This window comes from Tasmannia lanceolata, unplaced genomic scaffold (genome assembly GCF_043159265.1).
Source record: "Tasmannia lanceolata isolate RefF3 unplaced genomic scaffold, GAP_Taslan_0.1 ptg000019l, whole genome shotgun sequence".
Lineage (NCBI taxonomy): Eukaryota > Viridiplantae > Streptophyta > Magnoliopsida > Canellales > Winteraceae > Tasmannia > Tasmannia lanceolata.
The window spans coordinates 3,688,177-3,744,566 of NW_027518696.1; the positions used below are offsets into that span (position 1 = coordinate 3,688,177).

Sequence of the window (56,390 nt, forward strand, 5' to 3'; positions counted from 1 at the left end):
TTCAGCTTACCACATTGGTTGCTGAGATTTCCTGTATAAAAAATAAAAAAAATGTTGTAAGCCACGTTTGGCTGCCAGGAAATATTTTTCATGATAAATCATCATCTCCAGAAAACCAAATCCCGGAATCTAGTCTTTCTGGTGATCAGAAGCTGGTCATAGTCCAGAAACGAAAAACTCTACTCAGAACCGGGTTGATCTTTTCCAGAATTCTAGCAGCAAATCATAACATATATTGGATTTCGTGACCAATTCTGAATCTGCTATTTGAAAGAGTCTTACAGATAAAATCAATAAAACTGTAAAGGTGGCAGCCCTTTTGTAAGACCATCAGTAATACAAACTCTAATGATATTATTGTGAAACCAATTACTCCAAAAGCTTGAGCCCTCACCATCGGTTGTCACAATCTGAAACGAACAAGGCTGAAGCTGTTGGAGATGGTGTTATTTAATCTTTTATACTACAACACTACTCTCATGTGTGAGCCCTAATCTTTTAATCCTGCCTTTAACTTTATATGAAAAATTCTACTCATTTTGTTTCCAAGTTTGATGTCAAATTCATGCGTATTTTGCTCTCCCAACAAAAGTAAATATAAAAACACCCTGCCGACTATTTATTTAATCCCAAAGCATCAAATTAGTACAACAATATCGATTTTGGAAGGCTTGAATCCAGCCGTGCCAGAGCTATAGTAGTAGAAAATTTACCCTATTTTTCGCTCTGAGCATGCAATCATTGAAGGCTTCCCATAGCAAACCTTCATTCAATAGATTCAGCTCACAACTGAAATCTCCTTGAAGCATCCGACAGATCAAAATATAAGAACATTGAGATTTTAAGTAGCACTCGAAGCTTCCGCGGCCTTCTTCTCCCTTTGTTTCTCCCTGCGCCTTTTGTTTTTCAAAGCCATTTTGCTCATTTCTCTAAATCAAAGGTGCACATTCAAGGGTAGTTAATACAAGAGCTTAGGATTGTAAATCCTAAAAACATAGATTAGCAAAAAAAAAAAATAGCATGGAATGTGCTTACTCTGAAGGGCCACCTCCGCCAAAGAGCTGCCATCAACAAACATATAGCATGAGTCAATTTATCAAGATATCATTTTAAAACTTGATATCAGCTGAGATTTGATGTGAACCAAAATCAGAGACAGACAACTAAGGTATTCGGTCCAAGTACTCGATCAAGATTTTTCAAATTTAAAAAACTCACAAACAAATCTGATTTTTGAGGTTCATGTGTCTGCTAAAGATTGTGGGGTTCTAATGGAAACAAGTGTTATTTTCTATGTTGAGTCAGTACGGGAACTATTGTTGGAATCAAACACGGCTCTCGAGTGTTCAATTTGGCAAACCTCAAAAAGAAAGATTCACGGGTTTGCCAAAATATTTTAACCAATTTTAGTATATAATATATAAGGAAAAGGATCGTACGCTCGAGTGTACGAACCTTATGGTACGCTCAAGTGCCCAATCACATGTGGGCCCACATTTTTAGGATGATCCAAAGCATTCATTTGAAAGGCCCTTATATAGATGAGGTGTGTACCAAAAATCAGCTCCATAGGATCATCCTAACCCATCCATTTGTGGAGGTCAAAATGGACAGACACTGTTTGTCCACAAATCTGCCCATTTTTGCCCTCCACTTTGGAGGGGTTAGGATGATTCAATGCAGCTGATTTTTGGTACACACCCTATCTATGATAGGGCCTTGCAAATGAATGCTTTGGATCACCACAAAAAAATGTGGGACCCATGTGATTGGGCACTCGAGTGTACCATCAGGTTGGTACGCTCGAGCTTACAATCCTCTCTCTCTCTCTCTCTCTCTCTCTCTCTCTATATATATATATATATATATATATATATATATATATATATGAGGAAAGTGTTGGTGAGCTTAAGCGCCCAATCACATTGGGGCCTACTTTGTTATGATGATCCAAAGCATTCATTTGAAAGGCCCTTACATAGATGGGGTGTGTACCAAAAATCAGCTCCATAGGATCATCCTAACCCATCCATTTGTGGAGGTCAAAATGGACAGATATTATTTGCCCACAAATCTGCCCATTTTTGTCCTCCACAAATGGAGGGGTTAGGATGATCCTATGGAGCTGATTTTTTGTACACACCCTATCTATGATAGGCCCTTGCAAATGAATGGTTTGGATCACCACAGAAAATGTGGGACCCATGTGATTGGGGCGTTTAAGCTCACCATAAGTTTGGTGAGCTTAAGCTCACCAACACTTTCCTCTATATATATATATGAGTATAATAAATAATATATTAAAGATTTTAATAGTTTAAATAAAGAGGAAAGTGTTGGTAAGCTTAAGCTCACATAAGTCACATTGGGGCCTACTTTGTTAGGATGATCCAAAGCATTCATTTGAAAGGCCCTTACATAGATGGGGTGTGTACCAAAAATCAGCTCCATATGATCATCCTAACCCATCCATTTGTGGAGGTCAAAATGGACAGACATTATTTGTCCACAAATCTGCCCATTTTTGTCCTCCACAAATGGAGGGATTAGGATGATCCTATGGAGCTGATTTTTGGTACACACCCTATCTATGATAGGGCCTTGCAAATGAATGGTTCGGATCACCACAGAAAATGTGGGACCCATGTGATTGGGGCGCTTAAGCTCACCATAAGTTTGGTGAGCTTAAGCTCACCAACACTTTCCTCTTAAATAAATATAATTTTTTATTTTCATATAAAAAACTTATTGGTAGAACGAATAAAACTCAAAACATGGGGTAATTGTAATGTTGCGGTAATAGTATTCAGGAAAAAAATAGTTAAAAGAGATATAGAAGTGTCGCAGTGAATCTTGAAGTATTGGACTCCGACGGGTCTGACATGGTTACTTCGCCCATTCAGAAGAATCCGTGTAACATGGCTTATTTGAGCAAGTTGACTCAGTTGAGTTTTTTTAACATGAGAGAAATCACATCTGCAATCCAAATGGGGCATGTCATGGTGGTCACACTCCCAGGTTACTAGTTTGTAAACACGACAAAACCTCTGCCCATCCATGGTTAAGGCATTAAGAAGTGTACCCCACACTCAGTAACCTGAACCTGCGACAGTTTCGGCCTCTCTATAACAACCATCTACAGCATTGCCATTACTTTTTTTTTGAGGGAGGTAACAAAGAAAACAATATCACCGTTACTTCATAATATCTCACCAAAAGAATCATTAGTGTTGGTTCTCAAAAGGCTTTGGTATGTTTCTGGAGGCAAAAAAAAAGATATCAGCGTGAGAAATCTCCCCTGCTCTCTGCACTAAACCACCTTGATTTTCAAAAACTCGAGAAATACCCTTAAGAAGCTTGCCCATTTCAAGTGGAGGAGGCTCTGTCTTTCTGGCTGGTGAGTACGACAGTTTAAGAAACCCCTGATACCGTAAGAAGTTTCCAGCACACTTCCACATCTAAGTAGGAGACTTCAAACTTCATCGCAATGGCTTTTCATCATTTCAGAGAAGACATTTCTAATTATCCCCAAATAAACACATAAGCTCGTATACTAACCTCATACAACCATTACATACTTGCCCATATAGCACTCTTGCACATATGCATTTATTTAATATATCATTTCCAGAAGAAAACAACTAGATCAAATTTAGAAATTCAAATTAATATTTAGAAAAGAAAATTTCTTTGGATGTAACTAACAGAAGAGGTGTAACTACACAGGCATGGTGGTTGTTTAATCCTTTGGATGTAATCAATCCTCTAGATTAAAAAAAAATCGACAATCCTCTAGATTAAAGCCCTGTTCGTTTGTGATTATGACAACTGATTGTATGCCCCCTAGCCGATTATGTGACTCAAAATTAAAGTAATTTTGATTCCAATAATTGGTTGGGGCTCACAATCGGTGGTCATAATCTCAAGCGAACAGGGCCTAAAAAGATCCAGTAATTTCTGATTGAAATGCAAGTACAGTGTATGCATAGTTGTATACCTCTGCCTGAACTGCAACTGCACTCTTAGCATGTGGTGGCCGATATGCAGCAGGTTTCTGCACAGGCGTGGTGGTTGTTTTTGCAGAGGTTTGCGTAGATTTTGAACCTTTTGCTGAAACATTCAAATAAAACCCATGAATCAAAAACATATATTGAAAATATATAAGGTAAAGAAAATGCGGACGCGTAGGAAATGGCATAACCTGGTTTGGTTTCTTCAATCTTTAATGTGCCAACGGACTTTACCAGTTCAGTAATATCACCGAACTTCTCCCGTGCTTCAGGTTTCCATTCAGCCTACAAGAATGAAAGGATGGAATGATTCAAATGAATAGGATGGGGGATAGGCATGAATAAAAGAAAAACATATATATATATATATATATATATAGAGAGAGAGAGAGAGAGAGAGAGAGAGAGAGAAAACGGTTCCTACACATATGTGTAGAGAGTTCTCTACACACTAGCTTAAAATACAGTGGGGCCCCACATTGTTTGGGTGATCCAAGCCATCCATTTTAAAGGCCCTCACATAGATAGGGTGTCTACAAAAAATCAGATCCATAGGATCATCCCAACCCTACGATTTGTGGAGGTAAAATGGATGTCTTTAAACCTTCACAAATTAGTCCATTTTTTGCCTCCACAGTTCGAATGGTTAGGATGATCCTATGGATCTGATTTTTTGTGGACACCCTATCTATGTGAGGGCCTTAAAAATGAATGGTTTGGATCACCCAAATAATGTGGCCCCCACTGTATTTTAAGCTAGTGTGTAGATAACTTATCTACACATATGTGTAGGAACCGTTTTCTCATATATATATATATGATTTGGGACAGAGATTAGGATACTAAGAACTGACCTGGTAAAGCTTGGCAAACATTCTTTTAAAATACAACGTTCCATCATGGTGGAAAATTTTTATCCTTCAGTGGAGAACATAGCTGTGTTAACTACTGGTGAATAAGCTGAATTATCAGTCTATACAAAAAGCAAGACATAAATACCCGTTGTCTATCTGTAGCCTCGGTGCTGTTGTGGCAGTCATGAAATAGCATCCATCAGGCGACCATTCACTAGTCACAGAGCATTCTGCCTTTGTTGTTCCCAGCAACTTTTTTTCAAAACAATCCCAAAATGCCTGAAAATGGTAATGGTGTTGAATTACAAACGATTGGAAAAGAGAAAATAATATATATCTAGGAAATAATCCCCATTGCAAAGAGAGGAGGGGGAGAAGGCAGCCATAATGATACTGATAGAAGATGGAAGGCCCCCATATTAAGAAAGGACTGAGACATTTAACTTCACCAAAAGAACGTCATTGATGATCACCAACCAAATACAATTGTTGCTAGAAAATGATGGGGCATAAACGGTAAACATCCTCCAACGAACTATGAACAGACTGTACAAATACTTTCTCATCACATAGTGCCTGTTTGGTTGCAAAAATGCTGGAAGAATGATGAGGTAGCAGTGGGATTTGAAGCCCCAGACACCGTTTGGTTGCATTTAAAAAAAAAAAACCTCTTTTTGACCACTCGGCTGGTCAGCTGCTGGTCGGCTGACGTGGCAACCTAAAGAAAGTATATTGCAATTCCTCCAAATCGAAGGTTTTTGGAAGAAAGATTTATGGAATATTAACTTGAAACGACACATATCTGCCGAATACAAACGAAGGTACTCGAGTACTGAGTACATGTCTCCTGTTCTTCTTCTCAAATTCATCAAACCAAACAGAAACGACTTTTTATTTTCAAGCAAACTCTCCGACAATTCCATGATAACCAAATGACACTTTTACACCTATTGTTGGAGAAATTTTGTCAAGAAATCTGTCTTTAGGAATGTTTGTTAATATTAATTAATATAGATCTAATCTATCAAAATAATTAAAATATATACATCAAGAAAAGGTTGGAAATAGCCTGTTTTAATGGATCGAGGCACGTCAGAAATGACGCTCTTTAGAGTCAAAACGCCCCCGTCTGCACTAGGTTTACCGGCATTTGCTCCCAAGATTCAACCATCCTTCAGGGTCTCTTCCGTGCAGGGAATTGATCCCACAAACTCGTCAATCGCCACAATAAAAGATAAAAATAAAATATGAACTCAAGAACAACCTGTTGGGGGTTTTTTCTATGAAAACTGGTTTTTTTTTTTTTTTTTTGAGAAGAGAGTACACAGGAAGAAGAGGACGTTTCCTTTTTAAGAGATAAGAGAGAGTGAGAGAGCCGTTATCGAAATAAAGGGAATTAGGAAACATCTCCCACTTCCCCAAAATCTCTCTCTAACGGCTCCAAATCTCCTAAGATATCTCTCAATAGTAACTTCCCCAAAAATTAGGAGAAAACTGAAATAAGTAATAAATCTAATTAAATAAAATCTTTTAGATTTTAAATCATTTTCAACACCCCTCATCTCCCCCTTGACCGTTATTCCTTGCTTCTCCCATTTGACTTCCCATTCCACTACTCTCCCACGCACAATTGGGAACCAAACAGGCCAATATGGAATTATTTAAAGACTTCACAAGAGCGTATTGTATTGTTCCACATGTTCATTAAATAATGGGCTGACAAAGGGACAGATATCGCTGTTGGGCCAGCATAACAACTGATGCAATCAAAAGGACTGCCAAGAAGATAACAAGATGAGGAAAATATGAAATCTGCCAAGAATAGTAGCTACACCGTGGAGAAAAGGCTGTCCAACTCCAGAAGAAACCCACCGCCATAAAAACCATTTCGTTGTGCAAAACCATTCTCTTCCACAAAATCCATCCAACTTATATAATGGAAAAAAAAAAACTAAAATCTACTTTAAAAAAGAATAGGGAGAAGATATTTTCAACCCACAACCCCCCCCCCCCCCCCCCTCCCTCTGCAGTACGCATTCGCCCCTTATAACTCTAAAATCCATCCAACTCCTTGTTTCTTAATATTATTGGCTACCATTTTCCAAAAAAAAAAAAAAAAAATTATCCATTTGGCAGATTCATGATGCGGAAAACTCACCCGGCAACATTCAGTAACTCAGTTTAGAGGGGGTGTATAAGTGGGAGATATACCAAAGATATGGAAAAAAAATTCCATGATCTAATCAAGACCAAGCATGACTGTCGCTAGATGTACTCCACCTCCAATTGGCACAATCAAGCTAAACTTTGATGGAAGTTCTTGCAGACACCAACAGCTGAGATTTGATGGAGTACTTAGAAATGATGAATGAGAAGTTGCAAAGGCTTACTATGGCCCTATAGGCATCAAAGATTCAAATGAAGCAAAAGTCAGTCCTTTATGGTCTTTATATCTTCAGAGACAAGTAGGAAGCTATTGAGGGGCTAGTGGTGTATACTTTACGATGCACCTCGAGGTGAGGGGTATGCATACAAAGACCTTATAATCCTCTGACACATGCCTCAAGTTTGAAGCATATGCCGCACACCCTATACTAAGTTAGGAGGGCGTATAAAACCAATGTAACAAACCAAATCACTCAAATTAGAGATTTAGAGAGGATTTGGTGATTCAGGGGACTAGGTTTTCTGCAGTATTGCGGATGTGACATGAAACGCAACCAAGAAAAATCCTCGTTGACTCGGCGCAGAAGCGGTCATGAAGGCAGTTGACGCGGTCATAACTCAGGAGGGGCAAAGGAGTTTTTATTGACTCAATAGGGCAAAGCACGGAATGAGGATGCAGTGCAACACGGGTGAGTTCTGAGTCGAGTCAACGAGTTCTTAAACACTAGATTAATATAATATTTGTTTTTGTGATTAATCCAAAATCGCTCATCAGAATTGAAATACAACCCTTCAAGTTTGTAAAGAATGAATCCTGAGATTAGAGTTGATGGGAATAAGAAAACAAGCTTAAAATTCCTTAATTCTGTGGAGGATAGAAGAAGAAGAGTATCTCGATTGGATAATCACAGTGAAGGAAGTTCTTGATTAAACACCCGTAATATTTTGAAAATATTGAGATATTTGCAATTTTTTGATGAAATGACAAAATAATGAAATTTTCCCAATATTTTGATAAGTCATCAAGATATCTTCATATTTTATTCATTACTGCAAAAATGCCATGAAACTATCGCAATAAATTCACAACAATATTTGTTGTACTAATTTTGTTCTTGAATTTCAAACTTGGTAGAATAGTCTCAAAACTCCCCCGTGTCATCGTGGAGTCCCCCGAGTCGACTCCCTTTTACCTTGGCCGCATTCCGCATTTTGTCCAACAAATTCAATAAAAAACTCCTTTGACTCTCCCAAGTTATGACAGCGTCAACTGAGTAGTGCCATATCGACTAGGATTTTCTTCGGCCACATTTTGATCCGCATCTGCATTTTGAAACACTGCTTGGTAAGGCATAATATGAACTCGGACAAGAACTCAGCTAAAGTAAAAGGTCGTCGACTCGAGCGGATCGGCAATTGAGCCAGGGAGTTTTGAAATAGTGCTCTTTCTTGCTCGATTGATTTAGTCCTCTGGTTTAACCCAAGCCTGGCCAGACCTCTGTTGGATGCAACTGGCTTGGTCCAGCTCTACTTTAAGTGTTCCAACTACCCTCATGTTTAAAAACTCATATTTGGACAAGAACTCACCTAATGCAATCGAGTTGACTTGGGTATGTCAGTGATTGATGAGTAAAGTTTTTTATTGACTTGGGAAAGACGAATAAGCTTTTGACAGATTTGGTGTGGCCAAAACTGAATCCACTCGGGCGAGTCAATGATTGACTCAAGGAGTTTGTAAACAATGGAATGTCTTGCAACTAAGGAACCAATGTTATTACATGCACCAAGGGATCTACCACCTTCCATACATGCACCCACGAACCACACACCTAGACTCACTTGGTGTAGGTTCATCCAAGTTTTGGTTTGTTGCACCTTGAACTTGAGGCTTGGTTGATGGTGCCCCGAACACCATAGCGTCATACTGCGTGGGAAAGGAGAAAGGGGCATGCAAAGTGCAAAGGGCACTTATGTCCATGCCCTTGCACATGAACACATGGTGAGGTTTGTGAGAGCAGGTCGGAGGATGCTTTGTAAACATGCCTCCATTCTCGTGATTTTCTAACATGGGACTAAACTTCAAAAGGTAAAGGTAAACTTGAGACCAAGTGAGGGAAAGGAACTATCAAAACAAAGCATCTACAAACTGAAGTTATGATGTGACGATGATTGATGCAGCGAGTTTTTTATTGACTTGGACAAGTCAAAGATTGAAGAGGCAAGTTTTGGATTGACTTTAGGAAATCAAATGAGCTTTTGATTGACTTGGTGGGGCCAAAATTGAATCTAATCGGGTGAGAGGGCCAAAACTGGATCGAATCGGGCAAGTCAGCGCCAAAACTGAATCGACTTGGGCGAGTCAATGATTGACTCGCGAAGTTTTTGAATAGTGGTATGTGTTCTATGTGAATGTGAGGAACCCATACTGTTGTGTGCACCACGGGTCTGCACCACCTTCCATGCGTGCACCCACCAACCAGATATCTAGACCTCATTTTGTCGATGTTCATCCAAGTTGTTTTTTTTTTTCCGACAGATATCCAGGTTTTGGATCATTGTACCCTGGACTTGAGGCTTGGTTGATGGCGCCACGGGTCACCACAGGCCAGGTTTTGGATCATGTGTTCTATGTGAATGTGAGGAACCCATACTGTTGTGTGCACCACGGGTCTGCACCATTTTCCATGCTTGCACCCCCACCAACCAGATAACTAGACCTCATTTAGTCGATGTTCATCCAAGTTGTTTTTTTTTTCCGACAGATATCCGGTTTTGGATCATTGTACCCTGGACTTGAGGCTTGGTTGATGGCGCCTGAAACACAAAGTGTCGGTGTGCATGGGAAAGGAGAAAGGACCATGCGGCGTGCAAGGGGCACTTATGCTCATGCCATTGCACATGCACACACAGCGAGATGTGTGGAGATACAAACAGAAGAGAAGATGGGAGATTTTTTTATTTTTTTTAAATGTGAATATTGGAGAATTCTTTATAAGCATGCCTCCGTTGTTGTGATTTTCCAACGTGGGACTAAACTTCAAAAGTTAAAAAGCAAACTCAAAACCAAAAGAGGGAAAGGAATTGTCACCATTAAAAAAAAAGAAGGGAAAGGAATTGTCAGAACAAAGCTTCTACAAAACAAAACTAACCACACAAATAATCACATTTAAATTTCCAATACAATCATACTACCACCTAAAATTTTCTTCAACATACCATATCACCAGGCAAGTTACCAAAACCTGCCAAACATAGAACTGTATATAGTGAATTAAGGCCACAAGTGTAAAGGAGGTAAGCAAACTGCATACTTAGTATCTTGCATAAAAATGAGGCCATTGGCAACTTCATCAACAAGTAACTATAAGATGAAATACCTCAGGCTCTCAATGGTATAGCATATGACATTTACCAAAGCAATACAAAGGAGATATGTTGCAAAGGATACACTTTCCTTTTGGGTTCCATCGAACTGTATTATAAGGACCTGTCCCGAGTTCCAGTAGTGGATTGCACTTCTTGTCAAACACTGTCGCTTTTGCAGGCATGACTGAGATGAGTCAAGGAGCAATTCAATCCAGAACACACAAATTCATCAAGGCAAATAATACAAATGATTGCCTAGACTATGAAACTGAAGAAGAAATAACATAAGGCCACATAGAAAAAGGATACCTCCATAAACAACCGAGAACTCAGAACCAGAAGGAGACCATTGGACATCGTGAACAGGCCCTTCTTTACCTGCCAACAAAACCCATGACCAGAAATGTTATTTGCATGTGTCACAAACAAAAGTGTTAAAGTTTGCAAATTGAAGTTGAAAACGTACGGAGAGGTACATGTCCTTCATGGCTCCCATCAGTTGTCAAGTAATTCAGTTTTGATTCCCCATAGTAACTCTGGTTCGTTTTATCCACATCAGATTGTGCCACGACTAGTAGGCCTGTAGCACCATAGTTCCAATGGAGTTGTACCGTTGAGCAACGGAAAAAGCTCCGCCGAGCAACAGGCTCGGCCTGTGCATCCTTCTCACAAGCAAAAATCTGGACACTAGCTGGAATTCCCTAAAGAAAATGAAAAGAAAAAAAAAACATGAAGACGATGAAAACAAGTTGCTGATCAAATACACTCAAAATTAATTGGTAACAATAACCTTAGATTCTGCAACAAATGCTGCAATATGCGACCCGGGCACCCTAGAAAGCTCCATTGCTACTACACCCGGAATTCTCAGCTTATAAACAAATCCCTTGGAGAAGTCAGCAGTATCAAAAAACTGAATCTCATTCGTTGCCAACCGACATGCAATAGCTTCATCAGAGCTAAATTGAATTGACGGCCTAAAGAGTCAATCAGAATCAAAACAAACAACTATAAGTAAAATGCCCACCTAGTAAAACCTAACTAACATACATCTAAAAATAAGAGTCAGGTCCTCTTTGGATGCCACAAAAATTCATCTTTATTTGCAAATATGATTATTTAAATCTGATCATAATTGCAAATGGGACAATAAAGCCTCTTTGGAAGCCATTAACTATATCATTTCCAAATATAATATAACCATTAATTGCAAATGATCATATTTAACTTCAAAACCATTTGCATATAAGGTTAGGGTTTTGCGAACAAGTGCCCTGAGGACATATAAGATTAGGGTTTTGCGTGTAAGATTAAGGTGCATTAGAAAGTTAATTTTGCAATCATTTCACACATATGTTTTGATTAAAAAACAAAAAGTCTCAAAACATGTGTAAAATTAAGTTTCCAATGCACCTTAACTAAGAGCACTAGTTAGCAAAACCCAGAAGATTATATACAAGTAATTTTAGAGGTATCCAAAGTGGTTCTTAAACAGAGAAAGAAAATGAAATTGTACAAAGCAACAAAAACAGACCATGTGGTTTTGGACATGCTCTTCTGGAATTGATGATAAACAGGACTACCAGTCTCTATTTTCCACAATACCAAGTTTTTTTCTTGTGGGGTCGAAGATTTCTGAAAAGTTTGAAGATATGTTCCACATGGGGAGATAGAAGATGCAAGAAGGCTAGGGATTTCAAAGGTTCTGATCTCGGCAGAACTAGGGCAATCATAAATACTAACAGTAGAGTTGTCTTTGGTCACCATGAGTCTAGACCCATTGTCACAAAAAATTGAACGAGAGCATGATACTCTTTCGATCTTCAAACCCGGTTTGCTGTTGTTAAATGGGGGCCCGGTCCAGATAGAGAATCCTTCGGGTTCTCGAACTGTAATGAGAAAGAGGGCAAAAATATATTAAGATAAAGAGAGAAGGAGATGGGAAATAAAAATAGAGAAAAAAGTACCTAAAATCTCCAAAGATGGGGAAAGCTTCTTCGTGTCCCCCATTACAGGCCCAGCTGAAGAATTGAAGAGTGGAGTCTGGGAAAATCCTGCAGAGTTGGGAATTTGAATTGGGACAATTCAATAAGAACCATGTTGGAAACCTAATTGGGCCCTACACCTTTGAAGTGGGATGAATCGGACCTTATTAGGAGACCTGTTTGGGCCGGATCTGTTTAAACATCGGGATGAGTCGGGCCGTATTAGCCTCGACCCGGATAGTATTCTGATTAATGCAATCCAAAGTGGACCTTATCAGTATAGGGTTCCACCCAAAAAAATATCTACACCATTGGTTTTTGTAGTCCCCTATCTTACTCGTGGGATGTCCGTTCCGGACAGGACCAAGACTATTTCAGTAGTGTCATAATGTTCTACAAGATCGACGGTCTTGATTGCACGAACATGTACCCAGCAAATGAGTGTTACCATTGATTTAAGACCCAACATGCTTTCGGCATTGATCCATTTTATTTACGTGCCACCGTGTATAATTTAGAGTGCTCTCACTATCGGTCTGTCTTTTAAATTTAATCCCGATGTTTTTTGGGAAATGATATTTGCGCCAGGTGTTTTGATAAACATGCGCTCCGCTTGTTTGTCGTCTAGCATTTAAAGGGTTTTAAGCGCTTTTTTAGCACTGTAATATCCTCTGACATCCCTTTAAATACTACATGATAAACAAGTGGAGAGCATGTTTATCAAAAACACTTGCGCATATATGATTTCCCTATGTTTTTTTTTTAATTCTTTTGCACTTTTGACCCTTGATATCTCCCAAGGGTCATATTTCCATGAGGGGTCGAATAAAATAACTTGACGTCATTACAAGCTTACAAAACATTTTCCTCACCTCCTTTTTGGGAGAAGGCTTCTCTTGTTTTTTAAGTTATAAATCGTTTGCCCGTGAGGGAAAAAAAATTCATGGATACAAAATCCAAGGTCTAAAAGGTTTCCAACTTTCTTATAAAATCAGAAAAAATTCCGAACTCATGGGGAAGGAATTTCAACTCCTAAAAAAAATCCAGTGGAAAATCTGTGTAGGGGTGCAACGTGGGTCTACTGATAGGAAATTTAGCTGACCTTTTACCGGGTTGGGCTCGGGTTGATTCCGAATCGTTTTTTAGCAAAAGCTCAACCCAAGTAGGAGGTGACCCGGCCGGATCCATATTGCACCCCATCTATATGGTCTGTATTTGCAATAACTGAAAGGGAGATGATAAATCTGTACCCCATATAGGATAATTCGCACCCCTTTAGAGTGAATTGACATAAAAAAAACGTTACTCTGCTGCATGCCTTCCTCTTTTGACACTTTTTGACGTCAGTTCACATAAAAGACGTACGAATTATCCTACATCCTACAGAGGGTGCGAATTTAACAACTCCCTAACTAAAGAGTGAAATTTGCATTTGCATGTACAATTGAGTCTCTAACAATTAATGCTGTCGGTGTTTGTGTCTTAAATAAGCTATTAGAGTATTAATTGCTTGATAAGTGTTGGTCCAATCCAACTCTCTACCATTGTCCTACCCACACCTATCGTTCACTAGGTTCTACAACGGTATGTCGACAAGAGACAAACCTCCCACTCTAGAGTTTATAATTGCTGCAATCACCACAATTAATTATGCTAATGAGAGTGAAAAACATTTCATATGTACCTAAGTACAACATTTACTAGCATACAATTTGTACTTTGAATGGTATTATTGTTCACATGTATGCATTTTGAACAATATTTCCTAAAATGTTATCTCATATCTCATATTACTGGATTTTTATTTTTTATTTTTTGTATAACAGAATAGATATAAGAGTATAAATTAGCAACAGTGGAACAAAGTCGGTTCCTGATCTACTCAATAAGATATCGGAGATTAAAAACTTATGGAGCATTGATTATTGGAGCACCAGCTATACTAAACAGGGCAAAAGAAAGAAAAAAGAAAAAGCAAGCAGGCAAGCTGATATGGTAGGATCGCTATAGTTCTATGCGTGAAGAAAAAGATTTTTAAAACAAAAGTCGAGTTCTCTTGTCTTCTTGCGCACGTGTCGGAGAACTGTATTTCCACCTTCTTTTCTTTTTTTACCAGACGGATTCCCGTTTTCCTAGAAGCCCTCTATCATTTTATGCATCAGCATACTAACGGGCAGCCTCACATTGTATCTTGCTCTACTATTCTTGTCTTTACGGCTTCCATTCACCACTTCTATTCGCTTGTTGGTAGCATGTGAACATTATGAGGATATGAAACCAACCGCATATTCTTTCATCTGAAATTCCCGCCACTCATAAAAGTTGCCATATATTTGATGTAAAACTACCGCATATTCTTTCATCTGAAATTTCTGCCACTCATAATTTGTGGAGGTAAAATAGATGTCTTTAAACCTTCACAAATTAGTCCAATTTTTGCCTCTACAGTTCGAATGGTTAGGATGATCCTATGAATCTGATTTTTTGTGGACACCCTATCTATGTGAGGGCCTTAAAAATGAATGGTTTGGATCACCCAAATAATGTGGCCCCATTGTATTTTAAGCTAGTGTGTAGATAACTTATCTATACATGTGTGTAGGAACCGTTTTCTCATATATATATATATATGAGGAATAAGAGTGTGCGCTCGACCGTACCAAGCTTAGGTGCGGTCGAGGCCCAAAAACTCATGTGGGCCCACATTGTTAGGATGGCCCAAGGCATTCATTTGCAAGACCCCATCATAGATAGGGTGTGTACAAAAAATCAGCTCCATAGGATCATCCTAACCCATCCAAAAGTGGAGGGCAAAATGGACAGACATCGTTTGCCACAAATATGCCCATTTTTGCCCTCCACTTTTGGAGGGGTTAGGATGATCCAATGGAGCTGATTTTTTGTACATACCCTATCTATGATAGGGCCTTGCAAATGAATGGTTTTGATCACTACAAAAAGTGTGAGACCCACCTCGACCGCACCTAAGCTTAGGTGCAGTCGACCGCACACTCTTATTTTGGATCATCCAAACAAAGTGGGCCCCTTATGTTTTTAAGCGCCACCTCATATAAGCTATATGAGGTGACACCTTAGGAACTCTATTCTCATATATATATATATATATATATATATATATATATATATATATATATATATGTGGACCCCGATCCTGAGAGGACTGGTGCCGAGGGACGCGAGATCCCTCCTGCGATCCTCTAAGATCTCCACAAAGTGAAGGAGAGCTCTGCCAAGGAACTCTCGAAACGGATGCCACCCTCACTGCATAGCATGAGTGGCGATATAAAAAGAAAGAGATACATCCTGATCCGGAGCCAGGGCTCGGAACCGAGATGTATCTGAAAAATAACTCAGAGTCGCCATCCATGGACATGCCATGGAACCAAAACAAATGCTCTGTTTGCAATGGATAACCAGAGATACAAAAGGTCCGTGCCTGATGACGAATGGGGAAGGGGTTAGGCGCCCCCAATTCGCCCAAGTGCAAGCACCTGGTCTCTTATGCCATTTATTATTAACTCCAAAGAAGTTTGGGTAAAAATCATGTGAAATGGGAACAATCATCAGGAATCGTCTACCTAAGCATGCATTTCCTGATGATAAAATAATAAGCGCATAAAATGAAATGAAAGATGTGTCACCTAAGCATAGCTAGGTTATGAGTGACATGCCTAATGGGTGTCTAAATTCTGATGTGCAAACACATGCAAGCTATAGCTAAAGGTACAGGATCAGTACAAGAAAGTAAGAAAACACATCAAAACATATAATAACAATACAACAAATCCTAAGACTCTAAATTATTAGCCCGAGTCCTCGGATGGTCTGGTATTCATCCAAAGAAGCCTACGTATCCCCGCCTCCACGAGAATCAAGGCAACGTAGTTCTTCGCGTCTATTCTAAGCTAGGATGCCTAAGACACCTAGACCCCTATCCTAGACTCGATCTAAAAGACCGGACTAGTTATTAAAGTTTATTGTACGATTATTTAAATTCCAGTGAATTGTGGATTTTAGGACACCCTATATGCCCTAACTAAATGCAGATTAGCCCTAGGCTAATGCAGGTGGTTCCTACAACCTATGTGTAACTAGGCTGTGTGTCCTAAGGAAAACCAAGGGATCGCTAACGTATCCAAGACCTAGTCATCAGTCGGCGATGTGAATCGCCAACTGACCGGACGGAGGCGTTCCTATAACTCTAGGACAGACCCCTAACTCTAAAACAAGCACACAGCAAACAAACAATCAAACAACCTATCAAAAGAAAAACCCTAACTCTAAAACTCTCTATCTAGGAGAAAATCCTAACTCTAGAGGAAGATCTTTGTTAAAAACAAGGTTTTAAAGTTGAAGGGTTAAAGCATTTTTATTTACAAAGTTTGGCTGGACTTGGGATATGTATCCCAAGCTGCACTACGTACCTCGTGGAAGAGGATCAAGCCAACGTAGTTCGAAACGAACTCTCAAACTACGCTTCTAAAAGAAACACTCAACACTTTAGATTTTTTTTAAGGTTTTTTATATTTTCAAATGTTTTTTTGATATTTTTAAAGTTTTCAAATGTTTTTTTGGATTTTAAAGCTTTTCCAATGCTCAGAATCTTTAAATGTTTTCAATCTTAAAGGGAACACGCAAGAACAACCATAAACTAGGGCAAAGCCCTAAATCCAAAAGGGGAAACCCCGAATAAGCAACTAACGCCTCAAAGAGACGAACCACAACAAGAAAGATAGTGTCCCAAAAAGAGAGAAAACGATCCAAGATCCCAAGCAAGCAAAGCTCTAATAAGACTGAGTTAGTCTCCAATAAGAGCGAAGTAATCAACAACTCTAAAGGAGAAACTCCGAACTAACAACACTAAAGGGGGGGAACAAATGAGTCAGAGACTCTCTAATAACACTACCGAGTTAAAGACTCAACTCTAAAAGGAGAGGCCACTCTAACATGAGGCTAGGTAAGCCTCCTAAAGGGGAAACTCTCTATATGAGACGAGGCTTGTCTCCGAGACACAAATGACGTAAAAAGGAATAAGAGACCCTGTGCATATTTGGCAAAGGTAAAACACCCAGCCGGGCCGGACAGCTACCTAGCCCTAGGGTGCAACAAATGTGCAACCCAATACCCATAAGGGTAGGGGTATGAAGCCAAGCCGAGTAGGATGTTCTCCCAAAACCAAACGGCGCACAAAGAGGAGGTTTAACAAGAGAATGAGACCGGGCGGGTCTAAAAGGAATAAGAGACCTTGTGCATATTTAGCAAAGGTGAAACACCCAGCCGGGCCGGACAGCTACCTAGCCGTAGGGTGCAACAAATGTGCAACCCAATACCCATAAGGGTAGGGGTATGAAGCCAAGCCGAGTAGGGTGTTCCCCAAAACCAAACGGCACACAAAGAGGACTAACGAGAGAATGAGACCGGGCGGGTCTCCCAAACACACACAAAAATGGGCTCCAAGTAACCTTATCATTGCCCTTGCAAAGGGGGAAGCAAGGCTAAGACTCACCCTTATTTTAAATAAAATACCACTCTTCACTCAAATTTTTGAAAACCTTTGATCCAATGTCCGATCCGATCTGACAGTTATTTTACTCTATTCAAGTAGAACATCGTATTAAATTTTGGGACGAAACGGATTTGAAACACTCATGCAGATCGTGATTTTAAGCATACACATTTAATAATGAATTAAAATCATTTAAATGCTTAAAAATCATGCAAAAATCTAAAGAAAATGATGACTGTCCTTATTCTCTCTTTGACCACATAAGCGGGTCCCAAAACAGCGGGCCCCACACAAGCGGGCCCCACGCAAGCGGGCCCCACACAAGCGGGTCCCACACGAGCGGGCCCCACACGAGCGGGTCCCACACCAGCGGACCCCACACAAATGGGTCCCACATCAGCGGGCCCCACGCAAGCGGGTCCCACATAAACGGGTCCCACACACAGCGGGTCCCACATCAGCGGGCCCTACATAAACAGGTCCCACACAAACGGGTCCCACACAAACGGGTCCCACATCAGCGGACCCCACATCAGCGGGCCCCACACAAGCGGGTCCTACATAAATGGGTCCCACACACAGCGGGTCCCACATCAGCAGGCCCTACATAAACAGGTCCCACACAAACGGGTCCCACACACAGCGGGTCCCACATCAGCGTAAACGGGTCCCACACAAACGGGCCCTCATAACTAGAAATATCAAAATCTCAGAAAATCCAGCGAAGACTTCCTTTCACAGTAGTTTTTTTCTCTTATTATTATTATTATTTTTTTTTAACCAAATTGTTAGGAACATCCATTAAAACAACGAAAGCAGATTCCTATTCAAATCTACTCAAATACAATCAACTGAAACATAAACTTTGTATATAAAAAAAAATAAAAAAAAAAAAATAAAAAAAAAAAAAATCACACAGGAAAAGCTAACATCCAGAGAAAACATGATTTAAATTTCCAGTTCTAAGCATAAGCATTGAAAGTATATAAAAATAAAATGAGAAGAATTATGAAGGGAAATACCTTCTTTTACAAAGATCGGAGAAGACGATCGGAGCTAAGGTTTGGATCGGAAATGAATCGGAGATGGATCGGAGAAGTATCAGAGAAGGATCTCAGATCGGAGCTTAGATCGGAAAAAATGAATCTCAGATTTGCAGAAAAGGCCGGAGGAAAATGGGGGAAGACGATCAGAACACGGCCGGAGAAAATGGAAGCCGTAGGATTGGAGGTGTAGAGGTTGCCGGAGAAGGCGGTGGTGGCGGCCGTTGAGGGAAGAGGAGATGAAGGTTGGATCTCCGGCGGATTTGCCGGAGATGATGAGCTCTCTCCCTCTGCAATTCTCTCTTTCTCTCCCTCTTTCTTTTTTTTTTCTTTTTTTTTCTTTTTTTTTCTTTTCCTTGGTCTTTCTCTGGTTTTTTTCACTGTCCTCTCTCTCGTTCTCCCTCCTTTTCTTTTCTTTTTTTTGGTTTCTTCTCGAGAGAGGTCAGAAGACCCATCATGAGTCATCATGATGGGAGAAAATGAGAATTTTTTGTCCCCCTCTTGTCCCCCCCAAATTCCCTTAAATTTTGCAAAAAAATAAATAAAAAAATAAAAAACAATTTTCAAATGGCATCGGATGCCATACGAAAACCAAAATTACTCATTACGCCCATTTTTAAAACCAAGAAAATGATGACTGTCCTTATTCTCTCTTTGACCACATAAGCGGGTCCCAAAACAGCGGGCCCCACACAAGCGGGCCCCACGCAAGCGGGCCCCACACAAGCGGGTCCCACACGAGCGGGCCCCACACGAGCGGATCCCACATCAGCGGGCCCCACACAAGCGGGCCCCACACAATCGGGTCCCATATCAGCGGGCCCCACATTCATTCATTTTCCGCCTGACCTCGGGATTTCATTCGAATACGCGGGTTTAGGGTCCTGTCAAAATGGGGTGTCTACACTTAGCTCGTTCGCTAGGCAAACGTGGTCGGATCTTGACGAAATTTCACAGGGACCTTGGTGGGACCCTAAGCTAGCTCAGGGTGCAATTTGGGACCCTAACGCACTGATTTGGGAAAGTTAAGCACAAAACATGGAGGTGCAGGGCACGGTCAAAATGGGGTGTCTACAATATATATATATATATATATATATATATGGGGAAAGTGATGGTGAGCGGTCGCTCATATAAGCTATATGCGCAGTCGCACAATAGCCGTTGATTACAAACGATCATAGTCATTCACTCAAAAATCCATAGACAAAAGGGAAAAACCCATTCGAGTTTCTCTCTCATGTGCGATCGTCTCACCCAAAACCAGAGGGCATCTCCGACGATCGGAGAAATCTGCCGCCTCTCTCCGCACGGTGCCATCGACGTTCTCCCTCTCTTTCTCGACAGATGCTATCCCCGCACGGTGCCATCTCCTTAGACACGCGCAAAATCCGTCCTCCCCTTCCTTCTCGACGGTGAAATCCGCCATCTCCGCTCGGTGTGGGCTCCTCCAACGAAGCAGGCGTCGTTCTCCTCCCCAGGTAAGTTCTATATTTCAGTTTTTTTTTCTTTTTTTCCCTCTTCTAGGGGTTTCATTTAGGTTTTTTTTGTTTCTAGGTTTTTAACTGTTCATTTTTTATTTTTTTTTCTAGGGCAACAAAAACAGTGATGGATTTTTGAGATTTTGTGGTTATTTTCCCCCTCTCTCTGTAAGTTCTACACAAGCTCACTTTCTTGTTGTTTTCTGTCTTCTCTGTCTAGTGTTTTTGGGTTGTGGATTTTCTGTAAGTTCTCGGCTTGTGAGGTATGAGCAGGAGATTATCGTCTTCATTGTTTGGCTTGAAAATGGGTTATCTCTTACTCTCAATTTTGTGAAATTTTCTTTAGTTTACTGCGTAAATGGGTTTCTTTTCAAGTGGGTTTTTGTGGGGAGGGGCTGTTCTAGGGTTTCGTGGGTTAGGTGTGCTGAGAAAATCAAGCTCAGTGCGCTGCGGGAGTTTTATAAATGGGTGTTTTCTTTCTTATTATATTCTGCTTTTATTTGAAGGATTTTTGTTATTAAATTTATAACTACATATTTTGATGAGATTTGATGGTGGTTGCAAATTTACTTCATCTACAGGACATTTTGTTCGGGGACATTCCAAACTTTAGGCAGATTCTAAGTGCATTTGAGTTGCTACCAGTCTTAGAGGATAGTGCATAAGTTGCTACCACTGTTAGAGGACAGTACATCTGTTAAGGTCTGTCAATTGAATTTTATCCAATTCCCAATTCTTTCAGACAACTGGTTCTGCTATGGATGGATGAATTGATGGCTTTATATTTTCTGTAGCAGGAGCTGAAAGGCTACTTTGCAAACAGGCCTTTGTTATCTGGTGGCGAAATCTGCCATCTCCGCAAGGTGTGGTCTCCTCCAACGAACCAGGCGTCGTTCTCCTCCCCAGGTAAGTTCTATATTTCATTTTTTTTCTTTTTTTCCCACTTCTAGGGGTTTCATTTAGGTTTTTTTTGTTTCTAGGTTTTTTTTGTCTGGTTTTGCTGTTTTGTTTTTTTTTTCTTGAGGAGAACGTGAATGTCGTGATTTTAATTAATTTTACAGTTATTATTTTTTTTCTTAAATGATCTGAAATGGGCTGACACTATGGCATCTCATCCTCGGTTTTTCGCTGTTTTTTCCTTCAAGTAGCTGAAGTTTCAATCTCTGCCATTTATTTTTTTCCCTCTTCTAGGGGTTCCAGTTAGGTTTGTTTTTGTTTCTAGGTTTTTAACTGTTAAGGTTTTCCTGCTGTTCCTGTTGGTTATTTGGTGATTTGGATAGACAAAGCATTTCTATAGATTTGTGCTTATGTTTATGCTTCGTTTATTATTATGTAATTGACATTGATTTGGCTTACATGTTTTTTGTTTTATTTGATTGTCTTGAAGTGAAGGGATTGAAGAAGTGCACTCAAGTTAATGGATGATAGAGACTGTATAGATTTTGGTTTATCAATTGATGATATTGACGCTAATAGACTGATTATGGTTGGCGATATGTTAGGAAATGATGAAAGTGAGGTGGGATATATATCTGTTGATGAGGAGGTAGACCGAAATGAGGAGGGAGACCCAAATGAGGAGGGCGATGTAGAATTTGTTGATATTGATGATGGTGGTGAGAGGAATCTGGGTAAGAAACCCTTTTTGGATCAGATATTTGATAGTGAAAATGATGCATACGAGTTTTATAATATATATGGGTTGGCCACCGGTTTTGGAGTACGGAAATCATCAACTTATAAGTCGAAGATAACACAGAAAATGATATTTAAGAGATTTGTTTGTGATAGAGCAGGGTTCAAAAGCAGTAAAGCTAAAAATGTGGTGGTTGATAGAGTTGTGAAGCCACGTCGGACTGTCAGGGAGGGTTGTAAAGCGAAAATGGATATCTCATTAATTGATGGGAAGTGGAAAGTTAAAGCTTTTGAAGATGTACATTGTCATGAGCTTACTTCTCCACTGAAACGACAAATGCATCATTCGCATAACAAATTTATCAAGACTCAGGTAGTTAAGAATTTGATGGATGACCTGAGTACAGCCTCAATCCATCCTGCTAATATTGCGAAGGCCATTAATGTTTCATATAAAGGATCTGGTAGTTCTATAACGACAAATCAGGTGGTTTGCCATTTGAGAAAACAGAGGGTGAATAATATGGGTCATGAAGGCGTTTTGGTAGCACAGAAATTCCAAGCAAAACAATCAGAGGACCCAAACTTTTTTTCAAAATGGAGTTGGATATTAATGGTAACTTGCGATCAATGTTTTGGGCCGATTCACGAGCTAGAGATGCATATCTAACCTTTAGTGGTGTCATTGTGTTTGATGTAATGTATAGGACGAACAGGTTTAGAATGCCTTTTGCACCATTTACTGGAGTAAATCACCACAGGCAGAGCACCTTATTTGGATGTGCGCTAATAGCAGACGAAACAGAAGAGACATTTACATGGCTATTTGAGCAGTGGTTGAACTGCATGTTCGGGAGAGCTCCTGGTTGTATCATCACAGATATGGATGGAGCGATGCGAAATGCTATCAGAACTGTCTTTCCAAATACGCGTCACAGATTTTACTCTTGGCACATCAGTAAGCATTTACTTGAGCATGTTCCATCAATGCGAGATCCCACTAGTGAATTTCCCAAGGATTACAAGAAATGGTTTTACACGAGACAAAAGGAAGACTGTGAGGTAGCATGGGAAAATTTGATTCAGAAATATCATATTGAGGAAAACGGTTGGTTAGCAAAAATGTGGGATGTACGGACCCACTGGGTGCCAGCATATTTCAGGGACACATTCACTGCTGGCATGACATCCAGTGCGCGCAGTGAAAGCATCAATTCTTTCTTTGATGGATATGTAAATCAGAACACAAGCTTAAAAGAATTCGTAGAGCAATATGATAGGGCACTTATTGAACGCCGTAAAGCGGAGTCTCAGGAAGATTTCAAGTCTAAAACAACGAAGCCTGTACTTGTTTCAAGGAGCAAATTGGAAGAAGAAGCTAGTAAGTCTTATACAAACACAATGTTTGACATATTTCAGGCAGAATTTAAGGATAGTATTGACTGTTATCATGAGAAGGTGGAAAAGAGTGGCAGCGTGGCAGTATACAAAGTTAGATTAAGTGTTGATGAGAAATGGAAATGGTGCAAAGTTGTGTACGATGAATCTGAAGGGGTAAAGGCAACATGTGAGTGCGTGATGTTCGAGACGAAAGGAATTTTATGCAAACACATACTCCGCATTATGTCCAAGAAGCAATTGATGAGCATTCCCCAACAATATATCTTAAATAGATGGACAACTGGGGTTAGATATCGTGTGGATAGTGGAGTGTTTATGAGAGAGTTGGATAATAATGATATATCTCCACTTCACAGATGGTGCCTAATAACAAAGTTTCAAACACTTCTAGATAGGTTTAAAGATAATAACACTCTTTTCAAGAAGGTGAATGAAACCCTTGATGCTTGGTTGTTGGACTCTGAGAAGGAGATGAGAGACAAGGAAGTTGATTTGGCAAACAGTGGGAGCGAAGTAGTAACCAACTTTGTTAGCCAAGGAGTTGAGATTTCTATTCGCGACCCCCAACCTGTAAGAACCAAGGGCCGTCCAAAGGTTGCTACCCGGTTCAAATCCCCGATAGAAAAGTCCCAATCCCAACCAAAGCAGATACGAAGGTGTAAGAAATGTGGAGAAATTGGCCATTACATGACAACATGTGGACAAGAAAATAAAAAGAAACAGAAGGTTTGGATTTCTTATGTGAACCTCTTCAATTTCTTATTCTTACTAATTGTCTTTATGAATGTTGTAATTTTTTCATTTTTCTTGTTTCGAAATAGATGACTTTAAGGGATGAGCAAGAGGATGACGAACATGAAGAGTCAATGCACGTGGATATTGCTTCGTGATTTTGCAGATTCGCGTAGGTATGTGGTAGCTTGTTTCGGTAATAGAATAATTGTTTATTGCTTCAATAGCCTATGTATATGACATTTTGTTGATAAGGCAATGATAATTTGCAGGGAATTTTGTTGAGAAGGCAATGGTGAAGTTCACTTCCACATCGCATCTGTTTGACGAAGGTTTCTTTCTTTTAAGGTTTTGAACTTGAAATGTGACGAAGGTTTGTATTGCAATGTGGGTAATGGATGAGAACTTTATGTGGATCAAGATTGCCCCTCTGTCATGTGTAAAACTGATTATAACAATTTAGAAACTATTTTCTTTGTTCATGTTTTTCATACTCACTTGTGTTGGCAAAGCCAGTACAGATGTTTAGAATTGGGTTTTTAATGCTTTTTCCTTTCTTAAAATTTCCAGTCTTTTTTATAGCTCTAGCAAGATCGGAACAGTTCTCACTCTGAATGGAATGAAAATCAGTTAATTGCCTATTTTGGTTGAGATGATTGAACCCACTTCAATTTGTCAAAGCCAGCTTTGTGATTTAGAATGTGGTTTTTAATGCTCTTTCCTTTCTTCAAATTTCCAGGTTTTTTATAGCTTTAGCATGATCAGATTGCTTTCATACTGCTCAGTGCTCAATATGAAGTACCAAAAGCAGCCCTTGAATTTTAACTGAAGTTCAAAGTCTTTGTGGGGTCATATACATGGTATTATGGTCATCACCTGAACTAGAGTCTTTGGATTTCTTTTATTAGGGGATGTACAGATGTTTAGTTACATGCCTTTCTTCTTTCGGCAGCAGGAATGCCTATCTGGGAAGCAAAATATGGATGGGCTTTGAAAAATCAAATCCAAACAGGACCATTACCATCCTTTGTCTGTAACCAGTTTTGAATCCATTGTGCTGAAAGAGTGCCATGCCATAGTGTTGTCAATTTTTATGATTTGTTGATTTAGTATTTCTCTTGTATACGGGTTTATCTTTTTCCTCTTATTTTCAATTGGAGTTTTCTTTGTAGGTCATAACTACGTGAGCCTAGGATCTGGAAGCGTTAAAGCATTATTTCTATTCTACCAGAGCCAATTGAGCAGGGAAGGGATAAGGATTCCATACTGGTGTCATATATACGAACCAGTGAAAACCCAAGGACCTGCACTTCATTATTGCTTGGAAACTGGCAAAGAATTAATGTAGCTATCACATGTGCCAATGTTGGTGGCTATTTGTTATCCTGCTCTATCTCAAGTGTACCTTAGATTCCTTACATTGCTTGTTTATATACTCCCACTGGGCAAAAATTTCGATCAAAGATGGGATCTGATTCATCATCTATTTTCCCTTATATATTTCTCTAGTTTATACTTTCCATTTTCCTCAGCTTGTTGAATGACAGCTGACATTTCTAGCAGTACTACTGGTTTCTATTGTCTTAGAGGCAAATATTCTTACGGCGTGAGTACTGAAGTTGCAGAGCCAAATACCGTCGCGAGCATGAGAAGCACCAGTACAGTAACTGTAAAACAGTGTAGTACTGTTTTCTACACTCTAAACCCACTGATCTCCTTACATTCAGAGCAGTCACAAAACACACACTTGCTCAAATTCATCTCGTGTACCATGTTTGGATTACTTGTATTGACTTGATCAAGTATTCAAGTATAGTTCAAGTTCTATATACAGGACTCTTAAATTTATAATGATGTCCCTAAAATTTATCCTCTCTCTGAATTGTGGAAATAAAAAATTCATAGGGAAAATATTTTTCCTGTGATGCTGAATTTGGATTGCCGGGATCGAGAATTGGAATTGGTATCCTAATCTGATTCTTAATCCAATTAACTTGGAAATGGAATGGAAAAATATCAAAATATAAAATTTAGGCTATTGATTATGGGACTATCATGTTTCGATATTTGCACTAACACACTTGTCTTTTATTATTTAAACAGATGTCATCCAAAATGTACCCAAAAGCCAATCAAAACACAAAGGACAAGTTGAGTTAGTGCAATTATTAAAACATTTTAGTGCCGGCATTAGTAGTCAAAATTTAATTTCAAAAACATTCAATAAGAATTCCTTTTGTACTAGGGTGAAATCAGAATACCACCTATTGGTAGTGGGAAACAGATACCAACATTTTTTCCCATTTACATCTTGTCATCATTAGATGCTGAAAACGAAATGAAATTTGGTTAGTGAGATTGCGAGAAAAATTGGGTGATAGACTTACTTTCTCTAATACTTAATATGTTCTAATATTTCATATAAAAAGATTCTATCGAGAAAATTAAATATAAGAGTACCAACTGTAATTCCCTTAATGCCATTCTCATCCCTTAATTCCATTCATTTCCTTTGAACAAAACCTGGATTAGGAATAGGGTACCAATTCCAGCTTTGATTCCATCAATTAGACGTGGCGAACGCGACCCGTGCCCGCGTTTTGTCTGATCTCATTACATCATAAGTCTGAAGTTCTGAACCAGTTCAAATGGGGGCAATGTTTTTGGGTTAAGGCCCACGCATAGAGCAGTCCCATTCTTGGACAGTCCAGGTGATCCTTGTATGATCATTGAACATATATTCCATGTAAGAGAAGTCATCACACTCACTTGAACTTGCTGAGGTAGAGTACTTAATCCAAAATCTGAGACTTTAAGAACACCACTGGAATCTAGCAGCAGATTCTCTGGCTGTAACATGCAAACCACATAAGGAGCTATATATGTTGCAGCAGAAGAAAATAAGGATGATAGTATAAACTAGCAATTCATTTTCACCTAAACAACAGTACCCCAGATCACTTACTAACAGATAGATACAAAAAGAAACAAGATAAACAACCCCACACCTCCAACTAAACAACACTGCCCTAGATCATTAAGTAACAGAGACACAAAAATGATCAAGATAAACAACCCAACAACTGCAACTTTAATCCATTGAAGTTGGTTCTCAAAAACTTGGAAGCGTTTGCCTCCATGCACCTTCAATTCATTTGCATGCACCTTCAATCCGTCGAAGCGTTTGCCTGATTGCACCTTCAATTCGTATAATAAATTTACCAATGTGCCCATGTCATTCTTCAATTCGGCTATATCATCCCTATTCGAACCAACTTCATTGTCATCCATATCTTCTTTGCACCAACGGAAATAATTGCACTTCTTTATACTTCCTTCCTGCATGTTGTATAAGAGTTAGGAATTTGAAACTTCACATACTAGTAAAAATTAGAATTTTTCACTGCTTACTTACACAGAGAAGGCACAAGCGTAAAACAGGCGGCCTCTATTGCCATTCTCATCCGTCTGCATTATTTGGATAGAAGCTTTCTTCTCACATTTACAATTTCTTGTTGCAATTCTGATACCACGTCCGCTAGAACTACTATTGCGAGAGGATGCCATTAATTGAGTCTCTCTGAATCTGCATATAACCAATGGAAATATAATATGAACTACAAATAACATCAGACACAGACACAGACACAGAAGAAAAAAATCACAAAATCCCACAAACCCTAAATCCCACAAAAAAAAATACTAAATCCCACAAATTCCTCATCGCCATTGAAGCTGCTCGTATGGCCAGTATTTTTTGAAGGAAAAATTCTTAAAAAAATCAAACCTTCCTTTTTCCTTAAACCAAAGTAGTAATCATAAGAATGACAAGAAAAGGATGAGATGGCATAGTTTCAGCCCATTTCAGATCATTTAAGAAAAATAATAATAACTGTAAAACTACTTAAAATCACCACATTCACATTGTCCTCAAAAGACAAAAAACAAAGAAACAAAACAGAAATTTGGACAGAAAATTCAACAGACCAATACCAAATCATCCAACAATTTTAAAAATATATACCAACCAAAAAAAAATAAAAAAGAGAGAGATCAGAAATTGGTTATATATGATTACTCGATCGACCTTGTATTCCCCATGAAGAAACTTCTCTTCCTTGCCATGGCCTAGTAACTTCCTCCAAGTCAAGGATATAAATAAAGAACCATTGCAAGAAGAGGTCCATAGAGGAGAAACTACCCAATAGAAAATGAAAAGAGTACATCTAGTCAAACATGAAAGAAAACATACCTGGGCCTATGCACGTGAGACCCATATCAAGTACCCCCCTTAACAGACTCGAAGACTACAAGACTCGGCCCAGCCCATAACTGGGCCTATGCACGTGAGACCCATATCAAGTACCCATCTGAATCACACTGAAACTCAAACCCAATATCAAATCCAAAAAATGCTAAACATCCATGAACCAATTCAGAATTCGAATCCAAGGTCCTTCAGTGATACGAATGTGAGGATCAAAAAATCTTGATGCTAAAATATCCTTTACTTTCAAACAATAAAATTGCAAGATTATTAGAGACAAAGCATAATTACAGCAAAGGCAAATCTAAGAAATATCAGTAATGCAAAAGATGGGAGTTGAAAATGCTCGATATATAAGCATCTTTATGAGAAAAAGGTAAATGACAGAACATAAAAATAAATAAAATCTGATGGCAGTATGGCACTAACCCAGATAAGAGGTCAAGTGTTTCCATACAAATATCTTTATCATAAAAGGTAAATTACAGAACATTAAAATAAATAAATCTGATGGAACTAATCCAGATAAGAAGTCAAGTGTTTCCATACAAATAAATTGATGTCAATTGTAGATGAAGACAACATTAACAGAAAGTAGTGCTAATGCATTAAAATCCCTTCTTCTAAATACTCCTTTTTTATTCATCCACATCCCAAAAACACAAGACAGAAAACACAGAACTATAAAACCCATTCATCCACATCCCACTGAGCTTGATTTTCTCAGCACACCTAACCCACGAAACCCTAGAACAGCCCCTCCCCACAAAAACCCACTTGAAAAGAAACCCATTCATCCACAGCGCACTGAGCTTGATTTTCTCAGCACACCTAACCCACGAAACCCTAGAACAGCCCCTCCCCACAAAAACCCACTTGAAAAGAAACCCATTTACGCAGTAAACTAAAGAAAATTTCACAAAATTGAGAGTAAGAGATAACCCATTTTCAAGCCAAACAATGAAGACGATAATCTCCTGCTCATACCTCACAAGCTGAGAACTTACAGAAAATCCACAACCAAAAACACTAGACAGAGAAGACAGAAAACAACAAGAAAGTGAGCTTGTGTAGAACTTACAGAGAGAGGGGGAAAATAACCACAAAATCTCAAAAATCCATCACTGTTTTTGTTGCCCTAGAAAAAAAAATAAAAAAGGAACAGTTAAAAACCTAGAAACAAAAAAAACCTAAATGAAACCCCTAGAAGAGGGAAAAAAAGAAAAAAAAACTGAAATATAGAACTTACCTGGGGAGGAGAACGACGCCTGCTTCGTTGGAGGAGCCCACACCGAGCGGAGATGGCGGATTTCACCGTCGAGAAGGAAGGGGAGGACGGATTTTGCGCGCGTCTAAGGAGATGGCACCATGCGGGGATAGCATCTGTCGAGAAAGAGAGGGAGAACGTCGATGGCACCGTGTGGAGAGAGGCGGCAGATTTCTCCGATCGTCGGAGATGCCCTCTGGTTTTGGGTGAGACGATCGCACATGAGAGAGAAGCTCGAATGGGTTTTTCCCTTTTGTCTATGGATTTTTGAGTGAATGACTATGATCGTTTGTAATCAACGGCTATTATGCGACTGCGCATATAGCTTATATGAGCGACCGCTCACCATCACTTTCCCCTATATATATATATATATATATATATATATATATATATATATATAGAGAGAGAGAGAGAGAGAGAGAGAGAGAGAGAGAGAGAGAGGAAACTGTTGGTGAGCTTAAGCTCACCAAACTTATGGTGAGATAGCTTGCCCAATCACATCGGTCCCACATTTTGGGGAGTGATCCAAACCATTCATTTGCAAGGCCTTATCATAGATAGGGGGTGTACCAAAAATCAGCTCCATAGGATCATCCTAACCCCTCCATTTGTGGAGGACAAAAATGGGGCAGATTTGTGTCTGTCCATTTTTGTCCTCCACAAATGGAGGGGTTAGGATGATCCTATGGAGCTGATTTTTGGTACACCCCCCCCCCCATCTATGTAAGGGACTTTCAAATGAATGGTTTGGATCATCCTAACAAAGTGGGCCCCCATGTGATTGGGCAAGCTAGCTCACCAACAGTTTCCTCAAATATATATATATATATATATAGCATGTGAACATTATGAGGATATCAAACCAACCGCATATTCTTTCATCTGAAATTTCCGCCACTCATAAAAGTTGCCATATATTTGATGTAAAACTACAAAAATGACTCTCTCTCTCTCTCTCTCTCTATATATATATATATATATATATATATATATATATATATATATATATATATATAGAGGAAAGTGTTTCTACTCGGTCCCCTAGATAAGCTTATCTACTCCTCCCTTTAAAAAAATACAGTGGGCCCACGCTGTTTGGATGATCCAAAGCATTCATTTGATAGGTCTTAACATAGATAGGGTGTGCCCAAAAAATCAGCACCAAAGGGTCATCCTAGCCCTTCGTTTTGTTGGGCACACAGTGTCCAAAATGGACGCATATAAACGTGGACGTTTATATGTGTCCATTCTGGGCACCACAAGGCACTACAAAACGAAGGGCTAGGATGACCCTTTGGTGCTGATTTTTTGGGCACACCCTATCTATGTTAAGACCTATCAAATGAATGCTTTGGATCATCCAAACAGCGTGGGCCCACTGTATTTTTTTAAAGGGAGGAGTAGATAAGCTTATCTAGGGGACCGAGTAGAAACACTTTCCTCATATATATATATATATATATATATATATATATATATATATATATATAGTAGCATGTGAACATTATGAGGATATCAAACCAACCGCATATTCTTTCATCTGAAATTTCCGCCATTCATAAAAGTTGCCATATATTTGATGTAAAACTACAAAAATGACTCTCTCTCTCTCTCTCTCTCTATATATATATATATATATATATATATATGAGGAAAGTGAAGCTACACCGCCGGTGTAGCTAACTTAGCTACACCGCCGGCTTAAAATACAATGGGCCTACATTGTTTTGGTGATCCAAATAATTCATTTGAATGGCCCTCACATAGATAGGGTGTCCACCAAAAATCAGCTCCATAGGATCATCCCAACCCTACGATTTGTGGAGGCAAAAATGAACGTGTAAAAACCTTCACAAATTTGTCCATTTTTGCCTCCACAGTTTGAAGGGTTGGGATGATCCTATGGAGCTGATTTTTGGTGGACACCCTATCTATGTGAGGGCCAATCAAATGAATTCTTTGGATCACCAAAACAATGTGGGCGCATTGTATTTTAAGCCGGCGGTGTAGCTTCACTTTCCTCTATATATATATATATATATATATAGTAGCATGTGAACATTATGAGGATATCAAACCAACCGCATATTCTTTCATCTGAAATTTCCGCCACTCATAAAAGTTGCCATATATTTGATGTAAAACTACAAAAATGACTCTCTCTCTCTCTCTCTCTCTATATATATATATATATATATATATATATATATATATATATATATATATATATGAGGAAAGCGAAGCTACACCGCCGGCTTAAAATACAATGGGCCCACATTGTTTTGGTGATCCAAACCATTCATTTGATTGGCCCTCACATAGATATGGTGTCCACCAAAAATCAGCTCCATAGGATTATCCCAACCCTTCAAACCGTGGAGGCAAAAATGGACAAATTTGTGAAGGTTTTTACACGTTCATTTTTGCCTCCACAAATCGTAGGGTTGGGATGATCCTATGAAGCTGATTTTTGGTGGATACACTATCTATGTGAGGGCCAATCAAATGAATTCTTTGGATCACCAAAACAATGTGGGCCCATTGTATTTTAAGCCGGCGGTGTAGCTTCACTTTCCTCTATATATATAATTTGTGCCATCTATTTTACACCAGATTTATAGGATGGTTAGGATAATCCCCATGCAGAGGATTTCTAAGGCAGGCCTATGTACAGTGAAAATGAAAAATCAATGGGTCATATCATCCAATTGTATAGCTCCTATTGTACCTTTGGTTGCACGTGTGCCTACTCATGTAACCATCACATAGAAACTTCACTTTAGGGTAGGAATACTGTGGTGCGACTTTTTTTCTAATGAATGATGATGCAGTGATACAAAAAAAGAGAAACTCTCAAAAACAAGATGAACCAAGCAACAAAGAAAAAACGAAAAACGACTGGGAAGAATACAAACAACTTGAAAAGAGTAATTACATCAAGAAGGAATGCATGCAGTGAAAACTGCCATTGCACGATCGCACGTTCAATTTAGACTTCCAAAATTCATATTTTAGCTCTCATAGATACATTTCCTTCTCATTTTTTTGAGTATCTTCTTCTTACCTCCCATGTATTTTAGGATTTGCGAAATATCTAGATGGTTATTCCAAATAAAACTACATCTCTTAACTAACAAACAAAAGTGAACCGAAGAAACTCACTTATAACAACTTGTGTTCATACAAAAGTTGCGAACCCTAGCTTGAATCAGGAGCGGAGCTACATGTAGCATAAGGGGGGCAGGGGCACCTGTTGAGTTGGGCCAAATCCTTAATAGGCCCAACTCAATTGGGCCCAGCCCCCTTTAAAATTTGAAGGCTCGCCCCCCTTATGCATAGATCCTACCTCCGCCACTGGCTTGAATCAAGCGAACCACGACTAAGGCAACTAGGCAACTAGCATGGGTTCTGATTAGACACACATCCCATGCGGGACTCATTGTTGATAGTTAGGATTCAATGCCAGTGGTGATTGATCACTTAGGCTCTGTATGTCATCGATTTTGAGCCCAAAACTAATTATTGGACTCAAAATTATGTGTAGGCCTGATTTGCATTGAATTTTGAGAATTGATTGCGAGTGCAAAACTGATTATTGGACTCAAAATTGTCCAATAATTGGTCTTGGACTCAAAATCAAATCTCAAAATCGTAAGGGCCTATTTGTTTTGGATTTTGAGAACCCTCTGTGTCCAAAACTGATTATTAAACTCAAATTTAAATGTAAATTTGAGCCCAATAATCATTTTGGACTCGCAATAGATTCTCAAAACAGGGCCTAAACACAAACAGGACCTTAAATTTTGTATCCAATAATCAGTATTCAACTCAAGCTCGATTCTCAAAATCCTTGTCAAACCAGGGCAGAGTCGGACTCTCCTCATTATCAACAATGAGGCTATGAGAGGCAGAAGGGCTCAAATCTCATGAAAGAAATACAAGAATAAAAGCCAAGTGGCATTGTAGTAAATCTCTGTGGAATTATGGACTTAAACCCCAGCTAACATTTCCTTTTTTCCACATAGTAGTTATAGTTTGGTGGCTTGAATAAAAAAATTTCTATGAAAATGTGGTCATAACAGATTTCATCCTTTTGTTTTGGGAGCTGTCAAAATTCCGACCCAACACCAACCCTACTCAGTGTGGACCAACCAACCGGTCGCGTATAGATTCCTCCAACCTCTCTTTCTTCGATGCCTCCACATTTCTAGGGTTAGGGTTTCAGGAAAAAATGGAAAGTCCACGTACCACTGGAGAAGCAGCTAGGGTTAGGGTTTCCGAAATGGAGAATCCACAGATTTTAGAGGAAGAATCAGCTCTCTCTGCAGCGTGGGAATGGGGAAATCTCTTGGATTTCTCAATCGATGATGATCCATCAATGATTCTCTCATGGAATTCAGACGATCGGATTGATCAGATAGAGGATCCAGTCCCATTTGTTCTGCCGGAGCCTGAGAATCCGGGCTTGGATCGGGTCCGAAAGCGAGATCCGCGTGTTACGTGTGAGAATTTCTTGGCGGGAAGGGTTCCGTGTTCGTGCCCGGAGGAAGATGAGAAGGATGAAGAGGAGGAGGGAATTGGGAGGAAGAGGGTGAGGACGGGGGCGGCTTCATCGGCAACCGCCAGGTGTCAGGTTCCTGGTTGTGAGGTGGATATCAGTGAGCTGAAAGGGTATCACCGGCGCCACCGGGTGTGTTTGAAATGCGCTAATGCGAGTTCTGTGGTTCTTGATGGACAGCACAAGCGGTATTGCCAGCAGTGTGGGAAGTAAGTTGGGTTTTTTTTTCCTTCTTTTATCTATCTAGATTCGAGAGAAGTTTGATTGATTCTAGAGAGTTTAAATGGAAGCTAATTCTATGAATTGTGGCAGAATTGTAAGCTTTATTATGGACGATTGGAGTCAAATCAGTAGTAGAAATACATAAATAAAATGGGATTTGCTAGGGACCATTGGAGAAGGCATTTCGTGGAACGGCTGTTGCATGAGAGTGCAGAACCTCAGTTCATTCTGCACTCACATGCAACAGACGTTCCACGAAATTCCTTCTGCAATGGTCCCTAGCAAATCCCAAATAGAATATATGATTGGATCTTGTTTGGGATGTGGGGAACCAAAATTTCTTCTTTTAAATTATTATTGAAGCCTCAGATAGAAGGGAGGGCAGAGAAAATAGAAAGGAGGAACAAGAAAATGTAGGCGAAGAAGGGTTTGAAGAGAATCAAAGAGGCATGAGTGGGAAAAAAATGGTTTGAAGAAAAACATGTTGTTTTGGTATTATAGGTCTAGAGTTTGTGAGGAATCTGAACTTAAACAAGTCCGAAATATCCGCATAAATAAATATTTTGTAAGGCAAGTTTACTAATTTGATTTCCCAAATTAGTGTGTGGTAAAGATGTATTTTTTCTAGTAGTACAAGAATGACCCTCTCCTGAATTTTTTGAAATAAAAGTAGCTGCAAGGAAGAACTTACCAGTTTTATGTATTGAAATGCGTGTTAGATATGCTGTCCTAAAGGTAGATTTCACGTAGATCAAAGTTACAGTGTAGGCAGGGCACATAGCAATATAGCATGGACCCCCAAGATACAAATATCCTCACCTTGGTGGTGTGCAGTCACTAGACTTTTTTGCCCGTGCATAAAACAAAGAGGAAACTCGACAGGCTATTTGCAGAAGGATGAGTTGCAAGTAATGGGCAAGAGTAATACTCACCGTCCATCGTAGAAATGCACGTGTTCTTTCATCTGCGGTGGAGAAAATCTCGTTCGTATTGTCCTCACCTTCTGAGCAGTATAGACATGCACCAATAGGGTCACTGTTACACGATACACTGCCCTTTTACTTGGGGCCATTGGAAAAGGAGATCAAACTTCCATTGTTAAATAGCACAACTTTTGGAGCTTGAGTTCTTTGCAAGCGGGGGTGACAGATGCAGCACAAAATTCCATTGCTCCTGAAAGATCAACAATCATCAACTTTTATGAAAGAAAAATGAGGAAGGAGGAATCTCGCATGGCTGTTGTTCATGATCCACATTCGATCCATGTGCAAAAGAAGAAAGGAGCTGGGACTATTTGTGATACAAGTTTTGAAGCAATGGGGTCCATCCTTATTACCGAATTGAAATTTTATTTTTTACATGTTTTTTAACGGTTTTTATTTACACGGTTTTAAATGAGCCTTTTATAATTTTTTAAGTTATAGGGTACAATAGGCATATTCTTTAACTTTCATTTAAGTCACTCAAGTGAACTAAGAATAAAAGAGACCCACAAGGCTGCAATACTATTCACGGATACTATTCATGTCACTGTTCCCATCACTATCCACGTCATTATCAACATCACTATTCACATGTTTTTGTAGTGAGCTTTAAGTGAGGGTATTTTTGTATATATTTTCTTTGGGTTTTAGAGACAATTTTGCATCTTTTGAAATAAGAGTGCCAAACAAAACAGAGGGGTCAAGGTTTTGCTGCCCATCTCTGGTTCGTGGGTTTTTTTGGCAAAAAAAAAACTCCAATATTTTCAAATATTTCTATTGGATTTTCGTGGGTTTGATCTATTTTTGTAATAAACCTAAATTAGATCTATTTTCTGCTGCTTTTGGATTGGTTAGCAATTGATGGCTACTTGCTGAAATTTTCTGCAGTAATTTATCTTCTAATTGCTTTCTGATTTGAAGTATACTTTTGATAATGATATTCAAAAGATACCCATCAACTATTGGGTTTTATTATTTTTTATTTTTTGTTTGTTTTTGAATGGTATGGGTTTGATTTTTATTTCTGTTATAAAACTATTATGGATTTGCACCCCCTGGGATCGATAATTGCATTATAAATTGGTACTAGAGCATAATTCACATATTTGTGCCACAATATTTAGTATCAGAGCGTTGCCATCTCAAAAAAATAATATTTAGTATCAGAGCGTCAATCGTAGATTTGTATATGACAAGCTCCTTGTTCTTGAATTCTCACTTCCGCACCCTTGTTTGTTCTTTGGTTTTTAACCACATCACCAAGACGCTATCAGTGCTTCATCACCTATTTTTGTTGAGGCTATATCTCATGCACTAATTACATAATGAATATTCTCATATTTACTGAATCCACTAGTGAAAATAAGATTTCAATACCTCATATTGCTCATGGTAACACAACTTGAAGCTCTATAAAGTTAGCTCATATCGTGATCTTGTTATTGAGATGTGAAACTTGTTCATGTTTAATCTTTTTGATTCTGATTTGCTTTATAGCATTCCTGTGGAGTTTCAGTGGGCAGTAGGCATTTTATTGCACTTATGCAGTTGAATTTCTCAGTCATGGTGTAAATTTACACCCAGGGAAAATCCAGTACTCTGAGCTTAATACATGCATGAATTGGTAGTTGTTCAAATTGGAATCCCTGGCAACTTTTACTGATATTTGATGAGAAAGCGAATTGGATTGTCAGGGTTCTATGTGTAGGAAGTGTATCTCAGCTCCCAGTAGTTACTTCTTTTTTTTTTGAATGGTAGTAGTTACTTTTTGTTATTTGTTTCTAAGTAAGATGTGACTGATATTCCTTGTCTGTTTTCCAGGTTTCATATATTGCCCGATTTTGATGAAGGTAAACGTAGTTGTAGAAGAAAATTAGAGAAACACAATAACAGGAGGCGAAGAAAATCGACTGATTCTAGAGTTGCAGTGGAGAAGGAACCGCAGGGGAACATACCAGCTGATGATGTTTCCTGTGATGGTGAAGTAGGGAAAGGTATATTATGGACCCAGGTTGATTTTCTTCAGCCATTTGTTTGATGGGTGTAAAATGATGTAATCTTCTTGCCAAATACTGAAAACTTGGACACCGGGATCTTGAAATATTCTTGGATGCCCATATACGTTAGGAAAAGGTTTCTTGAAAGAATCTCTGCTTCATTGACCAGTCTAATTTGTTAAACAACAGCTTTCTTAAAAACTGTATTAGAGGCTGTTCCTGTCTCAGTGAACTTTATTCTGAAAGTAATACTTTTCTGTTCTTCCCCTGCTTAAAAATTTTCCGAGTTTAAGCATGCACTATTATCTTGCTGTGAACTGTCTTAGATTTACCGTTTTCTTTAGTGAACATACTCTTTTAATCTTGATCTGTGCTTATTTCTATATCTAGATGGTGCATATAGTGTGTATGTGAACACTTTTTTTTTTTTTTGAATGGTTATATGAAAACTTGTTATTTTGGTGCATGAATAGTAATTTAGTTGTCTCGTGAATTTCTTACTGAAATTATGTACATAGCTGACAACTCATGGAATAAGTGGCATAAGACTAATTATACTACATACAACTTAGTGATATGGGACGTCAATCTTCATATTTTTCTATCCACAAAATATTTTTTTTGTTCTCGATAAATGATAGAAATTGATTTAAAAATAGAACACTACAAGAGGGCCTCTAGATACACCTTCCCTATCCAAATTATCTACTAATTCATTGACTTCTCCATGAACAGATGACATCAAGATGATATTCGGGGAATCAAGAAAGCAATCACTACTGGCTACATCAAGATGATATGAATATGCGACTTAGGTTTTTAAATGACTTTCGGGGAATTTAGGAGCATAAAATGAGTTCTAATTCAATAAAATCAGCAACATGCATTCCTAAATTACCATAAACATAACATAATAATTAAAACTCATTTAAGTTTTTCAATGAAATTCTAAGCTTTAGAATCATTCATCACGAGAAATTAGTTCATGCCAAACACGTTCCATACAATAGTCTTAAAAGATTTTTTTTTCTTTTGGAAATGGAATATATTAGAAGAGAAAAAACCGAGATGGCCAGTACAAGGAAAGAAAAAAAAAAAACCAAAGACGCCAAACATAAATAGAGACAGAGAGCAGAGAGCAGAGAGCTTCAAGGAGGCAAGAAGTTGAATAGTTCCAAAGCTTCCTTAGCCACACCCTCTTACGCTAAGCTATCAACCACATCATTTGCAGATCTTCTAACATGGCGGAAGACGATAAAGGAAGATCCAATCCAGTCTTGAATCTCGTCAAAGAAGCGGGGGAATCTCCATGGATGAGAGGAGGAACCTTTAAGCCGGCGGATAACATTTCAGGAGTCCCCTTCAACAACCACTTTATCAGTGCATTCTTTGCCAATCAGTTTTAGGCCTTGATGCAGTGCACGAACCTCAGCCTCATTGGTGTTTGCAATTCCAATGGGACCCGCAAACGCCCAAACCACCTCCCCTGGTTCATTTCTCAAAACACCTCCAACTCTAGTAAGGCCAGTGTTCCATAAGCTAGATCCATTAAAGTTTAATTTTAGAAAGCCAGGGGCCGGAGTTTGCCGCTCTTGAACAATATTCGTCTTTTGCTCCATGCTAAGACACACCTCCTTCCATCCGATCCACAAGTCAAAGGCGGAGACGAATCTAAATCATAGAAGTGATTTGACCTAAGAAATAACCAGGGCTACTACTTTACAGTAGAGTAAATGAGAGTGCTTAGCATAACCTCTAAAGATTCTAGCATCTCTTTCTTTCCATAGAACCCAAATCACCGCTAAGAAGGATACGTTCCACAAAATTTTTCCTTTTTGTTTCCATGGAGCTGGTGACCAACCAAGAAGCAAATCAATGAGGTTGATGGGGACACCCAAACGATACCAAATCTTCTTAGGATTTTGCCCCAAACCTCCCTAGCAAGTTTACAATGCATAAAGAGGTAGCCCATCAATTCCCCTGCTGCAAGGCAAAGCGCGCAGTGATCAATATCTCCCTTTTCCGCAAGAAGTCAATTGTCTGAATCATTTCCAAAAGGGCCGCCCACCCAAAAGTGCACACCCTAGGAGGAGCTTGAATTGACCATACTCTAGCCACACTGGAAGATGCAGGGCTAGAAATAAGATGGTAGGGGTGCAACTCAGGTCAGGTTGGGTCGGGTTGAAGCCAGCCCGAAACTCTAAACCGTCAACCCGAACCCGACCCAACCCGACTCTCAACTTGATGAAGGCTAACCCGACCCAACCCGAAAAATTAATATCTCAACCCGAGCCGGACCTGATTTCCCAATTCAGGTCGGGTTGACCTGTTATGGTGATATTTTTCCCCTTTATTTTTTTTATTTTCTATATAAACAAAACTGGAAAATGGTAAATTGTTTTTTTTTTAAATGTCGGGTTTTGGTGCGGGTTGACCACCGACGCCAGAACCCGACCAAACTCGGTTCAACTTCCTCAACCCGAACCCGACTCGACTCAAACACAACCCAACCCGTGATTTTTTCAGGTTGAACCCGACCCTAGTTGCACCCCTACAAGATCGTGGCAGAAAGACTTGACAGAGAAATCCACAGCCAAGCCCCATATCCTAACTCTTTAATTCCCCAGACTGCTTGATGTAACCCTCTTCTAACAATTTAAGAAGCCTGGCTATGGATGGAAGCTCTCTATCAAAAAAATTCCTTCTGAAAACTGGCTTCCACACCACAGAATTTTCTCATCTAACCAGGTAATCCTTTACAGCGACCGACTTGGACGCTGGGACCTCTACTTATATTAGTCAAAGTCTCAATTTAAGCGCAATTTTTTGCATATTATTTGACGTCGACAATGTCATGAATTTTTAGGCTCATGCATCCATGCATTTGTTGCAAAAGATGCTGCCACTAAGCATTTGCATTAATTTTTTTTCTCCTTGAATGGTAAGCATTTGCATTAATTATCTGGGGTTTTACCTTGGTTGACTTCTTTGAATCATTCTTTTCTTTTCATCTTTTGCTATTCTAGATTATTTTTGGCACACACAAAATAAATAAATTTCTGCTAACAGTTAAGCTTGCAATTGCAGAGATGTTAAATGGAGTAGCTTCTGCAACCGAGAGTTTGTGCTTGACCAACCAGCTAATAGATACAGAACCATTGCTGGAGTCTGAAGACGGACATGGTTCCCCCCTTTGTTCAATTCCCAGCCTTCAGAACAGTGTGACATCTTCCATTGCTTCTGGAAAAACCCAGATTGAAGGACGAAAAGATCATCCCAACTCCACCCTTTCTTCATTGTTTTGTGACAATAAGATTTCCTATTCATCTGTGGTATGTTCTGCATTGAAGGCCTTCCTAGCTGCCTTGCTTTTTTTCCTACCAAGTTTGGTTTTAAGATGGCCAAGTCACTTCTTTTCCATGTTCATATTATTATCTTGTATTGAATCTTGAAAGGTAATGATTCATTATTTGGTTGTAGTGCCCGACAGGTCGCATATCATTCAAGCTTTATGATTGGAACCCTGCAGAATTTCCTAGACGGCTTCGGCACCAAGTATTTCTAAAGGATTATGATTGCAGTTTAGTATTTACAGGAAAATAATGGTTTTAATAGTGGATATGTTGAAAATTGATTAATTGGTACTTTGATCCGAAATTGCAGATATTTGAATGGTTGGCCAGCATGCCGGTTGAGTTGGAGGGGTATATCCGGCCTGGATGTACCATCTTGACTGCATTTATTGCTATGCCGCAATTTATGTGGGAGAAGGTAGCAAACATGCCCCTTATTCTAAAATTTTAAATATTCTCTCTTATGGGGATAATATTTTGTAAGTTATGGCCACAAAATATGCTCAGAGAGGCTTGAAAGTTGTATTCTTAATTCAGACATACGATGGTATCTTTTAGACTTGGCAGAATGTATTCGATGTAGCAACTTTTCATTTTTAAAGTTGCCATACGGGGTATTCCTTGTTTAAGGTCACTACTTATATTTAGTCTTGTCTATGCCTGCCAGTGGAATATGGTCCAAACAACTATAGCTTATATGTTATTCCCTACTCATTTTGCAAGATGTTGATTTCTTAATCCTTTTTGTTGGAACATGCAGTTATCTGAAGATGCAGCTTCCTACATAAATGACCTTGTCAAGTCACCTGAAAGTTTGTTATCGGGAAGGGGAATTATGTTTGTTTATTTAAATAACTTGATGTTTCGGGTACTAAATGGTAAGCTGGTGTTTCATAACTCTTAGTTGATTTATGTCAAGAGAAGCAAATGATTGTTTAACCATTGTTGTTGGATCTGGCTAGATCGGGCTTTGGTGACCCTCAGTTATTTTTTGATTTTTTGTCAGAATTAGTGGTCTTTCATTTAATACAGAAATTTGTCTTGTTGTAATACCATGGTTTGCTTGATAGGCTGCTGTTAAAGGACACATTTTCGTATTAATATTCTTGTTAAACTTAGCAGTAGTTTATGCTGAAGGAGACTTTCGTATTAAAGTTCTTGTTGAACTTTGGATATTTTATGCCTTCACATGTTGGAAACTTTGATAGAAAAGTTCTTAAATGTACATCTTATGATGGCTTTTGGGTCTTGTTGAAGAAATTTATGGTGGTCATTGTTATCTTAGCTCTCAAGGCTTCATCACTGAAGGTTATCTTGCCCTGGCTGGTGTTTTCTTTTTTCTATTTTCTATTTTTTTTTCAGTTTATTTCATTAGTTATTGTCGTTGAGGTGGGTTACACTGTATTACTGAAGTCAGCAATTCATTGTCTTTTGATACGTGTACCCCACCCACCAAATATACTTTTTCGGCAATTTGAGCCTCTAGTTGAACTCATTTTAGCTAAGGGAGAATTCTAAAAAAACTGCAGAAAATCAACCCTAAAACTCTTTATGCAAGCTTCTAATTAACTCTGGAGCCCTAAAACAATCTCTCTCTCTCTCTCTCTCTCTCTTGAATGGCAGCTCTAAAACGAACTTACCCTTGATCATAATTCATTCTACTTTCCAAATGTGAGTAGAAGTAATCCCCAAGTCTTAAAACTTCCCAAAACTTATCCAACCATATTTTTTCCTTATTTAAGAAGGTCCAAACATCTTGTCAACTCTTGATCGTAAACTAATAGCAGTCTTTAGACACAAACTAATAAAACATTTCTGAAACCCAATTGGGCTCTGTAACAGAGAGTATTTATCTTTATCTTTACTTAAAGCCAACCTAAATAGCCCTTATATAAATCAATTAAAAATTACCACAAATCCACTAAAATTAAAACGGCTCATCCAATGAGTTTTAGCTCAAAATCCACTACTGATGGAAGCCTGCATCACGGCGACCTCATCAATATTGTCAATCTTTGGTATTCTTTTGTTCTTCTTGGTTTGTTTATAGGTGACTGTTCGGTTGAATGGTACCCATTATCTGCAACATCTTCTTTCTAAATATGGTTCTCTAGAATCGAATGTCTGTTAACGACTAAGAAAATAACTCCATGCACTTGCTAGATTTATCAGTCCGTAAATAATTAAATATTAATTTTGTACATTCCTTAAAGTTTACTGAGGAAGTTATCTGTAGTAGGTAGTTCAAAAGAAGCTTTTGATTGGTTTCTATATGAATCGATCCAAAGCACTCCTTCTCCTTGACAAGTGGACAGGCATGAGTTGTATTGCAGCTTGTATTTAGATTGACCTCATTCATTTGACTTTTGATTCTATGCCTGGCATTCTTAAAGTGCAATTGCTATTTTCAACTATGATCCTCTCATGAGGCCAACATGTCATTGATGCATATAAGTTTACATGTTATTGCAGACCACTTCTTACTTTACTGTAATGTGTGAAAAGTTTCATTTAATATGTTTAATTTCAGGAACAATAACATGAATTTGACTTTGTTGACTGAAAGCTATCCCTTCATTTAACATGAAAACAAGGCTATTGCTCAATGTTGGTTCATTAGAAAGCATGCATGGGATTTTTTTCTTTCCTTGATCCATACTAATTTGGGATGGATTTAGATGGAACTTCACTGATAAACAACAGTATAGACGTACGAGTGCCAAGACTTCATTATGTTCACCCAACTTGTTTCGAGGCTGGAAAACCTATGGAGTTTGTTGCATGTGGCAGTAATTTATTCCGGCCTAAATTACGGTATGGTACTGTTACTCTCCTAAAATGCTCATTTTTTATGACATAGGTTTTCCCCACGCCATTTTAGGGTGGGATTAATCCCTATGGATACACTCAACTCTCCTAAAATGGTCATTGTGACCAAGGTTTTAAATTTCGGTTGCGGGGGTAATTTCGGACCTAGCTGAAATCGAAATTTCAGCCGAAATCCCGAAATTTCGGCCGAAATTCGGTAAAGACACGAAATTTCTGTAATTTCAGCTGAAATTTGGGAAAGGAATAAATTTTTTTTTTTTTTCAAATTTCGCCGAAATTGACGAAATTTGTTACGTTTCACCAATTTCGGCTTCGGAATGTTTTGGTTTCGGTCTTGACCGAAATCCGAAATTTCTTTGTCGAATTTCAACCGTAGTTTATGCTGTGTGATTTGGCTGAAGTTCTTAGCAATTTTCAGTGCTCTTGACTATCTTCAATATGTAATAGATGCACCCATATGTGACTATGTGAGCTGCTTTGTTGGGATGAGGTTTTTCCTTGATTATTATATACAACATTGAAGATGGTTTCATCTGTCCAATAATGAGATTTGTATTGGACGGTCAGATACTTTTTTTTGAATGGTTGCATGGTCAGATACTATCACTTACAGTATGTTTTCTTGATCAAGATGTTGTTATACTTTGGCTTAATATATTTTCAATGGGCCATTAAAAAAAATACTGTTTCATTGTTGGATATTTGAGCATCAATTCTTTATTGGTAGTGAGGCCTGTGATTTCCTCCCAAATCATAGACATCAAACTCTTTTCTCACGGTCTTAGTCACAAACCAGAATGCAGTTTGAATGTTTAATATCCTTGCTATCATTGACCAAGGAGTGGAATATTGAATTCTGTCACCGAAGTCAAGGCAGCCATCTCTGGTAGAGTGAACCCATCTATTGGAGCTGGAACTCCAAAGAAGTGATTGAAATCTTTTTTTATGATTCTTAGCGACCGAGGTCATTATCATGTACATGTCATAGAATAGATTCTTAAGTTTGGTAGAGAAGCCTTTAACAAAGTGTTGTAGAAAGTGATGAGTGACAACCGTTTTGTGTTTCAAGACAAGAATCAAATCTCTCCACCACTAGGATCCAATCTTGTTCTTGAACTTTGTAGGAAGCTTGTCTATTGAAATAAGAAAAACTGCCATTATCTGAAAGTCCTCATAAAGTCCCCTACACTTCCAGGTTTTTGAGACCTTTACGGGCACTGTGACTGACCGATCCCTATAGCTCAGACCCATGTACTGGTATGCAGGCTAATGCTAGGTTTTTCATTTAGGAAACATGACCCTCATCCATACTGAAAAGCGAGATGACTTAAATCACACCACACAGGAAGAGACAAGAAACCCAATGTGTACATTAACACTTAATTGTACAACACTAGGAATTGCATTATTAGCCGGGTTGAACTGTCTTTCAAGTACGTAGAGAATGAAAAATAATGGAATCATGCTTTTCCTGGCTGCATTTTTTTTGCACCAAATTAGAAATCTACAAAAGAGAGAAAGACGACTTTTTTTTCTATTGTTATATTGATGTATTTGGCTTATGTGATTTGTGGATCTTTATAACCCACTTTGCCATTTACAGTCCTCGTCATACTAGCCTCTTTTGTAGACTTCATAATCAACAAATGCATTTAATATTAGGATGCTTTGTAACATTGTTCGCCAGAGGCCAATGTCATTTTAAGCTGATGCATATCTTGATCCTGCATGCTCGTTCTGTTGATATTATATGGTGCAACCACAAACTGTTCAAATTGTCCGTTTCTTCTCTGCCTATATTCTTTCTTTCAACTGGTATAGATATTCAAATTTTATGCCTGTTGGAGATTTCCTAATTCGATGTTAATATATGCTCGATATGGCAGGTTTCTCGTATCTTTTGCTGGTAAGTATCTAGTATATGAATCTTGCCTTTCCATTCATCACGGAAAGAGTAGATCTTGCGATGGAATCACAAGGGAATCTGTTCACAGTTCCGAACATGAGATATTCAAGATATTTATCCCTCACACAGAGTCAAAACTTTTTGGCCCTGCATTTATTGAGGTAGGTGACTTTAGGAATGTATTTGCTTACCTTGATGCACATTGACTGATGTTTGGATGCATGCTTCGCTATTAGTTTTGCTCAATTATGATTAAGCTGAACTCTGTTTGCATGTGACACTTAAAAGTGGTTGTCTTTCGTCTAAATTTACAATATTTTGGAGTGGTGCATTGGTAAATTATTTGCAGGAAAGAAAAGGTACTTCATTTTTTTCTTTTTCAGTTCCATTGTTAAATCTTTCACAAGATTTCCTTTGTTCCATTTTCCAAGACTCATGCATTGCTTAACTTTCTAGATGCAGAAGGTGCTATAATTAAAATTTTGGTGATATTGTTTGAAATTCATTGGGCATCATGTTCGGTGTCATGACATATCAAATCATTGACCAGTCTGTGTGTTAAGATCATATTTTCTTGTACCGAAACTGGTATCCATGTACATCTGTGTGCATGTTATGTTTCCTCCATGTTTTGGCATCATTTTACTTGTTTTTTGGGATCTAGGACATTCTATTGAGATTAAACGATAAGTGTATGGCCTTGCTAGAGATTATTTCGTCATTAATACATTTTATCATGCTATGTTGTTCATCGTGTCTGATGGACAATAAATAACTGTAAGGCCCTATTTGGATTGCAAGAAACATATTTCTCGCAGAATTTTTTTATGTGGAAAAATTTTCTTTCCACACTTTAGAGGGAAATGGTGTGATTATGGTTAATTTAGAGGGATATTATCATAAATTGAAGGTCCCTCTAAATAAAAATTGAATGGGCTTGGTTCAAGTTATCTTTTTTCATGTGTTAAGAAAAAGGAAAATTTGAAAGTAGTTTTCCTTTCCAAACTTTTCCAAAAAATTCTTGCAATCCAAATAGGGCCTGATTTAGACCTATAATTTCTCTGTTACTCAAGTATCATTAAAGAGTATTGCCCAAGTTAATTCGGACACAACTCCATGGAAAATATCATGCAGTGGTGATAGCACCATGGGACCGCTAATGAAATTCCATACCAAGATACACGGTATTCGTACGTTTCCACTAGTGTTTGTTTGAGGGGACCAACTTCCAAAGATTGTTGTCTCTATCTGATGTAAATAAAGTTCATGAACAAGCCCATAATTCAGCTACAATGATTCGAGAGAAGATGGTTGATTGAGATCCTAAAGTCGCTGAAAGAGAATGAGAACACCATGAAAACGTAAATAATTGGGTCATATAGAGCTCCATTCGTCACATGGTACATTTTGGATTGGATTAGCCAATTGCTTCATCTTGTTGATACCCTACCATAAAAATTGAGTTCTACTTGAAATAGAAATATATGGTAATTGAAGTTGATCTTTGCAGAACGTATTCAAATTCTTTGATTGGATTAGCCAATTTCCTCTTATTTTATTCTCTGATAAATGATGTTATTATTCCAAAAAGTAATAATAATAACTTTATTAAAAGTACTGGATTATTGTTAGATCAGAGATGGAGTGTGTCACATTTTCTCGAAATTTCGAATTTCGCAAAATTTTGAATTTTGTCAAATTTCGATTGCGGTCGAAATTTAAAACCATGATCTGTATAAAGATGGCATTCTTACTTTTTAAATTTGTATTTATCAAAAATTCCTTTCCCTTTCCCCTATTCTCTGTGTCATTGCCTTCTTTTTTTCCTGGGAAAAGTGTACCATTTTAAAGGCTTACCAAAAATGTACGGGTAATTTCAGCAAAAGAAGTTTGTGACTGCAAGATTTAGAATTTAATACATGTCTGGAAGCCCATGGGTATGTCGTGACTGAGTTGAGGTCGTCTAAGAAAAACATGATATGTATTGCAACCACAATTCATTGTTTATGTCGTGACTGAGTTGAGGTCGTCTTACTTGCCATTCAATCAACTTGCTCCTGGACGCAGGTTGAGAATGATTCGGGGTTATCCAACTTTGTCCCTGTTCTGTTTGGGGACAGACAAATATGTTCTGAGCTGCAGATAATTCAGCAGAGGTTTGATGACTCTCTTTGTTCAAAGAACATCGGAACTGGAATTGTGAATACCGATACTCTTCCTGACTCGTGTGAGTTTTTTGTATCGAGACAAACAGCAATTTCTGAACTTGTTTTAGATATTGCTTGGTTGCTCAAGGAGCCTCAGCTGGACAAGAATGCAAACCTTCGGACTAAAACAGAAACTCAGAGATTGAATTGTCTTTTAGATTTTCTAATTCATAATGAGTCTTTCGCCATCTTGGGAGGAGTACTAGAGTCTCTGAAGGTTGTTTTGGACACCGACGTGTTATGCAACTCTGTAGATAAAATTTATGATGCTGATATGAGGTTGTTTTGCAAACATATGAATCATGCAAGAAAAATTCTCCATCAGAATCTTGTAGGCAACATGGCTTCTCAAGGAGTTCTCTTGCCAAAAAGTGATATCAAGAGTGACATTCTCTATATTGTACCAAATACCATTCAAGTAAGTGTTCTGTTTCCAAGCTTTTAATTTTCTCTTTTGGTGAAATATGGCTCTCAATATGTTTGATCCAACGTTTTAGGGGGGTGTCTGTTGCTTCAAATTCAAAAAATAATTGTAGACCGAGTAGACAGCTAATCATGATTATCGACGTGCAAGTTATAAATCAAAATCTAAAGATGCGTGATGCTATTTTTTATCTGATGCCAAATCCCATGTTTTTCTCCATCAGAATCTTGTAGGCAACATGGCTTCTCAAGGAGTTCTCTTGCCAAAAAGTGATATCAAGAGTGACATTCTCTATATTGTACCAAATACCATTCAAGTAAGTGTTCTGTTTCCAAGCTTTTAATTTTCTCTTTTGGTGAAATATGGCTCTCAATATGTTTGATCCAACGTTTTAGGGGGGTGTCTGTTGCTTCAAATTCAAAAAATAATTGTATACCGAGTAGACAGCTAATCATGATTATCGACGTGCAAGTTATAAATCAAAATCTAAAGATGCGTGATGCTATTTTTTATCTGATGCCAAATCCCATGTTTTTCTTACTTTCATTTTTTACTTCAATGTGCACATTATCATGTTGTTCAAAATCTGTATATGTGATCAAAGCATGTGTTCCCTCTTTTTGCCTCATATTCAACCCTCGTTTCACTATGTTTTGATTACTTAATTGTCTTTTGTCACTTGCTTCACCTTTCTAACTTCTTGTTGTAAAGCTTTGGGGATATGTGGGATTCTTGCATGATATACCAAGGAAGCAGGATTCGTTCCCTAGACTGGGGAATCACGATTCCCCGGTACGCGGTTCCGATTCGGGAATCGTTTCTAATCCCCGAAAATAGGGAATCAGGGTTCGGATTCGTCCGAACCCCGATTCCCAATTTTGTGAACCGTGATTCCCAGGCGATTCCCCGGCGAATCCCTGGCGATTCCCAACTCCCCAACGAATCTCGGCGAATCCCCGACAAATCCCCGGCGACTATTCGGCAAACCCACAATTCTCACTCCCAATCATCCCCAGAGCCTTCGATTCCCACTTTCGAATCCCGAATCGAATCCCGCTTTCAATTCCCGCCCTAGCAACCTTGTGATATACTCAGTCCACTTATACAAATAATATATTGGAAGAATCTTTCCTGTATGCAAATCTTAGTTCATAATCTTCATGTTTTGCATCTCTTGGCATCAGTAAGAGTGCATTGAGTTGTAGTGCGTTGGTCCTTTTTCGATGAACCTGTTTGTCTGTTGCCCATCTACATAAGGTCTTTGTTGCTATGTAACCTTTCCTGCAGATTGCATAATTGCAGTAGAAGCTTATTGGTCTAATTGGATTTGCACAATTGAGGTGAGTTACGAGGGATGATGTTAGGAGTTTCTAACAATTAGGACATTTTTTCTGCCTGTATTTTTTAGAGATCTGAAGCAGGACATTTGTTTTGTCAAAAGCATAAGCCAAAGAATTGTTCATTTTAGCAGATTAGTATTGAGAATGAGGGAAAACACCCTCCCTCTCTCTCTCTCTCTCTCTCTCTCTCTCTCTCTCTCTCTCTCGCACACACAAAACATGGGCATTTAAGTAATTTTGTTGTATGTATTGGAAGGGAATTTTGATTTATTGTTTCCCACAAAAGGGTATCTCAGTATTTTCGTTGTTGTTGTGAAAGCAAAATTTGATTTTCTGTTTCCCACAAAGGGGTATCTCGATAATTTTGTTAATGTAGTGTTAGGAAAATTTGATTTTTTGTTTCCCACAAAAATGTATCTCGGTAATTTTGTTGATGTTGTGGAAGGCTAAACTACCCGAAAGCCTATTCAAACAAAGAAAGAGCTAATAACCTGACTTGCTTCACTTACAAAGTAGGACTTTCAAGAGGAACTTTCTCCAAAATGTAGTCGCCCAAGAGTACTGAACGTACCATGCCAAAAAAAGAAGAGACGCGCATCGCATCGTATTCCGGACGGAGGGATTGATCTTCTACTCCTTTCCACTAATAATTTACTCAACTCTCGCTTTCTGTACTATATAAGAGTTGCACCAGGAGGGTAGCTTTACAGACAACAAGGGAAAAATAAGAAAATAGAACGAAAAGAAACAAAAAATAAAAGAAAGAAGACTGATACAAAATGAGGCAAGAAGCGAACATGAATGGAAAGTACGAAGATTGATAAAAAAAACCAAATGGAAGAAGGAAGAAAATAAAATATTGTACCTTTTTGCTGATTTTGCTGTCACGAGTGTTCTGCCTACAATGAGTCTTCTCCAGCACCACGGGTTTTCTGGTGCAGCCATGGGAGGAAGCAGCTCAGTGTAACAATTAACAATTGTAACTAAAATAGTTACATATGAAACATAATCATAGAAAAAAAGTTTAAAATGATGCATCTCAATACATTTAAAACGTGTGCCTACTTAGTAAAATTCCCAATGTTTTTGACAGTTATTGCTATGTCAAAGCATGTCTCAACATGTGTCGAAGTGCGTTTTTATGTTGAGTTGTATTGATAGAGATGTACTGAAGAAAAAAATATGGTTGAAACATTAATGGCGCTAAATCGATGTATATTGTAGAAAATGACACACGGGTAGTGAGCCCTCTATGCGGTGTTGGTCTATTTCAACTTGGTTTATTCTGAACTGAATGATTTCTGTTTATTCAATTTAATGGAATTTTTGTTGATGTATCCCACCTCCCTTCCTAGAGGTAACAACAGGCATAAACATATTCAAGTTGCCAAAGTTGTCAAATGATAGTAATATGATAGTAATAGTGTAGTTGCACTGCTATGCCTCTGTGATTTCATGGTGTCATTGGGCTGGACTCACAGGGTAATCTGATCCAAAATTTAACTTGTAATTTTGCTGGGCTATATTCGGGACCATTCATTTTGTTACCAAAGTTGTGTCTGGCCCATTTATATCCTTACTCTAAAGAAAAACTTAGAATATGACTTATATAGCGTAGGGTATGAAGGCTTCCCTGGTATTTAGGGTGTCGATGGGCTGGACTCACACAGTAATCGGATCCAATATCGACCTTGTTATTTTGCTGGGCCACATTCGAGCCCATTCAGTTTGTTGTCAAAGTTTTGTCTGGCCTACTAACATCCTTACTTTGAAGCAAATAGCAGAATATGAATTTAATTGTACTCAAAATAGCTTCTTTTTCTCTTGTTGCAGCATATGGAGATGAAGAAGGAAGACGTGTTGCAGTTACCAGGAAGTTCAGCTTCTCAAGAGTGTGGTATAGCTAGTCCTCTTATAAACAAAGATATCATTATGAATGTGAACTGTTGGCAGCCAAAAGCCTACGGTCACACTTTCTCGCACACCATCAGGAGAAAACCTATGGCTCTTCTTATATTGACAACTGTTGTGTGTTGTGGAGTATGTGTCGCCCTTAGTCATCCACACAAGGTTGGGGAATTCACGGTTTATGTACAAAGGTGTTTATTTGGGACCTCCAAGACTTAGAATACTCGCAGAGAAAAACTGTTGAATTTTAACTGCGTTCACTTGTATCAATGATGTACATATACTTGGCTGTTTTGGAGCCCATTCTTTGGCAAAGCATCTCAGTTTCATGGTGGAGACCTACCAATCTATTGTTAACACCAAGCACAATAAGAGGCCACAGCAAGCACTTAGTAGAAGCTTTCTTTCTGGTCTCCATCCAGGTAAGTGGATTTATGTTAGGTACAGTATAATGTAATACATGCTTTAAACTATAGTGGCTCTCTTGTCATAGCCAACTTCTCATTGTATTTTGTGGTCTGTAAAGCTACCCTTCTCATTGTCTTCACTTGTGCCTTATTTGTGTTCAAAATGAAGATGAGGAAAACTATGAGGATTTAAGTCCATGTGCTTGAGCTCACATAGATTGGAAATTGTTAGGTATTCTTTTTTAACAAGTACAGAGTTCTGTATTAATAATGAATTTGCGTTCTATAAATTGACACATGAGATAATAATCCGCACTCTTATTTTGATATTCTCTCTGTTTTTATTTTTTATTTTTTATTAAATGGTATTCTCAGTCACTCTTTATTTTACACTTGGACTCAAAATTACATTTAAGCACTGTTTATTTTGGATTTTGAGAAGCAATCGTGAGTCCAAAAACATGAATTTGAGCCCAATAATCAGTTTTGGACTCACAATTGGTTGTCAAAATCTGAAACAAACCGGGCCTAAATGTAATTTTGAGCCCAATAATCAGTTTTGGAATCACAATTGGGAGATTTTATATGGTGCAAGGCCTTACAACAATTCGGTGGGCGGCGTACCACCCTTGATATTTGATCCAACAGCAGCTCACTTTTTGAGCTTTTTGAGGAGCTGCTGTTGGATCAAATGTCAAGGGTGGTACTTCCACCGTACAAAGGCCTTATTGTTGTAAGGCCTTGCACCATATAATTTCTCCACAATTGGTTCTCAAAATCTGAAACAAACAGGTCCTTAGTTTTGGCAGGTGGTTTGGCATGTCCATATAAGAAAAGTTAGAATAGCAAGACAGTTGGAAGTGGTGCATTGGGTGTGTAAAACACCTTAAATAGGATCCCTGCCTTTGAGTTGCAAAAAGATGAGGGAAATGACAGAAATACATAAACGATTAGCATGAACAGAAGAAACCTCGGCAACTCTTCAGTGGTTTTATAAATAATTGACCCTTTTTGCCTTTAAAAATGAAACTACAAAAATAGAGACGTGCCTAGTAATCCAAAGGGGTGGATTTGTCTTCTACCAATACCCATTTCTCTACAAAAAGAAAAGAGGAAGGGTAAAAGAATGAACAAAAATTGGAGCATGAAAGTTTCTGCAAAAGAAAGAAATAAAAAAAATGAAGATGAAATGGATGCAGGGGTGGGATATTTATTAAAACTGATGTGAATAGGAAGACTAGAAGCAAAAGAAATTGAACATTTTACAGTTGATGATATCTGCATTCCCCCCTTTTTATAATGGCGCCCCTCTTTCTATTTTAAACTTCTTTTTTGAAATGGTCTATTTTAAACTTCTATGATTGGTTATTGATAGGTCTTTGGAAATTCGATTAGTCTCTAATATCCTATTTGGACAAGTGTAAGATAAAAGAGAGGGGAGTGTGGATATTAGTCGCTAATATTTGGTGAAAATTGCCGAAAAATACTCATGATCTTATACACCCTAGGTCTCTCCTTTCTGTCATCTGGCTTATGTTCTTCATGTGGCATTCAGACCGAATCCATTAGATATGTCGTAAATTAGTTCTTGTCTGGTCGTTACAAATCTGAGTTTGAAGAAGGGAAGGAGAAAAGCCTTCCACCCACAACAGATGTAGATCCATGGGAAAGTAAAGAAGTTGCATGTACGATGAAATGGTTCTTGCTATCTGTTCCAATATTCTCTAGAGCTGTGGGGATGCAGTCCAGGTGCATGTAAGATGGAATGGCTGTTCCAATAATCTCCTGTTAAGACCCTGTTTGGACTGACAATAATCTGTTTTGGATTGATAATCTGTTTTCAAAATCCAAAATAAACAGGGCCTTATCTGATAGAAAATTTGGAAAGTATTTTATTCGGCGCATAGAGATGGGCTTGTATTAAAAAATTTAAAAGGGTTAGAGTGATTGTATATGGACTTTCAGTGCAATTCTCCCAGTAAGATTGAGAGATCACCATCGTATGCAAACTACCTCCAACTAAGGCTACATATGCGGCTGGTATAGGAACATGAGGGGGTTCTTATTCTATTCATTATAGACTAGGAATTTTTTATCTGCACATTTTTATAATAATACAATGGGGCCAATCTTGTTTAAAGATCCAACCATTCATTTGCTGGGCCAATTTTTATTTGCACATCATATAAAAACTTAACCCGTAAGCAAGGACACTAAACTCAAAAGAAAATTGCGGCGAACAGAGTGTCATTCCTTCGAGAATTTATATGATGGGTGGCCGTGAAAACACGTGAAGTCTAAAAAAAGTAGGTACGGCCCCACTTTTTTTGATGATCCAAACCATTCATCTGTTTGGGCCCCAAAAATCATTTCCATAGGATGATCCTAACCCTCCGATCTGTAGAAGATTCCATACATGATTTTTGGAAATCTCTATATTCAGATCAGTTCAGATCGGAGGGTTAGGATCATCCTATGGAAATGATTTTTGGGGCACAATCTATTTACATTGTGCCCAAACAGATGAACGGTTTGGATCATAAAAAAAAGTGGGCCGTACCTACTTTTTTAGACTTCACGTGTTTTCACGGCCACCCATCATATAAATTCTCCATTCCTTCATAGCTTTCTTTCATTCTGAGACTTAGCTAATATCTGGTAATTAGCAGGTTGAGCATTTCATGGAAGTTTGCTACAGAAGTTATCACTCTGCATGTCTTTTTTCTTATAGATCATTCAACACTATATATCTATGTTATGGAAAATCTATACAAGTTTAAGGTGACTGAATAAAATCAAATACTCAGTCTGCATTGTAAATGGATGGGCCATGGATAAAAAATCACTTCTGATCAGAGAATATGGCAGTCAGAGACAAGGAGTGTGTTGATGCTGAGAAGAGGCAGTGTTGTCGTGACTAACTACAAGCAAAAATAAAGATTCATCAAATCCACCCTAAAACTGGAACGGTTACCACTAATTTCACCTTATATAAACCATAGACCAAAAATAAAGATCAGGTTTTCTATGGTTCTTCCAATAGACAAAAAAAATATGAAATCCGCCAAACAAAAACAAGGCACATCATGCATTCTGCCTTCTTAACACACCCACCAACCCAACACCCCCCCCTCTTCTCTCTCTCTCTCTCTCTCTCTATTACACTTTCTCCATTCCCCCCTTCTTATATTCATCTTTTCTTGATCTTGATCCTTTATGGGCCTTGATCTTTTTTTCCTTTCTTAATCTTTGATTATTCTTTCCTTCATCTCTAGCTTCAGTCCATTTTCATCTCTACTCTAGTTATTTTTCCTTTTCTTATTGGAGATCAACTGTAGAAAAAACGAGGCTCAGGCCCGATACAACATCATACATGCTGATCAATTATATTTCTTTCATTAGTGATTTGTGATTACCCACAATATATCACTCCCTTTTAGGCCCTTTACCCACCTAACTATCACTTTATTGCCCTAACCTGCCCCTAATTCATTATCATTAACCTTTGCCTCACTCACCCTCGCCACTAGCCCATGATCCATTATAGTCTTGTTTGGCCAAAGTTATTTAGTTTCTTTAATAGATCTGATTGGAGATCTGATCTTCTTTATTGGTAACCTGATTTCTCCCGATTTATAATTTATTGTATTGAACTCGCTTGGGTAAATTGAATTCTATTGGTGAAATAATGCTAAGATTTTGAATCTTTCTGAAAACCTAGCTGTCATTTGATTACCACTTGCTGTTTATTTTGTTATGAGAATGTGTGGTGTTGTTTTATTGAGGCTAGAATCTATCTAAGGCTCCTAAAGTTCCCAGCAAATTAACTCGCGAACCTTAGGTTTTCACCAAATTGGTATTAGAGCCAAGCTCATGCCAAACTATATCATATCTCTGTACATTTTCTCATGCTAAAGAGAATCATATCTAGATGCTACACAAAGTGCACAAGTGACACAATCAGAAAAGCTCCCAGATAGAAATGCTTCAAACAAAAAAGAAAAAGGCCTCACATTATGTCTAACAGAACACAGGAAATTGAATAGGAATTGATAGCCTGCTAGAAGCATGGTGTCGACTTGTACGCATTATGAAAGCCCCAAAAACACACTACTCTTGTGAGATCTCAGTGCATGCTTGGAGTGACAAAACAACAACCAACGGAGAGGCAAACACAATTAAATTATGAACAACAAGAATCAAGGGTTACCATGCTTAACAGCCTGATTACAAGTCTGAGATAAACTTTCACTTCAAGAAAGATCTCCCCCCATTTTGAATATAAAGTAACTTCAAGAAAGAACTCTCCCGTTTTTAATAGCTAACAACGCAAAATAGTAAATAAATAACAGAAGGGATGGTAAGACACACTATGAATACACAAATAAAAAGATGGCGGTGACCATAACACAACTATATAATTGATACGGTGATCTAAAGCAATATCAATGGAAACAAATGGTCCATCATAATCTGTATAAACAGGCATAAACATGTGGCATTAATCAACTAAACTTGA

General features: G+C 38.5%; 3 protein-coding genes and 1 long non-coding RNA gene across 5 annotated transcripts; 2 read left to right on the forward strand and 2 right to left on the reverse strand.

Moving 5' to 3' along the window:
- Nucleotides 1-596: 596 nt before the first annotated feature.
- LOC143852766 (Eukaryotic translation initiation factor eIF2A family protein) lies at nt 597-12,548 on the reverse strand. Of its 2 annotated transcripts, none has more exons than XM_077362355.1 (13): nt 12,364-12,534; nt 11,931-12,285; nt 11,187-11,373; nt 10,863-11,097; nt 10,706-10,774; nt 10,479-10,580; nt 10,247-10,287; nt 5,010-5,143; nt 4,865-4,928; nt 4,202-4,295; nt 3,998-4,110; nt 1,036-1,061; nt 597-929 (listed from the first exon to the last, which is right to left on the reverse strand). In XM_077362355.1, the coding sequence occupies exons 1-13, from the start codon at nt 12,404-12,406 to the stop codon at nt 842-844; spliced, it is 1,551 nt and encodes a 516-aa protein (XP_077218470.1). In that variant the 5' UTR covers nt 12,407-12,534; the 3' UTR covers nt 597-841. The 2 variants fall into 2 exon arrangements, 1 of the variants encoding a protein (XP_077218470.1); XR_013236857.1 differs by lacking the exons at nt 597-929; nt 1,036-1,061 and adding exons at nt 2,779-3,258; nt 3,347-3,518 and having other exon boundaries at nt 12,364-12,548.
- A 9,301-nt stretch (nt 12,549-21,849) lies between these two features.
- LOC143853217 (protein FAR1-RELATED SEQUENCE 5-like) lies at nt 21,850-23,835 on the forward strand. The gene is made up of 3 exons (XM_077362953.1): nt 21,850-22,531; nt 22,621-23,634; nt 23,825-23,835. Exons 1-3 carry the CDS (start codon nt 21,850-21,852, stop codon nt 23,833-23,835), a joined length of 1,707 nt encoding a protein of 568 aa, XP_077219068.1.
- Nucleotides 23,836-28,489: 4,654 nt separating this feature from the next.
- On the reverse strand, nt 28,490-30,025 carry LOC143852549 (uncharacterized). Its single transcript, XR_013236793.1, has 3 exons — nt 29,717-30,025; nt 29,549-29,605; nt 28,490-28,580 (listed from the first exon to the last, which is right to left on the reverse strand). It is a non-coding gene; the product is annotated as an uncharacterized LOC143852549 (long non-coding RNA).
- A 3,771-nt stretch (nt 30,026-33,796) lies between these two features.
- On the forward strand, nt 33,797-52,180 carry SPL7 (squamosa promoter binding protein-like 7). The gene is made up of 11 exons (XM_077363150.1): nt 33,797-34,504; nt 37,322-37,494; nt 40,585-40,829; nt 40,978-41,052; nt 41,161-41,268; nt 41,611-41,728; nt 43,529-43,664; nt 45,566-45,746; nt 47,653-48,210; nt 48,440-48,532; nt 51,390-52,180. Exons 1-11 carry the CDS (start codon nt 33,969-33,971, stop codon nt 51,681-51,683), a joined length of 2,517 nt encoding a protein of 838 aa, XP_077219265.1. The 5' UTR covers nt 33,797-33,968; the 3' UTR covers nt 51,684-52,180.
- The last annotated feature ends 4,210 nt before the right edge of the window (nt 52,181-56,390 follow it).

Coding starts and splice junctions, on each gene's coding strand:
- LOC143852766 (XM_077362355.1), bottom strand. CDS start 12,406: ATGGGGGACACGAAGAAGCTTTCCCCATCTTTGGAGATTTTAG. Junction 11,374..11,930: donor AGCATGTCCAAAACCACATG/GTCTGTTTTTGT, acceptor TTGACTCTTTAG/GCCGTCAATTCAATTTAGCT. Junction 10,775..10,862: donor TGAAGGACATGTACCTCTCC/GTACGTTTTCAA, acceptor TTTTGTTGGCAG/GTAAAGAAGGGCCTGTTCAC.
- LOC143853217 (XM_077362953.1), top strand. CDS start 21,850: ATGGATGATAGAGACTGTATAGATTTTGGTTTATCAATTGATGATATT. Junction 22,532..22,620: donor TGTTTCATATAAAGGATCTG/GTAGTTCTATAA, acceptor TTGGTAGCACAG/AAATTCCAAGCAAAACAATC.
- SPL7 (XM_077363150.1), top strand. CDS start 33,969: ATGGAAAGTCCACGTACCACTGGAGAAGCAGCTAGGGTTAGGGTTTCC. Junction 34,505..37,321: donor TATTGCCAGCAGTGTGGGAA/GTAAGTTGGGTT, acceptor TCTGTTTTCCAG/GTTTCATATATTGCCCGATT. Junction 41,269..41,610: donor CGCAATTTATGTGGGAGAAG/GTAGCAAACATG, acceptor TGGAACATGCAG/TTATCTGAAGATGCAGCTTC.